This window comes from Sphaeramia orbicularis, chromosome 21, assembly GCF_902148855.1.
Source record: "Sphaeramia orbicularis chromosome 21, fSphaOr1.1, whole genome shotgun sequence".
Lineage (NCBI taxonomy): Eukaryota > Metazoa > Chordata > Actinopteri > Kurtiformes > Apogonidae > Sphaeramia > Sphaeramia orbicularis.
The window spans coordinates 37,773,038-37,845,126 of NC_043977.1; positions in this window are offsets into that span (position 1 = coordinate 37,773,038).

Below are 72,089 nucleotides of genomic sequence, written 5' to 3' on the forward strand. Positions count from 1 at the left end.
TTGGACTCTTTGGCGGGCCGGATTTGGCCCCCGGGCCACATGTTTGACACCTGTGATTTACAGGAATGTCACATATTTGATACGCTACTTAGCGACGCTTGTGAATGTAGCGGCAGAGTGAATGCCAGGCCCAGTTCCGGTTCCGGTGTCGGCAGCAAACCTCGTACCCCCTCAAATACAAGTTTTCGAAGGTAGGGGAAAGGAAATGAAGTGCACAACAACAGGAGACGAGCCGAGTGAAACTGGTTCCACGTAGTGGAAATGCGGTAATGAAGCGTCGTAAGTTTCACAGTTTCACTTTCAACCCCCCCCCCCCCCCCCCCCCCCCCCCCCCCCCCCCCAACCGGGCCCAGCGTCATTTGTTATTATTTGTGCATACTGTATATGGTATATTTTCTGTGCAGATGGAAATATAAAAGACAGTTAATGCAAACACACCTGTTTGTACTCTTTTATTTCCTAACCCAATGAGAATCGCTAACAGAATCGATATGAAATCGGACTGATAAGCAAAATCGATAATTGATTCAAAATCGTTAAATTCTTATCAATTCCCATCACTAAAAACAAGGTATTGCTCTGACGTTGTTTATCCGCAAATGGTCTGCATAATCAGCAGCTGCTTTAGCGTTAGCTAGTTTTCAGTCCATTGAGTGCAAGAATAAATTAATACCAAATACGTATCCAAATATCCAAATAACATAAAAGGTATAACGGCTTCTCGTGCATGATGCACCGTTTTTACTCCTTTGTTTCCCTAAAATAAGCAAAGAACAAGTATCTTCCGTGATGGAAATTATTGTAAATTAGCATAACAAACGGTCCACCATGCTCATTTGTTTACATCTAGCTACCACAATTCCTTGCGCTCAGGCAGTTTGGCATGCCTTGCCTGGAACGCTACGAAGTTGTGAGTCGTGGTTTGAAGTTGTGACTTAAGGGCTCAAAAAGCGACCTGGAACGCAGCATAAGTCCAGTTGTAGGGTTTGTACACAACTTATTTTTGCTGCTGGTCTCTGAGTCAGAATAAAACTTCCACAGCCCTTTGGAGTATTCATTAGAGTTAACTACACAGGGATCTATAAAGTTCGTCCTTCCTGATTATTGTTTTCTGAAGTTTATAGTCTTGTGTGACAACTTGACAACTTTTACCTCCTTTCAGACATCTTTTCCAAATAATAACATGTCATTTTCCATGTTCCAGGTGAGTATTTCATAGTGTAAATAAAGCTTTTGCCTCTTTGCGCTGCTTCTTTTACAGTAAAGTCTCATAATACTGTTCCTAAATCAGGTTGTTAGGTATTCATATATTACAGTCTTTTCTCCTGCGCTACAGGACCAGTATTTTTCCACACCAAAAACTGCAGAGCCCCTTGAATTCTCCAATTTGTGTGGGCCTTTGCCAATCAAAATGGTTTCGCTGATTATTTTCCAGGGATTAGGGTTATTTTTCCGGTAGAATGTAATAACCCCGGTATATTTTAACCTTCTTTTAATCAGTGGGGAAAAGGAAGAATCAGTTACATCACTGAGACGGAGAACACTGGTTTCCCCTCAAGCCAAAATGTACCGCTTATTTATTCAGCATCTAAGCCTCCTCTGGTTTATTTTATCAAACCCAGTGAAATTCCAGTATCAGCCAAATTTTCAATGGGGTGAAGGGCCTCGTCTGGGCCCGCTCCGTATTAGCAGATGTGGAGGAGGGGATCGGAGGTGGTGTTGGGGGAACGGTGAGTGGGAGAGGGGTGGGGGGAGCTCACCTACTGTGGTCTTAACAGTGGAAATGTTTCAGACGGTGCAGTAATTGGATCATTTAAAGGCCTGGTGACAGACACGTACCCAAACAGGCAGAGGGTTTACTGAGAGACGCCACCGAGACCGAATGGGAGCTAATGTGGATGTAAGATTAACCCTTTATGGGGCACTCATTGAAATACAGTCTACTCTCGTTATACCGCCAACTTCCGTTCACGGCCAAATTGGCGGTATAGCGAAAATGGCGTTACAACGGGTTGCGTCCATAATGTGCATGTCTTTACTATATGATGTCTATGCTGCCTCCGTTAACCCGTTCTAATTGTGTTTCTAAATAAATCTTGATTCTGTTATGTTGTAAGGGATCATTTAAAGTGGGGAAACATTTTAAGCATTATTATATCGTGTCGGGAAATGACACCCCATCATCTTGAGGCTTTGGCTTAATCCCACGTCCTCTTCCCGACATCCTGACCTACTGAGTGTTCTGCGATAAATGAACGGTGGCCGTTCCGTAGACCTACTCGTAGCTTGTCGCGATCAACGTCTGGCGAGTTTGTTTCAGTGCATTGTTAAAATTTATGTGTACTCGATGGCAATCACGCTGGCGGTATAACGGTCAGGAAATCAATGGTATAAGTGTTGTTTGTGCATGGAACTGGGCTGGCGGATGGCGATAGACGGAAATGGCGGTAGCTAATGGAATAATGCATTGGGGATTTTTGTGCAATGGTTTTGGTCGGCGGTGAGTGAAAATGGCGGTATAACGGCGGGCGGTTTAACGAGAGTAGACTGTACTCTGAAATTCAAAATTTCAGCCTTAGTGTGTTATCGGACATTGTCATCTCCCTCCTTGTTGGTTGGCATGACAACAGTCTCCCTCCTCTTGCAGGGTGCTTACACAGGTCTGCAAAGTCTTGGAATATTGGGACACTGTTTTCCACATATTGAAAAGTCTGGAATTGTATGTGAAAGTCTTAATAAAGTATGGGAAAAAGTTTCATAGTTGAATTTTAGAGTATGCTCAAAGGCACATAATCTTATAAGATAACATATACATGAGTAAAACATAAAAAAAAAACAAAAACCTTGATATTATTTCACTAACTGGTCAGTACTGGAATGATTGTAGTGAACTCATTTGTGTGATATTGATGCACTTTTGTGATTTTCATATGTTTTGAAAATCAGTAAATCATAATTTACAGCAAATTGTGTATTCATTCATTCATTCATACATTTATTAAAATGAACTTTTCTACACAACATGTGTAATTTCAACCAAAAAAGTAGGCACGCAAGCATAAAAGTTTATAAAGTCAAGGTCTTGGGGGAAAAAATAGCATCTAACAATAGCAATTTTTATTTGGATAAAGAGCAAACACCCTGTCTTGGCATAAAACATCCAAGCAGCACTCGTTAAACAGTCAAAACAAGCAAGAAAACAACTGTAATAAGGTCATAAACTGACAAAAATCACTCATATTCACTATTTAGAGCACAGGTGTCAAACATGCGGCCCGGGGGCCACAACCGGCCCGCCAAAGGGTCCAATTCAGGGTCCCGCAGGATGAATTTGCAAAGTGCAAGTTAGGGCATCGAACTCCAAAATAATATCATAATAACCTATAAATAATGACAACACCAATTTTTTCTCTTTGATTTAGTACAAAAAACATTAAATTATGAAAATGTTTACATTAACAAACTATCCCTTAACAAAAAAAATGTGAATAACTTGAACAAATATGAACCTGAAATGTCTAAAGAAAAGGAAGTGCAATTGTAACAATATTCTGCCTGTTACTAAATGTTTTGTGCCTTTGTAGATCTGCTCTGTAATGCAAATGTGTAAATGATAAGTCGAGGCAGAATATTGATAAAATTGTACTTATATTTCTTCAAAAATTGCATTTTTTCAGGTTATTCACATCCTTTTTGTTTGGATAATTTGTAAACATAAATATTGGCATAATTGAATGTTATTTTTTGCACTAAAACAATTTTGAGTTGTCATTATTTATTGGCTGTCATGCTATTATTGTACTGGTTCGGCCCACTTCAGATTAAATTGGGCTAAATGTGGTGGCTCCCGGAAGAAAATGAGTTTGACACCCCTGATTTACAGCTTCAAAATATCTGTAAAATCTCTGAATCACTGTATAATGTTATAAAAATTAACATACTTCTCAACCTCACTGAGGCACAGGATGGGTCCCATATTTAATGTTAGCAGAAATTACCAAAAATAGTCAACCAAAAAAGACCCAAACAGTCACAACCAAGACCATCTACTGATCTAAACTGTTTAATACCAGTTTATCCACTAATCCACAGGTGTCAAACATGTGGCCCGGGGGCCAAATCCGGCCCGCCAAAGGGTCCAATCCGGCCCGCAGGATGAATTTGTGAAATGCAAAAATTACACTGAAGATATTAACAATCAATGGTGTCAAAATCATTTTAATTCAGGTTCCACATACAGATGCATACAGTCCAATTAGATTTTAAGTGGGTCAGACCAGACCTCTTTGTTTTTTTGGTGTAAAAAAGTAAAAATTACATGAAAATGTGTACATTACCAAACTATACTTTTACAAAAAATGTGAATAATTTGAACAAATATGAACAAACGGAAATGTCTTAAGAAAAGTGAATGTAATTTTACCAATATTCTGCCTGTTACTAAATGTTTTCTGTGATTGTAACGCACATGTGTAAATGATAAACTGAGACAGAATATTGTGAAAATTGCACTTGTTTTTCTTAAGACAATTCAAGTTGTTCATGTTATTCAGATTTTTAAGGAAACTTTGTAGATGTAAACCTGATCAAAATATAATTTTATTTTTTTCACTGTTATTATTTTACTGGTTCGGCCCACTTGAGATCAAATTGGGATGAATGTGGCCCCTGAGTTAAAATGAGTTTGACACCCCTGCACTAATCCTATAAATACATGTAAATAACTGGCATTTATCACACCAACTGTTCAACAGGCACATGCTTATTATAGGAACAGTAACATTCTTCCTGCTTTTTCCCAATTTCATCACATTTTATCAGCATCCCAGTTAAGCTAGTAGCTAATGATTATTAACAAGCTTATGTGAGTCTTCAGAAACAACACACCAAAAACGTCATTGGATCATTTAGATGACTTTTTATCAGTGATAATGGATGATATGAGCCTCCTGGTTTACTAGGAACTCAACTTACAAGACAGTAGGTGGATGTAGTTAAATGTCATGCCCAGGACAGATCTAGGACAAAGAGATTATTTTTTACTTTTAATATTATTATTTAAATCAACACTGTAAGGCAAGCTTCAAAGAGAGAATGCCAAACACAGTAAAAAGATGCAGCATGTTTTCCCTGTCCCCCCCAGGTATAAGTCTCCGAGATTTTACTGTTTACTGTCTCCCCAAAATATAAACTGGGATTTTTGCCCGTGTCAGTTAATGATACATTTTGCTGAAAAAGTAACTTTTTCTTCATTTTTCTCAGTTTTGATCTGATAATAATAAGTTTTTGTGAGCATCTAAATTAAGCATAAGAAATTAAATATAGGAAAATACATGATTTACAGTGAAAAGTGAAAAATATATAGGATAATATTATAATAAATGGTGATAAGTCACTTAAGAAAGGTTAAATAAAAAGAAAAAAAAGTCATTTGTTAACTGCCACAAAATTAGCACTGGGTCATTATGGGTTAATAAGAAAGTTCTTTTAAATACTTTGACAGAGTTATTGGTTTTTCTTCTGTTTGTCCAGTATTTCACCAAGCTCATAACTTTAAAAAATGACTAGCTGTAATGAGAAACTGTGCTCAATTATTCACCAGCAAACACATAAGCACATGCAAACATAATTAGATACAAATTCAGGTCCAAGTCCCACAACTGGGAACGCTTCTATTAAAATGTTCATCAGAGGTTTTCTACATAATTTACCAATAACATCATAAGCTAAAAGTTTAAATAGTATGATGGTAAAAACAGTGCGGTTGTAACATAAGCTCATGTGGACAAAAGAGTCGAAACGTTTCCAAGAATAAGAACCTCTGAGCTGCTTGATGTTTGGCCTTTTCTGAAATGTAAATGTCACTGTTCTAAAAAAAAAAAAAAAAAATGTCACTTTCAGGCTGGCCTTATAAAAACAAGACAAACCCTAAAAGCATTTTACTCCCAGAGATGAGAAAGTTCAACTCCGAAATGCATGTGTTTTGTGCAAATGAAGCTAAAGCAACAACGTAACTCTAACACACATCTGTCCAAAGTCTACTCATGTGATTGATTTCAGAATAATTAACTGAGGTGAAAGTATTTGACATGAGTGTGTAAAAACTATTCATGTAATTTGAGCAACTAACACAATCCGTGTGTTTCCATGACAACTTTTATTCCTGGTTTAAACTGATTAAAGGTTAGATCCTATTTCAGATGCCCATGTAAACACCTTATTCCAGTTGAAAAAGAAAAGTTTGGATTAAATTTAAACTCGATTAAAGTCACTGGTTTAATCCACTTTTGAATCCGCTCTAAATTATTCCTCGGACATGTAAACCCTTTATTCCGTTTGGACTTTATTCCTGCCATTCTGCACATGCTCGTTGTCTTGTCCTGTCGCGATGACGCACACATTCTGCGCTGGCGGAAGAATACGCAGTGCAGTCTAGTCAACCCAAACCGTTCCAGTGGGCTATTCTGATGGGATCTACCAGCCTGGAAAACCCTGAAGGAAGAGTTCACCACTTGTTTTTTATTCATTCATTTGTCATGCACTAATGAGTTCGATTGCCTTGTTCTCACAGCCCTTCCGTTAGCTTAGCTTAGCCTAGCTTAGCATAATGGCTTCATTCCTATGGTCAGACGTAGCCAGGCTTTTATAGGTGATTTGTAGTATTTTATGAGTGATTTTGTGAAATTCAGTTCTCCCTAATCATTCCTTTAGTCCGATGGGGTCAATATGATCACAAATTGAGGCTCAAATCTTGGCGATGTGACTTACTGCAGTAAGAAAATCTTGGGAAATAAAAAATAATGCAAAGCTAAAACGGTAAAGCAAAGCTAATTTAGCGCATGCATCCCTTCCAACAAAAAGATTTTCCAACTTCCGTCAACACAACAGTCCCAAGATTGTATGAGTGCAGTAAGTCGCGGATCTAAAGAAATAATTAGGGAGAATCAGATTTCACAAAATCACTTACAAAAGACAACAAATCACCTTTAAAAGACTGGCTACGTGTGACCATAGAAATGTAGTGACTATGCTAAGCTAAGCTAACAGAAGGGCTGCAAGAACCGAATAAATGTTTCTCATGTAAACCTTTATTCGGGTTTAACATTTCCATGTAAACAGAAGAGAAAGTACTTTAGTTTCGGATTAATTTCTTCTGGAAAAATAAATTGGATTAAAAAAACATCATGTAACCGTACCCACTGAAGTCAAAATGACAATAAATAATGTTTCTTCTTCAACATCATGACATTCTGAAAACTCTGGTATCCTATAGTAATCATCATCATCATAGCAGCTGTTAAAGGTATGAGTAGTATTTAAAGTTGCGTATGACTTTGGTCACCAATTTTTCATTAAATTTTATGAATTTTTAAAAATAGTTTTTCTTCTCCCATTTACTTATAATGGGCAGACTTTCAAATGTCCATGAAAACATCAATTATCAATCAATCAAAATCAATTTACTGATTACATTTTGGGAACAATAGGTTAAAGTTCAAAATTTTTATGCATTTTTTTTTTTTATCTTTTTTTTCTCCCTGTTTACTTATAATGGGCAAAATTTCACATGTCTGTAGCAGCAAAACCATTGGTTGAATTCATACCAAACTGGTTTTATAGATTGCCAGTGACCCAGAAGAGATCTGATTATATTTTGGGAAAAGTAGGTTAAAGTAAAAATTTTTTAGGACCCCCCCCCCCCCCATTTACTTATAATGGGTGAAATTTCAAATGTCTGTAAAAACATCAATTTTGTTTCAATTTACTTCAGACCTGGCGCATATATAGAGGCAACAGATATGCTGACATCAGCACACGCATAGACATGATGACATCAGCTCGATGACAAAATAAGTTATAATATGTGCGAGGGGTGGGGTTTGTTGTGCCTGGAACCACTTGCTTTGTTTGTTTGTTTGTTTGTTTTTGGCTAGACAGTGGCTAATATAAATAGAGTTAATAATAATAATAATAATAATAATAAAATAAATAAAAATATATGTAGTAAATAAATAATTGAATTTAATTATTGTTGTAAAATAATAGTTTAATTGTTATAAATTATAGACGATCAGTTTAATAATCAATAATAATGATAATAATAATAATAATAATAATAATAATAATAATAATAAAAATAGAAACAACTGCTCAACTCTCATATTGCACAATAAATATAGGAAAATGCAAAAATGTAGTTTTAACCAGGAATGATTCAAGGATCAGTTCTTTAAAGGAGTTCATTCTTCATTACAGGGATACCATATCCTCCAGAAATGGGAAACCTAAAATATATATATTTTTTAATCTAATATGAAAAAAAAAAGAAAAAAACAATCTTAGGGACAACGGGCATAGCTTTATGGATACTAGTAATTTCCAATCCTATTGTATCAGTAAGTTTCTCATTGATAAACAGCTGTGCATTATTTTATGTTAATGAATTACTAGTAAATAACATGAGCTGAAAATGAAAAATGGAACACTTCAACTCAAATGCACAATAATAATAATAATGTTAATGATGTTTATTTTTATAGGTGCTTAGGTGGAGTACATGCATAGAATCACTGATGGTTGGAGCTGTTTAAGGTGCTTCCACATGCACAGAAGGACATAAATGGATTGGTTATTGCTCGTTTCACATCGATGCAGATTTTCCCGGTGATTGCAGGTGCAGTAAAGGTTGATGAGGGGCTCAGGCTGTTTGGACATCCTGATTGGTAGTGAAGCCACGGGGTCCGAGCATCAACACACACTCCGCACACAGCAGGAGGATGACATGAGGCTTTACACGAACACTGCAAAAATACGGGCGTAATTATTAATTCAGCACCTCTTTCGCTGCCGTTGAGAAATCAAAGCACTTCACTGAATAGACAAAAAAAAACAAATGATAAATAATGACTGCTTTCTGTTGGCGCTGTCAAATTTCATTTAGTTTTCATTTCTTCACATGGATGTTAAAGTATAATCAGCCTATTGTTCTTGTGCTTGTTCACATTGGGGTCCCCAATTAATTTCCCTATCCTCGCCATGCCAAACTTGAGCCGCTAGGTCTTTGATCTGTATTAGCGACGTGTTAAATCTGTTTGATCTCATCGATTAGCCCCCAACGTGGTGTCTAGACACAAAGGCCAGCGGATGAGAAGCTCCTTTTTCTTTGTTTCTGTCTGCTCTTGTTTCTGACCTTGGAAAAAATACATTAAAACGTAGACATTAAATGTACAAAATTGCCCGTGAGGAATGCATTTCACCTCAAAATATTTTATTTCTGTCTGCCCCGGTTAGCACTTACCTGCTTAAGGTTAGAGGTCAGTGCAGTAATGAATGTTTTTCCCTGTGCTAGGTTGTTTTTTTTTTTTCACTCGTGGGCGTCAGCTGATTGACAAGAAACAGAATGTAACAAAATGTACAAGCAATATAAAATAATCATAAAAAACAAGTCGACGTGAGCGAGGGTGAAATGATGTGAAAACAGAGGGACATGCTGCCAAAACAAACTTAGGCATTCATCGTTGCTCTTATGGATTATGTAGCTCTGTGGGGAGGAAGACCTTGTGTTTCCAGAGTGTGTGCAGGCTGCAACATTAAAAAAAAAAAAAAAGGAAAGATTGGCTTGAATGTTCTCCATAACATGCAATAGATGCTCATAAAATATAAATGCTTTGCTTGTTTTTAACTCTAACCTGCCTCAAAGCTGTAAATAAGTGATTGGTAATGGTGTTACTCTGTTATTCTTTGTAATAACAGTAGTTAAAGGGACTCTTTGGTTCCGTTGAACACGTATGCATCGTCTTTTCGAGCTGATTCTTCTTGGTTAAACCTATAGTGAACATACGCCTTAGGGTAGTGAGTCAAAACAACAAAGTGAACCTCAGGACTGTTTTGTCTTCAGTTTTTTGGACCCAGCTCAGAACATTTTCACAGAACTCATGTAATATATATTATCATTTAATAGATTTTTTATTGTTTATTCCAGTGTGCAATGTTTGTTTTTCTTCTTGCTGGTAATTTACTTTTCTTTCAGCTGCTTATTATCCCGCCCCCTGAAGAGGAGGAAAGGGGTATTGTTTTTGGTTCAGTTTGTTTGTTTGTTTGTTTGTTAACACTCTAGCACACAGGTGTCAAACATGCGGCCCGGGGGCCAAATCTGGCCCGCCAAAGGTTCCGTTCTGGCCCGCAGGATGAAAGTGCAAAAATTAACCTGAACAGTCAAGGTTGTCTAAAATCCTATTGGTTCAGGTTCCACATACAGACCAATGTGATCTCCAGTAAAAATAACAACACAATAACCCATAAATAATGACAATGACAAAATTTCTTTGGGAATATTATGTGGAAAAAATTGAAGTGAAAAAAATAACATTACACTGTGAAAATATTTACATTTACAAAACTATTCTTTCATAATAAAATGTAAATAAATACATAAATAAAAACAAAGCTGAACAACCCGAAATGGGCGACACGGTGGTGCAGTGGTTAGCACACGTGCCTCACAGCAAGAAGGTCCTGGGTTCGATTCCAACACCAGTCGACGAGGGGTGGGACCTTTCTGTGTGGAGTTTGCATGTTCTCCCCGTGTCTGCGTGGGTTCTCTCCGGGTACTCCGGCTTCCTCCCACAGTCCAAAAACATGCACTAATAGGTTAATTGGTTAATCTAAATTGCCCATAGGTGTGAATGTGAGAGTGATTGTTTGTCTCTATATGTTCAGCCCTGCGATGAACTGGCGAATTGTCCAGGGTGTACCCCGCCTTCGCCCCTATGTAGCTGGGATAGGCTCCAAGCGACCCCCGTGACCCTAGTGAGGATAAAGCGGGTTCAGAAAATGAATGAATGAACAACCCGAAATGTCCAATTTGAACAATATTCTGCCTGTTATTAAATGTTTGGTGCATTTGTAGATCCACTGTGATCTGTAGTTGTGTTAATAATAACATATGGGATATTGTAGAAATTGTTCAAATTTTAGTTCCATACTCCAACATTTGAATATTCTGCCTGTTACCGAATGTTTATGAAACATTGTGTGTAAATGTACATGTATAAATAATAAGTCGAGGGATAATATTGTTAAAATTGCACAAATTTTTCAAATGAAATTTCTTTTTTTTCAGGTTATTCACATCTTTTTTGTAAAATGTAAATATTTTCATAATTTAATTGGGTTTTTTTGTATTAAAACAAGAAGAAAAACTTGGATTTGTCATTATTTATAGGTTATTAAGTCATTATTTTACTGGTCTGGCCCGCTTGAGATCAAATGGGTCTAAATATGGCCCCTGAACCAAAATGAGTTTGACACCCCTGCTCTAGCAGCAAAACTATTGGTTGAATTCATACCAAATTGGGTTTATAGATTACCAGTGACCCAGAATAGATCTGATAAAATTTTGGGAACAGTTGGTCAAAGTTAAAATTTTTTGAATGAATTTTTAAATCTTTTTTTCCCCATTTATTTATAACGGGCAAAATTTTAAATGTCTATAAAAAAACATCCATTTTGTTTCAATTTCCTTCAAACTTTGCACATATAAGTGAGATTTCCTTCTGCGTTTCTTGTCAAAAGTACTTCCATCCACTATTCTGCAGGTACTGTATTATTGGCTTATCATCAACATCCTGGTTTAGAACTTTTTTGATTGAAGTTTCAACCCCCAAACGTTGACCATGTAATGTTTCCAACTCTCCCATGGTTTTTCTAACATTTCTTCCTGCAGCTCTTCTTATATGGTTATGTTTTCTTTCTGCTTCCATGTAATGTGGCCATAATGTTTGTTTCATGACTCAAATCCAGTTACACATACAGTTTTTGTATTGGTCCACACATGGACACATAGTCATTCACTGAATCATACTTGCTATTCCAGTTCTCCCAAGGCTAAAATAATCTTTTCTGTTTTCAAGGTCTGTTTCTTTTTTTCATTTTCATATTTTTCTGAACTGCTTAGTCCTTGTGGGGGTCACAGGACCCTATCCCTGGTACCGACAGGCAGGGTGGGGGGGTACACATGTGTTGCCAGTTCATGACAGAGCTGACGTATACAGACAAACAACCGTTCACTGTCACAACTATAGGAGATTTAGACTGAACAATGAACCTAATAAGGTCCATGTTTTTGAGCAGTGGGAAGGCAATGGAAAAACCCAGTACTTTCATTTGTTTGTTTATTTCGACCATTTACAGAACACATGCAAATTCAAATTTCCAAAATCATTCATCTATACTCAAAAAGGAGTGGGAAGAAGAAAAACGTATTTAATCCCACCCCCATTCTCATCATCAAATAACTTAACATAATAACATTTTAAATACTCACTCCTGTCCTTTGACTTCAAGCCAGAACAATGAACAAAATAAGCCTATACCAAATTAGAATGAACTCATGTGACAGTATTTACATTGTAGAACCAAAATGTGTGTGGAAAAATACAAACAAAGTACATTCCTGGTGGCGTTACCACAGGTAACAGTTTACAGTCAACTTACATTATAATAATGACACACCAACAATGGTAAGAACAAAAAAAACTGCAAGACTTTAACTACTGTATTCAATAAATGTTAAGATAGACATGTTAGATTAGATAGAACTTTACTGATAAACATAACTCTGAATATACATAGGAGAAATACAACAAGAAAATAGCAAAACAATAACTCTAAAAAAAATAAAAATAGCATTAAAAAAACCAGCCAACTGCACACTGTAAAGTAGTAGAAACAAGTAGCAAGGTGGTAATAATAATAATAATAATAATAATAATAATAATAATAATAATAATAATAATAAATCAAAATAAAAAAGTCTGAGGTATAAAAATAGAAATTATATAAATTAAATAAGATTATATATATGACAGTCTTTTAATTTTACTTGCTTTAGAGTTTATAATGTTCTTCAGATTATCTAAATAATTGGAAAAAAGTGCTTTAAAAACACAAATATTAGGACGCTGGGTGTGCAAATTTACTGCAATGAATGTGAAATTTGGCAAATATTACTAAAAGGTTATTGATATAAATTTTTTCTGGATTTATTTTATCAATTTGTGAAAGGCCAAATAAAACATGTTGAAAGTTCAATTTACATGACGGGTCACCAAAAAGCATTTTTGAGCAGAAGTTCATCTCTGCAATCAGAAAAAAAGTTTCATTATGGACATTTACAGTTGTTTCTGATAATAAATATGCAAAAAACCTCAACTCCACACATTACAAGACAGTGACAGCAACAGTTCCAGTGAGTCAACAATCTCAGGTCCAGTGTGGTCTACAGGGTCTGGAAGGTCCACCTCTGCATGAACAGTGAGTGTACCTGCTTTGTTAGGTACCATGAAGTAATGGTACTAATGTAAGGAATGATGTTCAAAGGGAGAATGTGGATGTGGACAGGGGTCTGGATCAGCACTTATGTTTGTCTAATGTTTTAAAAGTCTTAGGTGATGAACATGTGACTTTATTATGTTTTTATCAGGGTTTATCTGTCTGTCTGTCTGTCTGTCTGTTTATTAGTTTGTAAGCAAGATAATTCAAAAAGTTATGGATGGATTTGGATGAAATTTTCAGGAAATGTTGAACTTATGATCACACTGATACTAATAAATGATAATAAAGGCTGATATGATACAATGTGCTGCACTGTAAAAAAAAAAAAAAACAAACATAAAAAAACCCCAGTAATATTCCAGCAGCAAGGGTGCCAAAAAAATACTGTTAAATAATGGAAAATAACCATCTCATAAAAATACGGTAACTTTCCATAATTAAAATATAGTTTTTTGCTCTAACTTTACATGAGATTTTGCATATTTTTTGCCTTTTTAATGTTTAATAAAGAATATTTACATGTATTAAAACAATCAAATTACCTTTAAATAAATATATAAATAATTTTCAATTAGACTAAGTTGTACAATCCACAAATAAAAACTGTATTTGGACAGTTTAACAGTGCTTATACATGTTATACATTCACAAAAATACATTTATTCAACATTTTTGTTGTGAAACCTCCTGTAATTACACAAGATACAGTATTTGTCAATTAATAAACAAGTCTTGTTAAACTTACAGAACAAATACTTCTTTTACGGTTAATTGTCAGTTTATCTGGTTTTAATTTTTTTTTTTTTTTTTTTTTTTTTTTTTTTTTTTACAGTATTAAACTTTAAACTAACAGTTTAATCTCATAAATAGAAAAGAAATATTTGTGAAATTACGATACATTTGCAAATGTATTTTAACTGTATTTTTCTGTGAAAAAAGAAAAAAAATTCTTTTAAAAAATGGAAATTTTATGGTTAGTCACAGTTACAGTTTATTCATGTTATTTTACATTTGACGTGTAAAATCAGAATCTATTTTTGTAATTTCATTGATATTTTCCTTTATCTTAAAATACAGGAAATATCTGTAAAATAAACAGTGAAAATTCTGTTAAATTACAGATTTTTTTTATTTTTACAGTGTGTTACACTGTACAATGACCCCAAAAATAACACAGTTTCACATTAATTATATAGCAATATGTGTGTAAAAATCCTAACATTGATGTTTCATTACCACAAGAAGGAAGAGTTTGAACTTTGCACACTTTGAAGAAAATAAATATTCCAGATTCACTGGAAATTAAATCTTCTCATAGCTCACGGGATGCCATCGTCTTCTTCCTTGAGTTTCGGAGTGATGATAATACTTTATTAAACAGTCTTATGAGTTTACTACAGGACTGACAAATATTAGAATAGATGTGCTCAGGGATTTGGAAGTATCCTAAAGGTGATATTTAGTGACTGAGTGGGTGAAGAGGCTGACTAATCCTCTCATACTCAGTAATTTTACACAAAAGGATGTTTGAGAAGCTAAAATGTTTGGATTATCTTATTGCATTTCAAGTGGATTCTACTCATTAACCTTTTGGCCCTCGAGGGACAGTGACAACACAAAACAGAAGATGGTACCTAGTATCAGTGTCATGTTAAAGACTTGTCTGTCAGTATAATGGAAAATACAGAGAAATAAAAGTGGATAACCACACAATGTTCACACTCATGCTATTATATTTAGCATCCTCTACCAACTCTTATGAGAACTCTAAATACTCCAATATGTTCAGTAGAGAGGCATAAACCTGGTCTATTTATGTATGTGTTATCACATAAAAATGTAATGTTTCTGAAGTCTGAATTATCATATATTCCCATAAGTGAATAATTAAATAAATAAATACATGTATCCATGCAGTAATGACCCTTCTAATGTTTTACTGAATTTTTTTTATAAAATGTGGGACAAAAAAGGCCCATAATAACACTATTTGAACAGGGGTTGTGATGGGAAATAATGGAGCAGATCTTTTCGAATTGTGATTGTGGGTCTATTTAAGTATTTGTTATCACATAAAACTTTATGTATCTCATGTCTTAATCATCATATATTTCCATAAATAAATAAATCCATGCAGTAATAACCCTTCAATCCATGAATTCTTCGTCAAATATGTTTACTTTTAATCAAATATAGTACAAAAAACACTCATAATAATATAGTTTGACAAGGGCTGTGATGGAAAATAATGGAAACAAGACAAATGGAACATAAAGTGAGTCCATTAATGCCGCGTTTCCAGTACGTGGAACCGGCTCGACTCGACTCGGGCACCAGGTCCTATAGAGGGTATGCGCGTGACGTCACCGCTAGCGGAAGTCACCGCGGTTACGTCCACCGAGTGGCAGAAAGAGGGAGATGAGTAGCGGCTTTGGCTTGAATACTGCGAAAAATTTAGAACAATCTAAAAAATGGGGAAGAGCTGTTGTGCCATTGATCGCACAAATAGGTTTAAAAAGCACTCAGAGCTATCGTTTTAGCGGCAACCTAAAGCCAAAGACAGAAGAAGCAGATGGATCGCGGCAATTCGTAGAAATAACTGGAATCCAGGCAACGAAACCTGGATTTGTGTCAGGTAACGTTAATTTATGCTGTATTCTTGCGTAAAATCATACCTTAAATTACATATCGTTTTGGCTAACATTACTTCTTAGTAAAGCTCTTAATGTTAGCATCTGTCATTTAGTTCTATATTTCATAACTCAAACGTTTTTGTCTTCAGTTGTGTGATTCTGAACCTTGTGCTCTACATAATTTGTAAACTAGCTTAAACTGAGGCTAACCTAGTTTTCCAAATAAGGGGGTACTCTAGCACAAAGCTGTTGTAGCTGTGTTGTATCAAGTATTTGATGTTAACTCTCCTTAAATCTCCACAGTACCAGTAGATCATCCACTCACTTGGGTCAATACTAAGGGTTCAACTCCAGTAAATCAGTAGTGAACTGTGAGCACTACTGCTGGGCCTTTACCTTGGCAATCACCGCCAAGAAAATATGTCTGCACTGACATAAAACCTCAAAAACAATAATATGTTGAATTGAAAGCACTCACCAGCTGTAATCTTCTAATTAACGATGATGAGGATGTCAACAACTCTTTGGGTTTTACAGGGGTTGGACAAAATAATGGAAACACCTTCACCTCAAGATGATAATGCCTCAATCCATACAGCTAGAATTGTTAAAGAATGGCATGAGGAACATTCTAATGAAGTTGAGCATCTCGTATGGCCGGCACAGTCCCCAGACCTCAACATTATTGAGCATTTATGGTCAGTTTTAGAGATTCAAGTAAGACGTCGATTTCCACCGCCATCGTCTCTAAAAGAGTTGGAGGGTATTCTAACTGAAGAATGGCTTAAAATTCCTTTGGAAACAATTCACAAGTTGTATGAATCAATACCTCGGAGAATTGAGGCTGTAATTGCCGCAAAAGGCGGACCTACACCATCTTAAATTATATTTTGTTGATTTTTTAAGGTGTTTCCATTATTTTGTCCAACCCCTGTATATGCTTTCAGCCTTTGCATTGGGTATTTTCCCGGCGTTGAAATCAGGTTCATATAAATGTCAGGATACGTGATTTCACATATCAATGTTCGTAGACCACTTGTTGTTTGGTAGCTTGTCTGGATCCATGTCGAGTCCAATTGTCTTTAACCCTTTCATGCATAGGCCACTCCAGTGGACAGTTCTTCTCCAGCTGTTCTCTTGTATATTCATGGGTTTTGTTGTTTTAGTTCCGTATCAGCCAACACAGTGGACACTTACGCACCATCCCATACACCGACATTCAGACCATTACTGTAACTTGGCTGTTCTTGATAAACCTGATCTGCAGTAACATGTTTAAATGTAAATCAATTGTTATTTGTTAGACAAGAAGTTTTTTTTTTGCATATTATCTCCATGAAGTGAGTAATTACCAGCATTAGAATATGTTAAAATGTGAGAAGACATCAGATTAGCAGCATTAAAAATGTTTTTATTTCATTGTTTTCACATCACTTTCTGATATTGGGTTTTAAACATATGTTTCTTTACTTCAGAAATTAAATGCATGGATATTTTTGTAACTCCACAGGACAAAAAAACTCGATCGCATTGTTTTTTTCATGCCTAAGGAGGAATAAAAACACTGAGGAAAAAAATCTTGACTAAGGTTCTCACAATTCATGTATGAAAGGGTTCATTTCATGTTATATTCCACCTTTTTCCCGGTCTCGCTGTGGTTACTGCTATACTCCGCCATGTTCAGCTGGTTTGTTTTTGCCACTCAGTCTGACTTAGAGGGGCGTGGCCCAGGGGGAAGTGATGTATGTGCATTCCCTCTATTCCTGGAGACCATTTCCATGACAGGATACTACCGACTTTACAGTACCTGGATGTCATAGCGATGTGGTGCGTTACTTCCGTGACGTCTGCTCAGAGAGTTGTTGATAAACTCGCTCGTTGCGTGTTGTCTCGTCAGGCTCACGCTGAATTTTTACGTCGGCCACCAAAGACTGAATCTCGACTGACCTTGGTGTAGTTTTGCAGGCTGTCATTATGTGGATTAACCTACTGCTATTTTTACTGTAAACTTCCACATCTGTTTTTTGTAAAACGGTGTGTCACAGAGACAACTCTCTGACCAATCAGTGGTCTGCAGTGTTTACACGTCACATTTTAGTATCAGGTCCCCCATCTTGGAACCTCGGCGGAGGTGATACCAAAAAACTAGTACCGGGTACCAGATTCCAGGTCGTTTTTTTGTAATGGAAACGCAAAAAGGCCGAGTCGAGCTGAGCCGAGCCGAGCCGAGTTGGTACCACGTAGTGCACAGGTGTCAAACTCATTTTAGTTCAGGGGCCACATTCAGCCCATTATGATCTGAAGTGGGCCGGACCCGTAAAATAATAACATAATAATATATAAATAATGCCATCTTCAAACATTTCAATGTGTTTTACAGTAAAAAAAGTAAAATTACATTATGGAAACGTTTACATATCTAAACTGTCCTTTTAAAATGTCAATAACATGAACAACCAAGAAAAAACTGAAATATTATTAAGAAAAATAAGTGCAATTTTAACTATATTTTGCCTCTGCTTATCATTTGTAAATGTGCATTAAAACTTACAGATCACAATGGATCTGCAAATATACAAAATATTTTAGTAAATGGCAGAATATACTGTTAAAATTCCACTTACTTCTCCTAAGACATTTCTAATTTTTCATATTTTTTTGTGAGAGGCTAGTTTGTAAATTTACATATTTTCATGGATTTTCACTTTTTTATACTAAAACAAAAAGGAAAAATTTGGAATTGTCATTATTTGTAGGGTTTTATGATAGTATTTTACTGATCTGACCCACTTGAGACTACACTGTAAAAAAAATCCTGTTGTTTTTACAGAAAAAAACACTGGCAGCTGTGGTTGCCAGAACAATACTGTAAAAAAACACATCCAACTGTAAACACTTTTACGGAGTAACATGTAGATTTAACATTTTAAACATGTAGATTTAACATTTTAAACATGTAGATTTAACACTGGATTTAAATGGTAAATAGACTGCACTTATTTAGCACATTTTATCCACCCTCATGGTGACCAAAGCGCTTTCCAAAGTCACCAGGCCATGGACATATGAACAGTCGGAGCCAGGATTCTAACCACCAACTCTTTGGTTATTGGACGAGCTGCTCTACAAACTCTACCACCCCATTCATTTACAAATTTAAAATGTTACATTGTAAATGTTTACTTTTTTTAAATAACTTTTTTTATTTAAAAAAAATAAAATAAAATAAGCAAATAGGCCGTTATTTCAACATTATGGTCTTGCAATTTAAACGGCACCACATTGTTTTTCAATTTACAGTTTCATTTTCTAAAAACAATAGAAATACATCATTTCTGCGTACAAATCTGGTTTTGTTCACATACTCTTCCTTTAAAAACTACAGCTATGTTTGATTTAATCCTTAACACAAAAATCTTTTCAAATAAACAACTTTGCATTGTATTGTCACTTACAGTTTTTTTATGTTGCAATTTTACAACTTTTTGGTGTGAATTCTACAGTCATTTTTTACAGTGTAAAGTAGGGCTTTTTATGGCCCCTAAAGTAAAACAATTGACTGTTAATATCTTGAGTGTAATTTTTGTATTTCACAAATTCATCCTACGGGCCAGATTGGACCCTTTGGCGGGCTGGTTTTGGCCCCCGGGCCGCATGTTTGACACCTGTGACATCGTGGAAACGCAGCATAAGGGTTATTCTTTAGGTGAGGGGTGAGCAGACAATATCAAATTGTGATTGTTCTTCAAAAGGAACGTTATTTTTTTCTGGATAAAATGATCGATCATCACTTCTGATCCTCGGCCAGTGTGTGCTGGTGAATTTACCTGCACCGACTCTGCCTTCTGCTTTTGTTTTCTATTTGTCTTGTGTTTTGCTGCTGGTGCAATGTTTGTAGAAGTAACCAGTAAACTGTGTGTGCAGGTGGAACAAAATCAAAACTAAGGGACTCCTGTTCATCCTCGTCCTATCACTTACTGCATTACTGTAAGTGTCAGCTCTGGCAGAGATTGTGCAGCTTCTGCAGGTGTAAAACTGGTGCAAATAAGACAAAAATATAGCATGTTCACAAAGCACCTGCAAAGGGTGGAATTTACCATAAAGTGCAGCGCTAAGCAGAGAACACCGATGTAGTGTCTGTGACTGAGTTATTGCAGTCTGAGCAGTTTTCATTATGTGTGCTCAAATCTGAAGAAACATAATAAACTCTGATGCAATACAGGACCAAACTGCAGTTGGGTGCAGAACTTCATGGCCTTATTTGTGGCTGCATATCATTAGCAAACTTTTGTTAGCTGGCCCTTAAAACAGAGCAGGCGCAAATACTGTGCAATTCCCAGAGCAATTAGTCGACACAGTGTGAGAGACAAACCCCTGGACGAATCACACTGAAACAGAAACCTCTCAGCCTGTCGCCTGGCTGACACAGACCTGTCAGCACACACACCAGACAGGACGAAGGACTGTGAGCTGGGGGTTGAATTCCCTCCAGGATATTCCAGAAGAGTTATGTGATGATGTGGGCGTGTTTGTGTTCAATATGGAGCGTTACTGCAGATGGGGATAAAAAAAAAAAAAAAAAAGTTAGTGGTCGTATCTGTCCTAAGTATAGGGATGGGAATCGATAAAAATTTAAGGATTCCGATTCCATTATCAATTTTGCTTATCGATCAGATTCCTTATCGATTCTCTCATCGATTCTCATTGGGTGAGGGAATAAAAGAGTACAAACGGGTGTGTTTGCATTAACTGTCTTTTAGATTTCCATCTCTGCACAGAAAATATACCATACAGGGTGGGGAAGCAAAATTTACAATGAACATTTAGTTGTTTTTTCTCAGCAGGCACTACGTCAATTGTTTTGAAACCAAACATATATTGATGTCATAATCATACCTAACACTATTATCCATACCTTTTCAGAAACTTTTGCCCATATGAGTAATCAGGAAAGCAAACGTCAAAGAGTGTGTAATTTGCTGAATGCACTCGTCACACCAAAGGAGATTTCAAAAATAGTTGGAGTGTCCATAAAGACTGTTTATAATGGAAAGAAGAGAATGACTATGAGCAAAACTATTACGAGAAAGTCTGGAAGATACTATTAAAGAAGAATGGGAGAAGTTGTCACCCGAATATTTGAGGAACACTTGCGCAAGTTTCAGGAAGCGTGTGAAGGCAGTTATTGAGAAGGAAGGAGGACACATAGAATAAAAACATTTTCTATTATGTCAATTTTCTTGTGGCAAATAAATTCTCATGACTTTCAATAAACTAATTGGTCATACACTGTCTTTCAATCCCTGCCTCAAAATATTGTAAATTTTGCTTCCCCACCCTGTATACAGTATGTACAGATAATAAGAACAGATGACCCTGAGCCCAATTCAGGGGTTGGGGGGGGGTGTGTGCAGTGAAAGTGAAAGTGAAACTTCAGACTCTTTAGTAATTCCTCTATTGCCGCATGTCCAGTACATGAAACCAGTTCCACTCGGCCCGTCTCCCGTTGTTGTGCACCTCTTTTCCTTTCCCCTACCTTCGAAAACTTGTATTTGAGGGGGTATGACGTTTGCTGTTCGCACAGGAACTGGAACTGGAACTGGGCCCGGCGTTCACTCTGCCGCTACATTCACAAACGTCGCGAAGTAGCGTATCAAATACGTGGCATTCCTGTAAATGAATCACATGCTGTGGACAAAAGTTTGAGCATATAACACCCTTTTAAGACATGGGAGCTTTGACAGTGTTCCAGTGGACCTGGTGTCGTCTTTTTAGACCGTTTCTGCCTCAACGCCATGTTGGCTACGTTCTGACCAAAACAATGCAGCGTACGCGTGACGTCATCGTGCATGAGTAACGAAGGCGGAATCAATAAGCAGAATCGTTATGCAGGCAGGCAAGCAATTCCAAGGAATCAAGCTACTGGGATCTGGTTCTCAATTCCCACCCCTACCTAAGTACCTAAAATATTGGGCGTGGCCTGTTTAGTACATGAGGCGTTAAAGGGGTCATATTTTGCTAAACACACTTTTATTATTTTTTGGCACATTTATTTGTGTATTTGGACCCTAATAGTTCATAAAGTTTGAATTTGAACCCTCCAGGTGCTGCAAAGTTACTGTATTTTTATATTCATTTTGACAAAAAACGAGAGGATTTCAACAACCTGTTTTAATTCCTTCTTAATTTTTTACGTCTATAACTAGTTACGTCACGACATTTGCACATATAAGGTCAAGACTTCCGATGAACATTTTTCCGACTACGACATAATTGTTTTTCAGCAGCAGTGGTTGTAGTCCATCCTGAAAATATGTCCAAACTTCGAGCTGATTAACTAAAATGTTCAGCTGTTTGTTGAACGGGACAGAGCAGCACAGCCAACAACCTGGAGGGGGCGGGGCATGAAGTGGCTCATTTGCATTTAAAGGGCCTGTGCTCAAAACGAACTTTCTGGTGTCATTACTCAGAAATAGGGTTGAAGATGGACCTGTGGAGTTGAATTAATGAAGAATTCAGACCCTAGCAGAGCATTTACAGTTTATGTAGACCACAGGGAAATGTTTTAAAATGCATAATTCAATGTGAAAAATGCAAAATATTACTCCTTTAAACATTAGTTTTGAAGGGTACAAACTTGGCCATTTTATAGTTTTAAGGGCCAAGTAAAATGTGTACAGTATTGACAGATTTTTTGCTGAATATATGAATGCTGGTTATATCTGAAAACATTTGGCTTTGGTGAATTTCTAATATATGCTGACAATATGTATATATATATATATATATATATATATATATATATATATATATATATATATATATATATATATATATATATATATATATATATATATATATATATATGTTAGTGCTGGGCAACAATTGAAATTCTTAATAGCAATTAATCGTATGGATTTCTGTGATTAATTATGATTAATCACACAGTTATAGTACTTTATACACACAGTTGCCAGTACTTTTCTCCATGTTTATGTCCCCACCAGTTTATTTCCAGTTGTGAGTGATTGACAGGAGTCTTAAGCCCACCCCAAATGCTGTCATTGGTTGAAAAGCATGATGACACCGATTGGCAAACCAACCCTGATCAACGTCCCCCTGTTCCTGTGACCCACGGTTTACCTACGTGTATTCACAGAGTGAGAGGAACGGACTTTCAAAATAATATGTGATGTTCAGTTGTTCAAAGCAAGCAAAGGGGGCCCCCTAGTGGTCGGAATAAGTATCACTAATGTATGTTTTGTCCTTTCGGTGTTACCGTAGCCAGTTCGGACATAAGAAGGAACTAACAGACACATTTCTTTCACTCTGTTTGTATGGCCCGAAAAATGTTTGCTTGTGAGTATTTTATGTTCAGTTGTTGTAAGAATGAATAGTATAAAATATCTCTGATGTGAATGTTTGTTGCTGGATGAAAAGATGTTGTAAATCTTAAATTAATCTGAAAATGCTAATCGTTAGCGTGTCTATGGATTTTCTCATTCAAGTTAGCACTGAGCTAACGATCTTTTTCCCATTCATTTAAATGTATAATGCCATGTAAATGTACTGAGGCAATGAACAGAACTGAGACATATTTTGTTTGTATGTTGCAGTTTTACACTGAGTCTCAAGTAAAAGATTTGGACAGACGTTTTCGGTGTCCAACTTTTCTTGGGAAACCTGTTGTCTATCTGCCGAGCTAATCGCTACATGCACACAAGCAGGGGCACAATAATATGAGTTAGAATAAAACGGCATTAAAGTGAGATTAAAAAAAATTGTTTGTTTGAAAGGATAGTTTGTAGATGTAAACCTTTTCATAATGTAAATTTACTTTTTTTTGCTCTAAAACAGAGAAAAGTTTGGAGTTGACATTATTTGTAAATTATTATGTTATTATTTTACTGGTCCGGCCCACTGGAGATCAAATTTAGCTGAATGTGGAACTGAATTAAAATGAGTTTGACACCCTTGACTTAGGCAATTATGCTATGAGGCTAACTAATGTAGTACTAGTTGTGAAACTGTAGTCAGTACTTACTGATTGTAAAGAAATGGTCATAAGAGAGGTGTGAAAAGGGCACACAGAGCTGTTTATGTCAATCCTAATAAGTACCGCACTTCAACTAAATGACTAAACACTAAAATACAGATAACAGGTAACAAAGGCTCTGAATTAAAGACAAAAATACGCGTAGACATAAGTGTGCTTTGCAAGAATAGGATGAATGAGTAGGGTACTTTATGTCCCACCACCACAATAATTGCTTTATATCGTACTCTTTATATTCATTTATTTGCATGTTTCTTGTTCATTTTGTGCATTTAATTGAATAGTCAATAGAAGGACAACGATTTAGAGACAAAGAGTGGTGGGAGCTGCTGTTGTTTGCTGTAACCAGGTCACAGAGCACACTTCTTTTGTCAAGAACACTTATTTTTAAGGGCCCAATCACCGAAGCCTGGGTAAAGGCCTCATTGGATTCTTTCTCTGAATGAATAATTGCATTTTTGAGGGCAAAATATGAACAAAGAGTCATAGAAATTTGAACATAAATCACAAGAGGTCACATGAAATTTTATATTTTTGGTACTTTCAACATTTAGAATTTAAAGGGGTCATATTTTGCTAAACTCACTTTTATTAGTCTTTGGTTCATTTATTTGTGTATTTTGACACTAATAGTTCAAAAAGTTTGAATTTGAACCCTCCAGGTGCTGCAAAGCTCTCCTTATATTCATTCATAATGTAAATTAACTTTTTTTTGCTCTAAAACATAGAGAAAAGTTTGGAGTTGACATTATTTACAGGGTGGGGAAGCAAAATTTACAATATTTTCAGGCAGGGATTGAAAGACAGTGTATGACCAATTAGTTTATTGAAAGTCATGAGAATTTAAATCTTCAAATCATATTTTACTGGATTTCTAACGGTCTTGTTGTCGACCTCAAATTCTATTGCCATTTTTACCTCCGCCAAGGAGGTTATGTTTTTGCGAGGGTTTGTTTGTTTGTCTGTTTGTTTGTTTGTTTGTCTGTTTGTTTGTTTGTTTGTCTGTCCGTTAGTGTGCAACATAACTCAAAAAGTTATGGACAGATTTTGATGAAATTTTCAGGGTTTGTTGGAAATGGGATAAGAAAGAAATGATTAAATTTTGGTGGTGATCGGGGGTGGGGGGGCCCACGAGGGGGGGCGCAGACCACAAAATTTCACCAAAACCTGTCCATAACTTTTTGAGTTATGTTGCACACTAACGGACAGACAAACAAACAGACAGACAAACAAACCCTGGCAAAAACATAACCTCCTTGGCGTGGGGGGGCCCGCGGGGGGGGCCACTTATCAGCCTTGGCGGAGGTCTGCGCTCTCTGAGTGCTTCTAGTTTTTGAGTTTGATACCCTTAACTGTTAATATCTTCAGGGTAATTTTTGCAATTTGTAAATTCATCTCGCGGGCCAGATTGGAACCTTTGGCGGGCCAGTTCTGGCCCCCGGGCCGCATGTTTGACACCTGTGCTCTAAATGAACAAAACGTTGACTTGTATCATCCAGCCATACCTTTGGTATTGAAGGAGGCCATTCCATTGATGGATCAGCAGTTGAAAGGGGTTAGCAACGTCGCCAGAGGAGGCCTTCGCTGTATTCAGAGAAAAACAGCAAGTCTCTAAGTCCGGGCTAAAAGTACACCGGGGGGGGGGGGAGCAAAGGGTCAAACAGTAGAGTAGAGTCGGGTGAATACTTTATGACTCGCAGAAAGCAGCAGGTTCCCACCACCGAAGTAACAACTGTGAAAAATGCAATTCCCCCTCAGAGCTGGAGGATTAAAGCCCACAGAGGCACACCCCGGTTACCCGCTGGCCTCTCCCACAGGACCCCATATACAGGAGCCATTCAGACGGTGGCCATTCCTAATGCCTGACTTATGCCCATGCTGCCATTTCAGTGGCATCTGCACAGCATCAGGCAATCCTCTTTAAAGCGCCTTTTCCATCGCCCTCCTCCGTTGTTTTGTTCCTCTCTGTCTCTTTTATTAAATCTAATCAGGATGACATGTCTCACCTTCTTCATCCCTCCTTTTTTTGTGCTCCGTTCCCTTCTCGTGGAGCTAAACGAGGTCGACCTGTGTGTTTACATTAGTGTGGTGCCTCCACCCCACTGCGGTATTGATGTGGCATTATGGGAGCCTGGGACCGAACAGGCACAGACTTAAAAAGATGAGTTTTCAGAGCGCTTAACAGAGCCGGGGGTCTACGGGAGTGCAGTTCGTCCCCCCTCTGAGCTTTTTTTTTTTTTTTTTTTTTTTTCTAATAGGACTGGACTGGATAAGAGTAAAAAAGAGATTAAAGGTACTGTGTGTGTGTGTGTGTGTGTGTGTGTGTGTGTGTGCAGGCTTGGCTTCCACTCCTTTTTGCAGACAACAGCATCCCTACTGGCCATTCCCAGAGCGGAGGGCTGCAGATGATCAAAGATGGTTACACTTTCCACAGTGCTGTCATTCCCATGGTGCGAATACCGCTGGGTTAAAGTGATGTGTCCCAGTTACTCCAGTTAGACTCTGGTGTTTATTCACAGAGTGATTGACAAGTTCCAGCCTAGACAGACTCATGAGACGACTGGGAGACTTTGATAATTTTCCATCACGGAGACTTTTGTAGGATCAACGAACCACGTTTGATTTGCTTTACAGTTTTTTTTGCTATTTTTGACCTTTCCTTCCCCTCCATCATACAAGCACTTTTCTTTTTCTTCCATTTGCAATTATCAAGAGACCATGTAGTGCAGTCGTTGTCAAATGGGGGTACGTCAAACCCCCAGGCGTACTTGAAGGAAGCCCAGGGGGTTGTTGAATTTTAATTTTATTTATTTATTTTTTTTTAAAAATTGTGTAAATAAATCATCATGCACTGAATACAAAATAAATAATGAAAATTAATGCTGAAATATAAAACACAATAAATACGTTTATATAATAGTTTTATTGTCAATCATCTTGTTAAAAGTTTGGTAACATTTTAACAACATTTATATTATCCAAGATGAATATATAGTATTTGTGGAATTAAGTTGTTGTTTTTTTTCTTTATTAAAGGTTCATTTCTTCATTAATGAGCAATTATTTTGTCAAATGGGGGTACGTCAAACCCCCAGGCGTACTTGAAGGAAGCCCAGGGGGTTGTTGAATTTTTTTTTTGGGGGGGGGGGGGGGGAATACAGTGAATAAATCATCATGAGCTGAATACAAAATAAATAATGAAAATTAATGCTGAGATATAAACACAATAAATACATTTATATAATAGTTTTATTGTCAATCATCTTTAAAGTTCATCATAAAGTTTGGTAACATTTTAACAACATTTATATTATTCAAGATGAATATATTTGAGGAATTAAGTTGTTTTTTTTTCTTTATTAAAGGTTCATTTTTTCATTAATGAGCAGTTATTTAAATTTTCTTATCAATGAAACAGGGCACTTTTCACTTGATATTTGCACAGAAAATTTACTTCTAAAAATGTTTTAATATATTACAATTAAAAATATGTTGTTTGTTTATGAAGACACCTTTGGCACAGGAACGAATTTTCCCTCATTTTTGCATCATTCCAATAAGAGTTGGGGGTACTTGGCTAAAAAAGTGTATTTCAGGGGGTACTCCACTGTAAAAAGTTTGAGAACCAGTGATGTAGTGTATACGATGAATATATTTGTGTAATGAAATTTTTTTTTTTCTTTATTAAAAGTTTATTTCTTCATTAATGAGCAGTTATTTAAATTTTCTTATCAGTGAAACAGGGCACTTTTCAGTTAATATTTTGCGCAGAAAATTTACTTATAAAAATTTGTTATTTTTAATATGTTACAATTAAATATATGTTCTTTTTTTTATGAAGATACCTTTGGCACCTTCCACAGGAACAAATTTTCCCTCATTTTTGCATCATTCAAGTAAGAGTTGGGGGTACTTGGCTAAAAAAGTGTATTTCATGGGGGTACTCCACTGTAAAAAGTTTGAGAACCAGTGATGTAGTGTATACGCTGAATATATTTGTGTAATGAAATTTTTTTTTTCTTTATTAAAGGTTCATTTCTTCATTAATGAGCAATTATTTACATTTTCTTATCAGTGAAACAGGGCACTTTTCACTTAATATTTGCACAGAAAATTTACTTATAAAAATTTGTTATTTTTAATATATTACAATTAAGTTGTTTGTTTATGAAGACACCTTTGGCACAGGAACAAATTTTTCCTCATTTTTGTGTCATTCAAGTAAGAGTTGGGGGTACTTGGCTAAAAAATGTATTTCAAGGGATAGTCCACTGTAAAAAGTTTGAGAATTAGTGATGTGGTGTATACGATGGGGCTAAAAAAAGCTTAGCAGTGCATGTGTAAACGCTACAAAAGGGCATTTCTTTGCACATGTACTGGAGTATTCTGGGTTCAAAGTAGCAACTAAATGAAATCATTCCATTTTAGTGTCTTTTGAAGCGTTTAAAAGGATGCATGCGAGATGTTTCATGGTATTAAGTATTAATACGGAGTCTGTTGTGATGCCTCCATCTGCTGTCCCCGACGACCGGACTCAAAGATGTGGAATAAAAGAAACAGATGGAAAAAATACACAACATCAACTGGAAAAAAGCGTCCTGTCTGTAGCGAGAAGCACGTGTGGTGTGTAACCTCGTGGTGTTTTTGCTCTTATAGAAGTTCCACTAATAGACGACAGCACTCGGTTCTTATGGCGTAAATACTGTGTGTGTGTGTGTGTGTGTGTGTGTCTCTGAATAAAAGCCGGCTAAAAATACAGTCGTAGAAATGTCCCTAAAAGAATCATTCCATTTGTCCGATTGTGCTGATTCATTATTGATACCAGGGAAAATGCAACTGGAGGAAAGGCATGTAGGGCAGTGTAGAGTTTGGTCCTGGTAACGTCCTCACACTGGGAAGGAAGTCAGAGAAGTGGGACATGTTGTTTTAAGAGATAGCAGAACATAAACAGCATTTGTTTATTTATTTATATTCAGTTTTATTACTCAGATGTTGGTTTATTTCAAGTAAACATTCCTGTTTTTAAAGCTCACAGGCAGATCTGTACCAAAAATGTAACCTAGAATCATTTTCCGATACTAAAAACCAAATGATTTAATGCACTTAAATGTAAATCTTTTCAACCCACAGTGCTGTAACTGAATCGCAGTTACAGTATAAACACGGTTTTTATAGAAATAAGTCACTGAGGTTTTTAATTGATAGTTAAAGTGTAGGCTGGAGACGCTGCGCCGTGTATCATTTTGTTTTTCTTCGTTTTTAAGTAGCTAACATGTGCTAATTAGCCCTCCTCTGACTGTAAGTCATGAAGCCTGGAGGCACATGATACCAGACCGCTGAATATAGATTTATGTGTTCTATACTGTCGATCAGGTTTCAGTCTGCAGCTCCTGCCAAGTCAAAAGTGCTGAATTACTGCAAATTTAGACCGTGGCAGATACCGAACGCACATACCATCTGAGGAAATAACGCTCGGTGTTGTTAATGCGATCAGCTGAGCTCAAATTATCCCTTAAATGAACTTTATTTTGTACACGTCATAGCGCTGGAAGACAACGGTGACAGAAGTGTGAAGGTTTTAAGGTGAATCAAACTTATATAAGTTTTGTGATTGACAATATATTCAGTATATTATGAGGTGTGTGTGTGTGTGTGTGTATGTGTGTGTGTGTGTGTGTGTGTGTGTGTGTGGGGGGGGGGGGGGTCGGGGGGGCAGTGCTGCAGAATAGCATCCTCTATATTGTTATTATTACTGTTTTTTGTCAGTTTTAGTCACTAACATTTTTTTTTATATTTCAAATTCATACAACTTATCTTATCTTATCTTATCTTGTCTTATCTTATCTTATCTTGTCTTATCTTATCTTATCTTATCTGATCTTATCTTATCTTATCTGATCTTATCTTGTTTTATCTTATCTTATCTGATTTTGTTTTATTTTATCTTATCTTATCTTATCTTGTTTTATCTTATCTTGTTTTATCTTATCTTATCTTATCTTATCTTATCTTAACCCTTTCATGCATGAATTATGAAAACATTAGTCAAGATTTATTTCCTGAGTGTTTTTATTCCTCTTTAGGCATGAAAAAAAAAACAAAAAAAAACCCCAATGTGATTGAAATTTTTTAAATGAACCTATTTTTCATGAAGTTACAAAAATGTCCGCTCAGCTGGACACCATGCATTTAATTTATGAAGCAATAAAACATGTATTTACTGATATACCGTGTGAAAACTATGAAATAAAAAAAAATTTAATGCTGCTAATCTTATTTTTTCTCATATATTAACATACTCTAATACTAGTTATTACTCATTTCATGGAGATAATATGCAAAAAAAAAAAAAACAAAACTTTTTGCTTAAAAAATAAACTTTTAATTACAGTCTAATAACATTCAGCACTTGATTTATACTCAAACATGTTACTGGAGATCAGGTTTATCAATAACAGCAAAGTTGCAGTAATGGTATGAATTACAATGTATGAGATGGTGCGTAAGTGTCCACTGTGTTGGTTGATATGGAACTAAAACAACAAAATCCATGAAAATACCAGAGAACAGCTGGAGAACAGCTGTCCACTGTAATGACCACTATGCATGAAAGGGTTAATTAGAAACAGAATTTTATGAGTTTAATTCTCAACAGAAAGCCTGAATTTACCCGCTCTTGTATAAAACATCTCAACTCTTCAACTTTATACCAAAAATGTAAAATTACGCTATGTTCAGACCAAGGTTATTATTGTTAACAAAAAGTAACGAAATGACGAAAACTAGAATTGAAAAAAAAAATTTGTTAACTGAAATAATTAAGAGAAAAAACAACAATAACTAACTGAAACTGTATTGTGTGTTTACAAAACTAACTAAAACATAAAAATTATGAATAAATTTCCCTTTGTTTTTGTCTTTGTCAACGTCGGATTGATAAGAAAGCGATTTATTTCACTCTAGCAATTTTAGCTAGCGGCACCATACGGTACTTCACGGTCCGTCACTTCTCGTCATTTGTCGTTTAGTTGTCTTCTGGTTCCCACTCTACCTGGAAACATGCAGACTAAAGTTGGGAGAAAGCAGCAGAGTCCTGTCTGGGATTTATTTGAATACGACTGCGAAGAAGAGAAAAGATACGACAAAACTAAAATTAATACTAAAACTAAGCATTTAGAAAAAAATGAAAACTAATAAAATCTAGCAAACCTGCTCTAAAAACAAATTAAAACAAACTGAATTAGAGGAAAAATAAGTGAAAACTAAATAAAACTAAACTATAATGAAAAATCCAAAACTATTATAACCTTAGTTCAGACTGCAGGTAAATGTGACCTGTATCTGATCTGTTAAAGACAGTTTGAACAGCACAAATCCGATTTTTTCCGCTTTCATATGTGGTCCTAAATCCGATACGTATCTGATATTTTGCAATGCGACTTCAGTCTGAACGGCCAGGTCACGTTTATCCGACCTTTACTTCGTTGGAATGCGACAAACGTCACAATTCCACGTCCCAGGAGTGTTACGTCCATAAACACAGTGCGTACCTGCGTGGTCACGTATTACATCAGGACCTCTTTTGCACATTTGGGTCACTTCAGGGTTACATTCAGTTCATACTCAAAATTGATAGAAGTAGCATTTAATGTGTAATATGAACGAGCACAAAAAAAAAAATTGGATTTCACCAAAAAATCTGGATTGTGCATTAACACCTGCTGTGTGAACGTAGACTTATATTTGGGGTTAATGGATTTTTTTGTGCAGAAAAGACTTTGAACAGGAATGACACTGTTCTGCCTCAATACCTGGTGTAAGTTTGGCAAATTCTCCTGCATTTGTTTTGCATATTTTCTGTAGAATAACTGTCCACTGTAGTGACCACTATGCATGAAAGGGTTAAGATAAACTCAATTATGATTTAATTAACCCTTTCATGCATAGTGGTCACTCCAGTGGACAGTTCTTCTCCAGCTGTTCTCTTGTATATTCATGGGTTTTGTTGTTTTAGTTTCATATCAGCCAACAAGCTATCAAGTGTCCAATCATGTCTTTCTCCTGTAAATGTTTTTTTTTTTACTGCCTTTTTAAAACTTGGCCAGGGGACTACAGATGAAAACTAGCCTTCTGGCTAATTCTGGCTTTTTTTAACCATGTGTAACCATGTGTTTTATGAAATTGCATTGTCCCCTTTCAAATAAACTAAACTAAACTAAACTAAACTAAATTAAACTAAACAAAGTGGACACTAATGCATCATCCCATACACTGACATTCCTGTAACTTTCCTGTTCTTTTAACTAAATCAATTTCTAATTGTTATTAGACTGTAATTAACAGAGTTTTTTTTTTTTTTTTTTTTCTTTTTAACAAAAAAGTTTTTTTTTTCTTTTGCATATTATCTGAGTGAGTAATAACTAGTATTATAGTATGTTCAAATGTGAGAAAACATCAGATTAGCAACATTAACCTCCTGAGAAAGTGAAATTTTTAGCTTTTTTCCATTAAACAACTGTCTTGATTGGGAACTACATAATACAACAGTTGTTTTTTTTGTTTCTTTTGTTTGTTTTTTTTTCCCCGAGACATTTTTTTAAAAATTATTTTTATTTATTTATTTATTTTTTTAATGGGATGTCCTTTACAATGGACAGCATTTTTTAAATAAAACTGTCAAACTTTTGTCCCCTACAGAGGACAAAAATGTATTGCAGGATCTCAGGAGGTTAAAAATGCTTTAATTTAAAACATTAAACAAAAATTAACAAAATTAAACAAACGGTGTCCAACTGAGTGGACGTTTTTGTAACTCCATGAAAAATAGGTTCATAAAAAAAAAACAACTGAAAAATCAATTATTTTTTTCATGCCTAAAGAGGAATAAAAACACTTTTGGTTAAGGTTCTCATAATTCATGCATAAAAGGGTTCAAATACAAGCAGCAGCATCCACACATTTACACAGTCTGTCAGCGACTGTCATGAAAAACCAGTATAAATCTATTGACAAACTAGAAGTTGTCATGACAAGCAGGAAATGACCGGGTTTTCAAGGCCCAACACTTGTGCCGCCATCAAAGCGTGGCTTGGTGCAGCAGTGCTGACCAGTTGTGGAAGCTTTAGGAGGCTTTATCCCGCTCCACTGCTGTAATTTCTTGTGCTCAATCCCCGCCGTCGGCCACAACTGTGCCTAGAGGCATCATTCAAGGGTCAGGGTGTTAGGATTATCTGGGGAAAAAAAAAAAAAAAAAAAGAGGGGAAAACTGCTTGTAACCCCACCCCCACCTCCTCCTCGTCCTCCCATGTCCCACCTCCCCCTCTCCCTTCTCACCAACGGCTTCCATCCATAAACTTATGCCAGCTGTTGCCTCGTGCTAAACCCTGCTTAAGAGAAACAGACCTAAAAGACCCAATCAAGGGCTCGGCCGGTTTCATCGTGGGGTTATTGCGCCACCACTGACTCTGGTTGGAGCCTCGCAGTGCAGCCGTCCTGCAGAGTTCAGCCGGAGTCGGAGGAAAACTCAGCTGAAGTTCACTGTAAACGGGTGAAACTACAGACTGAAAACAGTTACAACAGCGTTTTCTGAATTTATTTACATAAACATGCAAAATATAGCAGTAAAACAGACACGGAGGAAAGACTATTTTATTCTGTAAAAAAGTCAAACTTGAGTAATGAAATATCTGCACTGTTCATTGCTACAACTGTTTAGTGCATTTAAGAAATAATAATGTCATATATATTTTCAGCTTTAGTTGACTTAGCTTATGTTTGATCTGTAAAATTTTAAATTATTACTTATAGGATTTAAATTTAACTTGATGAAACTTCAGGCTGACATTGAATGAATAGTAACAACTTATCTGACACTTTATTTAAATACAACATCAGACTGAGAATAAAGGATAAAACATATGAAAATGTAAGAAAATGTGGGGAAAAAATGTAAAATTGAGCATTTAAGAATCTATTTAAATTCCTTTAATTTTTACAATTATTTCTTTCAGTTTTACTTGTCTTTTAATTGGAGTTTTGTGTGTTTTCCTTGGCTATTATACCATATACTGGTCTGTTTTTAGTGGAGTTTAACTTTCTTCGTTGTCTTTCTCCTTTTATTTTTTTTTAGACACATTAAATTATTGTCTTTAAAACCAGATTATTGTATGAGTGTCTGTTTACTTTGTTTAACTAATTTTGGAAAGTACCAAAAAAAAAAAAAAAGAAAGAAATTAATTAGTTAATTACAATTATATAATATATATTATACAAAATACACTAATGTTTTATTTTTAATCTTATCCTTAAAATTATCATTATCATAACAACCTTTTTTTATTTTTTATTTTTTTAGCATTGTAAATACTTTAGACTGTCCTCCACAACACTTGTCATTGTGTGTCGGTCAATGCAACTACATTTACTAACACCAGTGCTACAGAAATAAGAACAGAGTAAATATAAAATTACAAAAACCAAAAAATAAGATAAGAAAATATTATTTAAAAAAAAATACAATTTAACAAAGTAACATAAGAATAGAGCTGCTGCTGTACTTAATTTATTTCATGAAATTTTTATGTTGACAACATTATTTATAATTATAATATTTTTTTTTATCACTATGCAGTGTGTGTTTTCACCATAAATAAGAGCTGGAAATAAATAAAATAACCATCTGGTTTCTTCAGCGTTAATTCAAGACCAAAACTAATGATTTTAGTGATAATTATTGACACCTATTAAACTACTATGATGACATTTTTGGCTCATTACTTGCAGTCAGGAAGTTAAAAAATAGCATTTGCTTATGTTTTTCATCTCAGTGCAATGAGGAATCATTGAGGAGAGAGGGACGAGGTGGACCAGGATGAACCAGGACGGACCAGGAGGGACCGCCGTGTCCATTTGCAGAAAGCCGAACACTGCTGTGTGGACGTTGGACGACTGCAGGGGGAGGAGGCTTGGTGGGACAAACGATCAGAGAGTATGTGACAGTTTGGGGGTGAGGAAAAGGCCCGTGGGACAGACACATGACGAGTTCAGGGAGAGGTTAGTGTGGCAGGAGGAGGGAGGGGCTTCTGCCGCCCCGCCTCCTCAGCATCGCCATCACCGCCGCCGCCGAATCTGCATCGGCATCAACATCAACTCGCCATGAACCCTGACGAGTGTGTTCAGTGGTCAACAGGTCAGGAGGTTTTTAGGGTAAGTTGTTTAGGGTTTTAATCCAAAATGAACCAACGGGGTGAATCAGAGTTTACGCTGACCTGAAACAACTCCCATGAGCTGCGAACCGCAAACCGCCAAAATGCGAACCGCAGACGAAACCACTGGATTTTTAATATTAGGAATTTATTATGGATGTATATCAAGTTTTTTAAATTTTATGTACGAAATATATTAAAATGACTTTATTATCTCAATATAATACATACGTCATAATAATAACAATAATAATAAGAAAAAGAAGACATGCAAAATATTATGTAAATATGTAGAGAATAAATATAATCTACAATATGTGATTAGAAAATGTTATTTATCAAATTACCCCAATCAAATATAATATTACTCAATGCAATACATTTTCAACTTATATTATATTTTATTTTTTATATATTGTATTGTATTAATATTAGCAAATGAAGACGTGTAGTAAAAAAAGTGTTTTTTGCATGTCAATATTATTATCAAAATATTAATATGAAAATATCTAATTTTATATAATATTTTATTTTAGATTTATATTTCATATATTATAATTTTATGGTAATATATTTTATCTATTCATCATATAAATACATACTGACTATAACTTTCCCTTTAGGACAGCAATATAATAAAATTAATTCATATATAATATAATGTAATATAATTTAATATAATATAACAGATATAATATAATATAGTATAATATGATATAATTTAAATCATCAAGTCTTGATCTGTAATATATGTATATATAATAATTAAAATTTAAATTATATTAGTGTACAGTATATTTCTGTATTTTATATGTATAGAAATATAATATATATTTATATATAAATAAATTCTCAGTTCTTTTAAATATTTTGATATATTCAAATCCATGTTTAAATGTTTCCCAAGAAACCGTATGAATTGGTTAAAAATATAATAAGTAATAATTATTTCTGAATATATATAAATTATTTCCAGTGGATCATAAGCTCAGTGTTCCAACAATACAAACTGTGTACAATAAAAATGCAAATGAGACATATTAATTCTGAATTATTATTTTATTCAGACATATCAAACAGCTTGGGTTGTATTCTTCTGATATAATAAAGTATCTTTTTTGTTTTTTTTGAACGGATAAAAAGTTTATATGAATATTCACGAGGTACAATATTCTTATTGTAATGCCTCGTGTATTATTTTGACCTGAGTTCAGTTGAAATGTTTCGTTGCAGAGACAACGTGTGACACAGTTTGAAGGTATTCAGTTTGGCGTTGATTAAATAGAAACACACACACAAACACACACACACGTGACTCAACTCACATCATCTCACATAGTTTTACAGTAAAGAACAACATGTCCACTGGAAGCCCAACCCCCCCCCCCCCCCTCGGCCTTTCATCTCGCAGACCTCGTCGCACAGACACATCACATATTATGAGATAATTAAAAAGCCTGCGGAGCGATTAGGTCCTTCTCACACGTGGGGGGCAGCGATGGCAGCCGTCTCTGAGTGGGTCAGCCCAAACCTGACTGCTGTAATCTCCAAATATGGAGCGCCGGCCTCGGCCAATCACGGAGCCCGATCTGTTCAGCTCCCACAGAAACAGGCGAGTTCATCCAGAGTTCAACATGGCCGCCGCGGCGCAGGATTTGCTGGATGCGACGGGACCGTGTCACCGACGCCGAAGTCGTTTTTTCTCCAAACTTCCGCACATGGCAGATTTGGAAAACCTGTTGAGATGAAGGTTGTCACGAGTCAGAAGCCATCACGTTTTGTTGATCTGTTCTTTAATTATCTCTCGTGCATGCTGTCAGCCCCTTCACTACAACAGTGTACAGGATAACACTGGTCGACTCAGCCATGATCAGAGTCCCGTTAGAACGTATCGTTGAAGGAAAGATTGTCAAAGCAGGTTTCTCAAAAAAGAAATAAAAAAAAATCCTGAATGTTCCTCTGATTGTAGTTGTATTTTCCATTAAAAGTGTACGATTAAGGAAAAACTACACATATAGCTGCAATTTTGTTTATGATTCTGACAGTTTTGAATAATTTTACATGGAATAATTTGCAAAAGTGCAAGAAGAAACAACATCTTTTTGCGCAAAACTCAGTTAAACAGTTGACACAAAATCAAATGGAGCAGATCACATTCTCACTCAGGCTTTTTCAAGGTCAAATGGTGACGTGTCTTTTCAACGACATAATCGCTATATTTGGCCTGGTATTAAAAGTGCACAGCACATTATGTTTTTTCAGTTAAAATCATGTATTTTCCTATTTTTAATTCACTGATCATGTAGATGTAAATAATAGCCCCAAGTAAATTCAGTGGTTATTATATCAAAACAGTGAAAACTGAAGAAAGAAGTGACTTTTTCAGTAAAATCTCTCATTAACTGAACATAATCCCAGTGTTTCCATCCACTGTCATTGATCCAACTCCATGGGTTTTACTGGTGAATCAATGTTGTAGAAGATGACAGCATTTCCACGGTAACTACGGAGCCTCTGAACGTCCAAATGGGTCATATCTGATGAGCATGAAAAGACGACCAACTGTATTTTACACTAATTATTTACATTTATTGATAGGATTAATGGATCAGCAGATGTTAAACAGTTTAGATCAGTAGATGGTTTTAGTCGATGGTGGTTGTTTGGGGCTTTACGGGTTCAAACAGTTCCGACATATTTTCTTCTTGAGGACTTGACCTTTTCTGTTTCTGTCATTAAAGGAACAATTAATTTTTTCTTTACTTTTCCAAGTCTCCCTTTTTAGTAACATGCTTATACCACTAATTTCAATGTGATCTTATTTTTTATTTCTAAAAAAATCTATGTAACCCACATATTTTGAAGGTGAAATTTTTCTTTGGCTCTTTTAAGGAACTTGTAAAGCTGTAAACATGTTCATTTTAATCAATGCTGGCAATTTTACCAAATATTTAATTGCAGTTTACCATCAAATCATACATTGTCAGCTTTGCAAAATGTTGAGCAATGTGTCACCAAATTCATGTTCTAGTTTCTTGTTGTGACAATACCAAGTAGCAGATGTTTGATGTTCAGTGTAATTGGTATTTATCAATTTCCAGTGCATTTTAATGTTTTATGATTTTGTGTCAGCTGTTTAACTGAGTTTGAGTAAAAAGACGTTATTTCTTCTTGCACTTCTGCAAATTCTTCCTTGTAAAATTATTTAAAACTGTCAGAATTGTAAACAAAATTGCAGCTTTATGTGTAGTTTTTCCTTAATCGTACACTTTTAATGGAAAATACAACTACAATCAGAGGAACGTTCAGGATTTTTTTTAAATTTATTTTTTGAGAAACCTGCTTTGACAATCTTTCCTTCAACGATACGTTCTAACGGGACTCTGATCATGGCTGAGTCGACCAGTGTTATTCTGCAAAATGTTGTAAAAATAGAGAGAAAAATCATTTGCGAACTGCCACAAACGCAGCACTGGGTCTTCATGGGTTCATACAGTTTGTTTATCTATCAAATGCTTATTTTTTTTATCTTATTTATTTTATCGCTCTTCATGTTTTGTGCGTGTTCGAACACATTTAAACATGACTTTTCCTGTCCCTTCCTGATCTCCTAAAACTACTTCTCCACACCCTGATCCACCGTGAACACAAACCCGGTCCTAAACACAGTAATCTGTGTCTGCCCTGCTTTTCGCCCTTTGCCTGGGACGCTGCTGCCATCCACAGGGCAGAACATTTCAGATCAGCGCTGTCAATCACAACACACAACAGGCCTGTACCACGTTACACGTTCACCACCAGGGACTATTTTCTTTCCGCACCAGCTCTTCCCCCATGAGGCGGGAATGTGTGAAGCGGCAGCAGGACAGAGGCTGTGCGTCTGTCTGAAAACCCCGTTCCCCTCGTGGTCTTCATCTCTCCAGAGAGTATTAGAGGCGTAATACCTCGGAGGCCAAAGCCCCGCCTCTGACACAGACCGGGAACCTTTCACCCCTGCATGTTGTCGAGCAGGGATTGCAAACCAATAACTAAACCAGGCCAGGATGTGTGCTCACGACGCACTGCTGTTCTCTCATTTAATGCTGCGATTTGTCCAAGAGCTGTTTGCTTTCAGCTTCAACAAAATATACTGTTTGTAAAGCAACTTATTCAAGATCTTTTGTCTTAAAACTCCGCTGGCTAACCCTCTAAGACTCTAAGTGTCAAACTCATTTTGTTCACAGGCCACATTCAGCCTAATTTTTAATCTGAAGTGGGCCGGACCAGTAAAATAATAACATGATAACCAATAGATAATGACAACTCCAAATTGTTTTAGTGCAAAAAATAACATTCACTTATGCCACAGGTGTCAAACATGCGGCCCGGGGACCAAATCTGGCCCGCCAGAGGTTCCTTTCTGGCCCTTGGGATGAAAGTGCAAAAATTAACCTGAACATTTGAGGTTGTCAAAATCATTTTGGTTCAGGTTCCACAAACAGACCAATGTGATCTACAGTAAAAATAACAACACAATAACTCATAAATAATGACAACTACAAATTTTCTTTGTGAAAAATTATGTGGAAAAAATTTAAGTGAAAAAATAACATTACACTGTGAAAATATTTACAACTACAAAACTATTCTTTCACAATAAAATGCAAATAAATACATAAATAAAAACAAAGATGAACAACCTGAAATGTGCAATTTTAACAATATTCTGCCTGTTACTAAATGTTTTGTGCATTTACAGATCCACTGTGATCTGTAGTTGTGTTAATAAGAGATGGAATATTGTAGAAATTGTTCAATTTTTAGTTCCAAAATCCAAAATTTTAACAATATTCTTCCTGTTACCAAATGTTTATGTAACACTGTGTGTAATGTACATGTATAAATAATAAGTTGAGGCATAATATTATTAAAATTGCACTAATTTTTCAAATGAAATTTGTGTTTTTTTCAGGATATTCACATCTTTTTTTGTAAAATGTAAATATTTTCATGATTTAATTAGGGGGTTTTTTTTGTACTAAAACAAAAAGAAAAACTTGGATTTGTCATTATTTATAGGTTATTAAGTCAATATTTTACTGGTCTGGCCCACTTGAGATCAAATTGGGCTAAATATGGCCCCTAAACCAAAATGAGTTTGACACCCCTGACTTATGCTAATATTTACGTATACAAACTATCCAAACAAAAAGGATGTGAATAACCTAAAAAAAAAAAAAAAAAGGAATTTGTTAAGAAATATAAGTACAATTTTATCAATATTATGCCTCAATTTATCATTTCTACATATGCATTACAGATCTGAACCAACAAAGGCACAAAACATTTAGTACAGGCAGAATATTGTTAAAATTCCACCTTATTTTCTTTAGTCATCTCAGGTCGTTCATATTTGTTCAGGTTATTCACATTTTATTGTTAAAGGATATTGTTAATGTAAACACTTTCATAATTTAATGTTTGTTGCACTAAATCAAAGAGAAAAAATTAGTGTTGTCATTATTTATAGGTTATAATGATATTATTTTGGAGTTTGATGCCCTAACTTGCACTTTGTAAATTCATCCTGTGGACCAGATTGGAACCTTTGGCGGGCCAGGTTTAGCCCCCGGGCCGCATGTTTGACACCTGTACTCTAAGACCTAAAGTGTTTTCTTATCCCAGAGCTACTTTTATGGCATGTCACAAGTGATTTTTTTCTCTTTATTTAACCTTTCTTAACTGATTTAACATCATTTACTATAATATTATTGTCTGTATTTTTGCTTTTTTTCAACGAAAATCATGTATTTTCCTATATTTGATTCACTGATCATGTAGATGTTCATAAAAGTACAGATTAAACTTGACGGTTATTATATCATAAACAGAGAAAACTAAAGAAAAACTGACTTTTTTCAGTAAAATATATCATTAACTGAACATAAACCAAGTGTGTCCATCCACTGTCATTGATCCAACTCCATGGGTTTTACTGTTGAATCAATGTTGTAGAAGATGACGGTGTTTCCACAGTAACTACAGAGCCTTTGAACATCCAAATGAGTCATATCTGATGACCACGAAAAGACGACAAACTGTATTTTACACCAATTATTTACATGGATTGATGGGATTAATGGATCAACAGGTATTAAACAGTTTAAATCAGTAGATGTTTTCAGTCGACGATGTGTTAATAACCTTTGAACCAGTGATCCTAACAATGCATGTAAATAATTCAGATAAAATGCTGTTTCTCAGCTTTTCAGTGGCATCACATGTGTCTTTTTTGGACGTTCAGAGGCACCATAGCGAACACAGAAACACAATCATCTCCTGCAACATTAACTTACCAATAAAACCCATGGAGTTTCGGTGTAGTCGCTTGTTTTTATGTTCAATTAATGATATTTTTGCTGGAAAAGTCACTTTTTTCTGTTTCTGATTGAATAATTTTTAAATTTACTCTGAGTTTCTATGAACATCTACATGAATATAAGAATAAAATATAGGAAAATACACGATTTTCACTGAAAATGGAAAATCAGAGGATAATATGGTGAAAATTAGTGATAAATCACTTGGGAAAGGTTAAATGTAGAGAAAAATTCATTTGGAAGTCAACATAAGAATAGTTGTAGGTCTCTAAGGGTTAAAGTCAAACTCATGTACATGTCTTGAGGTAAAATTTTGTAAAAGTCCACCATATTTCATATATTCATATTTATTTGTACTTCATAAAGTTGAGTAGATGTAGCATCGTGCGGTTGAATATAAGTTACTGGAATAAAGTTAAGTTTAAATGTATTGTTTTCCATAATAGTGATTTCTCCTTGAGTTCATAGGAAACATGACTGTGAAAATAAGCCGTAAATAAATACGACAGTGACACAAACATACTGTAGTTGTGGATAAAAGTTTGGGGAATGACACAAATAAATGTGATTCATTTGTTCTTAAAGTTTTTTCTAACATGTATAATGTTTCCAGTTGTTCTACATACCTCAGACATACATGGGTTTTTCATTTTTTTAATTTTTTAAAAGAAAATACCGCAAAACTTGTGTCATTCCTAAAACTTTTGCCATGAGTGTACGCACAAATAAGACTATTTATGAAGACTAACAGTTGTTTAACACATCATGAAAATCATTCTTTGATGTTTTTTTGTCATTACTATTCAATGTAATTAATAAGTAAGATTTTAGATTTATTCACCTCCATATAAAACTTGAAACCTACGAAAGAGCCATATTAAAAATATATGTATATATAAAAAAGAAAGAAAGAAAGACAGCAGCAATTAAAGAAATAAAGGCATATTTATTGTATGTAAGCAAATCAAACATCACAGTAGATTTAGGAAAAAAAGGATTAAATAATTATGACATTTAGCTTTAGATTCTACACAGAGGAAGCCATGACAGCTCATAATTAAAGGTGTAATTTTTAATTTTTTTAGTTTGGTCTGAACACAAAAAATGATGACACAAGAATAATTAATACACAAATGAAAATCTATGCATAAATCACATTTATATATAAAAAGGGAGACATGATGTAATCAAATATTTCTTAATAATAGAGAAAAAACATAAGTTTAATCATCTGCGGTTTAACAAATGGACAGAAATAACTCAGACATATGTACATGAAACTTTGTGTCAGTGTCGACCCCAAAATATCATTGTTTGAGGTTAAAGCAACACTTTAAGCCTAAAAACAACCTTCACACATTCCAAATGGCTGTTGTCACTTGTGCACACAGTTTGTAAATGTAAAGGAAAAGTATCACATGCATTGGCTTTAACTCAGTGGTTTCCAACCTTTTTGACTCGTGACCCTATTTTAACATGACCCCAGACATTCAAAACAGAGACATTTATTGCTAAAATTAATTAGTTTTTGATCATATAATAGTTTGCTATACTATGTTGCGAATAAACATTAATTTTAGATGACATTTAGTCTATATAATGTATATTATTATGGACGGAGGAAGAAAAGTCAGGTGTAGATTACTGCACAAAGTGAGAATTTTATTTTTATGTACAGTCAGTCCAGCTTGGATTTACAAGGCTGACAATTAATACTGAACAAACAAGAACTCAAACTATGAATTATGAAAGAGCTGCAGCATCTGAAACTGACCACAATGAACATTTGACAGATAAACAAAACCACAGTGCTTCAGTTTCAGCTTCACAGTTTGTCTTTTGTATATACTGGGATTGTCTCTCTCAACTCATTATATATTTTTTATTAGTAATTTTTTGGTAACACTTTATAATAAGTACACACTATGAAGCATTAGTTAAGCATTAATAAATACTGAATTCATCATTTTTAAAGCATATTTCTGACATGAATACTCATTAGTATATGGTTTATAAGCACCGTTATAAATATTTTACTAATCATTCATAATCATAATCATTCATCATTCAGTCATGCAGTTTGTTTGATAATCCTGTGTCTGAGTGAGAATGATGAACTCCTGCTGAACTTTGAGCCCAGAATGCACTTTTAAATTGGCACTTTGCTGCTGTACACTTTATAAATAATACTTTCTTTTTAGTTATTTATAAGTAATTTTTAAAGTGGGTGTTATTGTTATTGCTATTTTTTTTTATATCAGTATTTTATTATTTTATCAGTAACTTATTCTATTTTTACTAAATGCTGCTGACAGTCGGGGACCTGAGTACAATATTTCGTTTCTGTGTATTTTTATATGCTGAAATGACAAATAAACTTGAATCTGAATCTGAATCTTTTCTTTGTTAGAATAACTGAGACTTTTGTGAGTCTTTAGGCATTGCCAACCTTTAAATCTCATTTGTAAATGCTTTATATGGCATAAATAGTGCACATTTTAGATGAGCTCATACTGTATATTTAATTAATGAGTAGTAAGTGCTTTATAACTACCTGAAATAATGAATTCCTGTATTAATAACTGTTTATAGGACATCTATTGGAAAATAAATGTGTGAGTTAGTATAAAATACACACTAAAATATTCACTAAGCATTAGTACATGTCTGAATAGTGAATTTTCAAGCATAAATGCACATCAGAACTGGTTTGTAAGTGATGCAATACTAAATTTTTAAACACTGAATCCATAATTTATAAAGTATGAAAATACAACCATTAAGCATATTGTAGATGAGCTTATTAATGATGAGTAAAACCATTATAACTGTGCTTAAAAACCGTATTTAATGAGTATTCATGTCAGAAATAGGCTTTATAAATGATGAATTCAGTATTTGTTAATGCTTAACTAATGCTTCATAGTGTGTACTTCAGGGGTGGAGGGCCAGATCTGGTAATGTGGACATTTCCAGGGGCCAGTGGTCCCCTCGGAAATTTTTTAAACAGTAAAAATGACATAAATGCGCTGTTCTACAACAATTTTATTTTCATTGTCACAATATCATTTTTTTAAATGGCAGTGTAACCAAATCTAAGCCACTCAGATGTGAACAAATTTAAAAAAAAAAAAAAAAAAAATTCTGCCTTTCTTTCACATCTGGAGTCACATAACATAGAACAAACTGTATAGAGTATCTTAAACTTCCAAGTTGATAAAAATCTTAACCCCACATTCATTTTAAACATGACTTATATGAGTAATCATTACTCATATATTACTCAGTAATGCAAAGTCTGTTAACATTTCAGATGAAAACATATGACTCTTACTCTTGTCTTTCACAAAATCATTCAGAAAGTAATATTTTGTGTCACATCTACAAGTACATAACACCAGCAGTTATAGGCAACTAACCAGGCAACTTGGTAGCCTGCCCTGGTGGCGAATTCATTGAACTCCCAGGTTCACATGAAGAGTCACTGTTGTGAGTTTAAAGCAGCTTGAATTTGCTTCATTTTTTCAGAACGCTCACTCCCTGCTAGCTTGTCGTATGTGTTAGCATGTTTTATCTGCTAGTGTCTCTTTACATTGAATTTCTTAAACAAGGCAACAGTCTCTTGACAAATTAGGCAAACACAATCGCCTCGATTTTCAGTGAAAAAAAATTGTAATTCCCATCTCTCCTGGAAGCGGCGGCCCTCACTGTCAACTTTCCTTTTTTTATTTATAGGCGCCATGGTTAGAAATTAGCGAAAAAGGTTCACGGCAAAGTCACAGAGCCAGATAGAGTTATAGTGGTGCTGCCACCATGAGGTGAACGGAGAAACTGCATTTTGAACCTTTTATGATTCATGTACTCGGATCAACAGTCCAAGCGGGCCATAAATAATACATTCTAAAACCCAAGCTGTGGGCCGTATAAAATCTGACTGCGGGCCGTGATTGGCCCCCGGGCCGGACTTTGGACATGCCTGGTGTACTTATTATAAAGTGTTACCTTTTTTTTTTTTTTTTATCAATTACTAGAAATTTCCGGTGACCCCATCTGAATTCCAGGTGACCCCAAGGTTGAAAAACACTGCTTTAGCCTGAATAAAACAAACACAAATACACACAGAGCTTTCACACACATTGTGTTTATTACATGTGACACGTATCAGATTGAACAAATGGGAAAAGTGAAGACTTTATTAAATACATGTTTTCACAAATAACCAAGCAAAGGGTTCAAGTGTAATCATGATCCAGAGTAGATAATAAAACCTGAGGAGCATTTAACACAAACACACCAGGAAAACCATGACTCCAATTGTCTGTGGCAGGCCCGGCTTATGATATGGAAATAATTTGGTTTTGATTAGGCCGCGAAGTTATTGAGTATAGCGTACCGTGCTTCAGTGGCTAAACTCAATGCAGCTCAATCAAAGGGCTGTGTGATATTTGGGTAATGATGGGGGGACGATAGGACTGATTGAACGTCCATTGTTTTCAGCCTTCATCGTATCTGTATCAAGGAGCCTGGTCGACGAGCTCAACCGCAGCACCAAGCTGTTATGTAGGTTAGGCCCACAAAAGCGCTTTAATCCAAGAGCCAGAAATAAATAAATAAAGTGTTTGCAGAGAGGTGAGTGCTCGGTCAGCTCGTCTGCACAGCCCACACAGCGCCACAGTTGTGTCACATCCCACAGCAGCCATTAGACCTCAGCTGATCTAATGTGGAGCGAGTGTGCCGTCTACCGTACAAACTCATGTTGCGTCCACGTTCGAGCGCTGGCTGAAAACCCGCGCGCCGCAGCAAACTTCCAGCGAAGCCAACACGTCCGATCGCCCTATCAGACAGACTAATTGACCCTGTCATCGCTAATCCCTGACTCAGGGGGTCCGCACTTTATGGCTCATACGAAATGTCACAAATTATGACATATTTGCGGTGATAAAAGTGATGTTTTAAAGTGAAAAATGCCGAAACAACAAACCTGTTAATGCGGGGAATGTTAGTTTCGGAGGCATTCCGCATTTTAGATAAGTTTTGAAACCTGTTTTTTGTGCACTTGTTTAGGTTTTTTTTTAGTTTTCATTTTTTGACTTTTATTAAAATGTGATTTGAATTATTCATACACTTTCCAATGATTACTGTTGCACAAGATTTAAGATAATCAAAAAAAAAAAAAAGGGATTAAATACAATAGAATATAAAAAAAAAATAAGAATAAGAATGCATAAAAAATATAAGTAATTAAATAGTAGCAGTTTAATTGTTTTTTTTTTTTTTAACTTAGTTTTTATTAGATTTTCTTTTATCAGTAGAATACAATATATACATTTAAATACAGTTCAATAAGTTGATTTTCTTTTTTCTCAGCTGTATGTGTATTTTTACAAACCTCTATAGGTGATGTAGGATGGAAATTAAAGACAATAATAACAATCACAGCAAATAAATAGATAATATACACTCCAAAAATAAATTTATAGATATAATTTCTACTCAGAAGCAGGATGACAGTATTTTGATATACAACATCACTAATAATATTATTAGTATAATAATATATAGTATAATATTATTATTGTAGCAATAATGATAACATAGGTTCCTATATTTTAGTAAATGTGGTTTTCTGAAGCCTGAGTGAGAATGTGATAAATATCCCGAACTTTTTGAATCCATGTATTATATGAGGAAGGTTCTGGTTTTATAGACTTTAAAGTGACAGTGAATAAAAAAAAAAAAAATATCCAAAAGGTATTTATCTGCCCTTCTATCCCAGTGTTGCTGCTGTCAAGTTTTGTGGGATGTTCATTTTAAAAACCTCCTTTTCACTGTAGTTTAATACAGTTATTACCACTGTATTAAATGTGTGCTGTATAAATATGATGAATATTCTGCTTTTTGCTTTTAAGGATTGTATTTTTCATGAGATACATCGTAAAAAAAAAAAAAAATTACATTCTCATGTTGTGTTTTAAGAGAAATTTTACCATAAATCCCAATCTTTGAGGGTGCATATATTAAAAGTTAATTTTATGTATTTGCTTAAGTTCTTTTTTCTTAGAATTTTTCATGTGTTAGAGCAGGGGTGTCAAACTCCTTTTAGTTCAGGGGCCACACTCTGCTAAATTTAATATGAAGTGGGCCGAACCAGTAAAATTATAATATAATAATATATAAATAATGTCAACTCCAAACTTTTCTGTATGTTTTTGAGTGAGAAAAGTAAAATTCCATGATGAAAATGTTTGCATCTACAAACTATCCTCAAAAAATGTGAATAATATGAACAAACTGAAAAAAATGTGTAATTTTAACAACATTCTGCTTCAGTTTATCATTTCCACATGTACATTATAACTTACAGATTGCAGTGGATCTACAAATACACAAAACATTTAGTAACAGGTGGAATATTATTACAATTTCACTTACTTTTCTTAAGACATTTCAGGTTGTTCATATTTGTTCAGGTTATTCGGATATTTTTTTGCAGTATTGCACTTTGTAAATGTTAATGTTTTCATGTATTTACTCTAAAACAAAGAGAAAAAATTGGAGTTGTGTGTATTTATAGGTTATTATGACCCACTTGAGATTGAATTGGTTTGAATTTGGAACCTGAACTAAAATTATTATAAACATCTTTGTGTAATTTTTGCATTTCACAAATTCATCTCAAGGGCCAGATTGGACCCTTTGGCGGGCCGGATTTGGCCCCCGGGCCGCATGTTTGACACCTGTGTGTTAGAGCTTTACTACAGATAGAAAGGATAAAAATGATATTTATTTCTTTGTAAATACAGGTGAAACTTTCATTGAGGTTAAAATGTCTTCTTCAAGAGAGCAGTATAAGAGCAAGTTTCATATTTATTTATGTTTTTTCTTCTTTTTTCTTCTTCATATTCGACTGTAACTACTAATAAATATTATTATTGTAGCAATAAAGGTAAAATAGGTTCCTATATTTTAGTAAAGGTGGTTTTCTGAAGCCTGAGTGAGAATGTGATCTGCTCCATTTGATAAATATCCCAAACTTTTTGAATCCATGTATTTTATGAGGGAGGTTCTGGTTTTATAGACTTTAAAGTGACAGTGAATAATAAAAAAAATATTCAAGTAGTATTTATCTGCCCTTCTATACAGTTATTACCACTGTGGTAAATGTGTGCTGTATAAATATGATAAATATTCTGCTTTTTGCTTTTAAAGATTGTGTTTTTCATAAGATACATCGTAAAAAATTGTCATATTTTAAGAGAAATTTTACCATAAATCCCAATCTTTGAGGGTGCATATATTAAAAGTCAATTTTATGTATTTGCTTAAGTTCTTTATTTGTAGAATTTTGCATGTGTTTGAGCTTTACTACAGACAGAAACAATAGAAATAATTTTTTCTTTGGAAATACAGGTGAAACTTTCACTGAGGTTAAAATGTCTTCTTCAAGAGAGCAGCAAAGGAGTGAGTTCATATTTATTTACTTTTTTCTTCTTTTTTCTTCTTGACATTTGACTGTAACTAGTGAAAGCTGGATATGTGAAGTTTAACTGGATGAAAAAATATTCCAGAGGTATTTATCTGCCCTTCTATACAGTTATTACCGCTGTAGTAAATGTGTGCTGTATAAATATGATAAATATTCTGCTTTTTGCTTTTAAGGATCGTATTTTTCATTAGGTACATCATAAAAAAAATTGTCATATTTTAAGAGAAGTTTTACCATAAATCCCAATATTTGAGGGTGCATATATTAAAAGTCAGTCCTGTTTTACTGTTTTACTGTGTGGTGTCCTTGAGTACCAAGAAATGTGCCTATAAATAAAATGTATTATTATTATTATTATTATTATTATTATTATTATTATTATTATTATTATTATTATCATTAATTTTATCTATTTGCTTAAGTTCTTTTTTTATAGACTTTTGCATGTGTTTGAGCTTTACTACAGATACAAATAATAAAAAATTATAATTTTTTCTTTGGAAATACAGGTGAAACTTTCATTGAGGTTAAAATGTCTTCTTCAAGAGAGCAGCATAAGAGCAAATTTCATATTTTTTTTTTTTTTCTTCTTTTTTCTTCTTGACATTTGACTGTAACTAGTGAAAGCTGGATATGTGAAGTTTAACTGGATGAAAAAATATTCTAGAGGTATTTATCTGCCCTTCTATACAGTTATTACCGCTGTAGTAAATGTGTGCTGTATATATCTATATATGATAAATATTCTGCTTTTTGCTTTTAAGGATTGTATTTTTCATGAGATACATCGTAAAAAAAATTGTCATATTTTAAGAGAAATTTTACCATAAATCCCAATATTTGAGGGTGCATATATTAAAAGTCAGTCCTGTTTTACTGTTTTACTGTATGGTGTCCTTGAGTACCAAGAAATGTGTCTATAAATAAATTGTATTATTATTATTATTATTATTATTATTATTATTATTATTATTATTATTATTATTATTATTATTATTATTATCTATTTGCTTAAGTTCTTTTTTTTATAGAATTCTGCATGTGTTAGTGCTTTACTACAAATAGAAAGGATAGAAATTATAATTTTTTCTTTGGAAATACAGGTGAAACTTTCATTCAAGTTAAAATGTCTTCTTCAAGAGAGCAGCATCAGAGCAAATTTCATATAATTTTTTTTTTTCTTCTTTTTTTCTTCTTGACATTTGACTGTAACTAGTGAAAGCTGGATATATGAAGTTTAAGTGGATGAAAAAAAAAAACAAAAAAACACCCGTCAGATTATTAAATGTTATTGTTCCTCACACACTTCGTCTCCATGTCAACTACACCAGGAGGAAAACGACAACCCAAGGCCAGAATTAAAGGCGTCCATGTATCACCTGTTGAATGCTCTGTGTCGTCTGTATGAGGTTAAGAGCCCGAGGCTGTCATTGGTATAAAGTGTGAACTTTTCTTCGTATGAGGTTAAGACACGGAAAAGCACCGGTGGGGGGGGGGGGGGGGGGGGGGGGTAGGGGGGGGGGTTACCGTGTCAGTGGAAATACAACTGGAGCAGCAGCGATTGAAGTGTGGACTTAAAGCTGTGATGGAAAAGGGCATTCTCAGAAATGCCTCTGTGAAAGTGCATTACCTTTTCCACACGGCCCCTCTGGTGCTGCGGTGCAATGCTACAAAAATACAAGGTGAGCTTGATTTGTGTGCATTTAAGTGCGATTTCCAATGTCCCTTCCATTTCTCAGTGGCTGTGTTGAACATAACGTCTCTCCTTCTTTTTCAGTCTGTGGGGGTGACCTCCGAGTGACCAGTGCACTCTCGCCCACTCAAACATCGAAGGACGCCACACACCGAGAACATCTCCACTCAAGAGTTGAAAAAGCAGAAATATGTTTTTATCTTTATCCATCTCTGAATGTTTTATTTTGCCATGATGGATAAATGTTTTATGGAAGGAGAGTCTGAAGCTCAAAACATGTAGATGGATTACATTTATACAAGGTGCAAAAACACAGTTTATTTACTTAGCTTTCAACCAAATGCATATATATATCAATAAATGTGTTTGTTTGGAAGCATTTTGCAATTATTTATGAGATTATAGTTGACAGAGAGGACAATCTGAATTTTAATCCCATGACTGTGAGCAAAACTAAAGATGAAACAAATAAAAATAAAACAATAAAAAAACTCTAAACTGCATGAGATGAACAGAAAACATGAATAGAGAGTAGTAAAAAATTAAGTCAACAATTATATTTTAAACAGAAATAATATTACAATAACACAAATTAAATGTGAATAAATTTACCAGATTACATCATGGTATAATTTCAATATTTATTGTGAGTAATAACATTAAATTGTAGTGTAATTGCGTTTTTTTTTTGTTTGTTTTTTTAAATTGGTAACATTAACATTATTATTACAAAAATATGACTGAATGAGCCACATTTGTTTTAATTTGAAAAAGCAAGGAATATTTAAATTAGCAAATTTATCCAGTATAATTGATTTATCAGAGATAAATAATAAATAAAATAACACTAAAAAGTTCTATCACTGGGAAATTAAAGGAGCCTCCATTCCTCAACTTTTTGATAGATTCAGTAATTAATTATCATGTTATTATGTATATGTGTATTTTGTTCAATTCTATAGAATTATAGTAATATATTATAATATATTTTTGTATCATATGATTAATGTCTTGATTTTTTTTTCTGTTTTAATATATATATATATATATATATATATATATATATATATATATATGTATGTATATATGTATATATGTGTATATATATATATATATATATATATATATATATATATATATATATATATATTTTTTTTTTTTTTTTTTTTTATAATTAATTTAGCAATTATAGTTTTATTAGTAAATGTGTCTTGCATTTGCTTCTATAAGAACAATAAATTAGTCTGGATTGAATTTCTAATGTCATATCACTACTTATGTAAAAATGTATAATGTGAAATTTTAACATTACAGACAAGGTAAATAATACACAAACATTTAAGAAAAAAAAAATGCAATTTCTGCTTTTTTTTTTTTTAATGTCAAACACATTATGCTACATATAAAATACTACGTTAAATTAATCAAATAAATTCTGATCTAAACTTTAAACCAAGCATTTCCATCATCTCAATTTTTTTTTTGTTTTTTTTTTTTACATATTTACCTTAAACATCAACCATCAAACAACCTGTGTAATTTCGAGTCATTGTAAAATATACTTTAAAAATGATAAATAAAGTTGTAAAAAAAATAAATAAATAACATCAGCCATCGTTTTATGTTTTATTTTTTAATTACCTTAATTTTCTATTTATTTAATTCAACTGTTTTTATTGCTCAGCAGACCTGTCCTTATACATTACAACAAACACAAGTGAAGTGAACTGAACAATTTGCCGAATAATCCTATTTAATCTGGTTACATTTGAACGCAGCACTTTTCTGGGTACGGCGTCGAATCAACGTGTTTTCCTGTCGCTCGCCGTCACGTCATATTAATTTTCCCGTTTATATTCTCACAGTGTCGTGCGCCGACGCTCTGATGTCCACCTGAGGCCTGAAATGTGGACGTAAATGCAAGTTTATGTTCTATGAAACTGGCAACACACACACACAAAGAGAGAGAGAGAGAGTGAGAGAGAGACATCAGCTGATAACTATGACCTATAGCTGACGGGTTGCTGCATTATCTGGCACACACTGGCCTATATACACTCCCACTGAACTTTCAGATGCTCCTGTGGATCATATGTGAGTGTTTGTGAGAATAACATAATGCACAGAGTAGGGAGTAGAAAGTCATATTAGGCCCCACCCCACCCCCTTTTTTTTTTTTTTTTTTTTTTACTTTAGCTGAAACGCGATAGTCTGCAATCATTTCGGTACGGCTGTAATTTCTGCTCCTGCCTGATGATAATTACCAGCTCGGCTCTTCAGGACGCTCCACCGGTTCGCCCCTGCGCACAGATCCTGTTCTGCCGTAGAAAAAACAAAGCGTGACTTTTGACCCCGCGTTTTTTTTTTTTACAGACCTCCCATCCTCCATCCATGACGACAAGCGGCAGACCTCGGCCGATGACGGCGACTAACGATGAATCATTACGAAAGGCCTGAGGAAATGATGACATAGGAGTGTGTGTGTGATGAAGTGACAGGGTGGAGGTCTGAACTCCAGGTGGAGGAGGATTCCATTTGATGAAACTACAGCATGGTTTTAGGTTTAGATATGATTCAGAACGTCAATAATATACGTGATGAGAAGTGTTGGGGTGTTAGCGGTAGCGGGACGTGATGATGATTTGATTATGTACCAAACCAATAAAAATGAGTGTATATTTACTTCTATTTTCCTGTTTGTACATATGCAAATCGTTGTATTTTTTCTGCTTTATTTGTGTATTCTATTAAAAAGTCAGTTATTTAAGATAACTTTTCATGTTTTACGGTTTTATATTCATTTACCTGCCTTTTGCACCTGCTTTTTATCTGTTTTCAATGTGTTTCTGGTTTTATCTGCTGTATGTAAACCATGAAAAGCGCTACACAAATAAAATGTATTATTATTATTATTATTATTATTATTATTATTAATAATATTATTATTATTTATTGTTTTTATATCTTCCCCATTCACTTTGCTTTTTTACTAGTGTTTGCTAGTCTTGTTTTTTTTTTTTTGTTTTTGTTTTTTTTTTATGCAAATGAGCTATTGTGACCAAATAATTTCCCTTGTGGATCAATAAAGTTTGTATTTTTCTGCTTTATTTGTGTATTCTATTAAAAAGTCAATTATTTAAGATTGCTTTTCATGTTTTACTGTTTTATATACATTTACCTGCCTTTTGCACCTGCCTTTTATCTGTTTTCAATGTGTTTCTGGTTTTATCTGCTGTATGTAAACCATGAAAAGCGCTACACAAATAAAATGTATTATTGTTATTATCATCATTATTATTAAATTATTTATTGTTTTTATATCTTCCCCATTTACTTTGCTTTTTTGCTTGTGTTTTTTTTTTTGTATTTTTTTATGCAAATGAGCTATTGTGACCAAATAATTTCCCTTGCGGATCAATAAAGTTTGTATTTTTCTGCTTTATTTGTGTATTCTATTAAAAAGTCATTTATTTAAGATTGCTTTTCATGTTTTCCTGTTTTGTATTCATTTACCTGCCTTTTATCTGTTTTTAATGTTTTTTCTGGTTTTATCTGCTGTATGTGAACCATGAAAGCGCTACACAAATAAAATGTATTATTATTATTATTATCATTATTATTATTATCATCATCATTTTATTTATTGCTTTTATATCTTCCCCCATTCACTTTGCTTTTTTACTTTTTTGCTAGTGTTTTTTTTTTTTTATGCAAATGAGCTATTGTGACTAAATAATTTCCCTTGTGGATCAATCAAGTTTGTCTAAGTCTAATAAAAATTAAAAAACAGAAATATTTATCAGCCAAAAATAAAAAGGAGAGACGACAGATTGGTTCAAGGTTCTTTAGAGTCATCACGTTTTAATAAAAAATGAAATTTTGTCCTTTAATAACTAAGACTAAAACTTATGTATATAATATGTATATGTGTAATTTTAATTGTGTTTTATTTATTTTTAACAACTTTGTACAGTGACCTTGAGTGTCCTGAAAGGCGCCTATAAATAAAATGTTTTTTTATTAATAATTATACTCGAGTAATAATTAACGACAAAGTGGTAAAACTGATCAACCTCCTATACTTGAGTCAACACAGAGACATTTGGCTGATTATTCAGATTTATTACTTTGACTTTCAGTAGTTACACAGGTTTTTTTGTTTTGTTTGTTTTTTCATTAGTCAGACTTTTTGGGGCCACCATGGTTTGATAATATCAGCTGATTAATCGCTCGTCTTCCTATTCCGACTATAATTACTGTTATGTATTATATCGGCATCAAAAATCAATAAATATTTAAACTGAAAGGACTCTAAACGCAGTTGTAGTGTAAAATTTTTGCAAAAAAGTTTACATGCAGCGCAATTTTAAAAAAAAAGACTTTGCAATTCAGGATCCACTTCATGGAAATGTAACTAGTTTTTAAAAAATATATATAATATACACTAAAATACTGCTTTAAAACACAAACAATATATTTTTGCTGCATCTGAGAGGTGCAGAAGTACAGCACAAGTGAAAGATTTGTCCAAATATTCAGAACAATACGATCAATTTTGTGTCAAAAACTGAAATCTACCAAGATATCACTGATACATCTGAAAAGAAAAGAGGAGAATGGTTCCTATTAGTGTTAAATATTTTGGGATTATTACCGCATAATATTTCAGTGGTGTCTCTGATAGAGTTAAAAAGTGCTTTGTGATAATAAGTCAGATTTTACCTAAATGTTGTGCAACACGACTGCAGATTAGAAGATATTTTTTAAAAAACATGTAGCAGGAGAGGGTAGATACTAATGGAAATACAGTAAATATATAGTGGTACACTTGATTATCACAATATCGGGTTTTATTGATACTCTGTTGTTACTATTTTGCATGCCAAGCGGTAAGTTATGAATCTAGTTTCAATAATTTAACATATATATTTGTGTATTGTGTTAGTAATTAGATTCCTCACAGTATCACAGTGTATTTATGCTGTGTTTACATCTGCCTCGATGTTGTTAAGGTGTTAATAGGTGAGTGTTTTTATCGTCCACTTTTATTTTGTCTTAGATACTTTTATTGTCTTAGCTGCTTTTAATTATTTTTAGCTACCTTTATTTCAGATATAGTATGTTTTCTTTTAAGTTAATCTTGATTTGCACAGACTTGAAGAACACCTTGAGTTTCGTCACGTTGATGCCTTGTGCTAATGTGATGACAATAAAGTTTTTGCATCACATGACAGATCACTTTGCCAGAATTCCCCCCATTTTTAGCAAAAAAAAAAAAGTGCATGTTCTAAATTGGTATCATAGTGTAAAACTATATTACATTTATAGCAGTGGTTCCCAATCTTTTTCTGGCTCGTGACCTCATTTTAACATCACAAATTTCTGGCGACCCCAGACATTCCAAATGGAGACTTTTTTTTTTTTTTTGCTAAAATTAATTTGTTTTGATCATGTAGTAGTTTGCTATAATATGTTGCAAATAAATTTTAATTTTACACGCTACTTAGGTTATATAATGTACATTTTTATTTATCAGTTTTCTTTTTTTTCTTTTTTTTTTTTATCAATTACTGGAAAATTTCAGGTGATTCCATTTGAATTCCAGGCCCTAAGGTTAAAAAAACACCGCATTAACTGTTCCCAATCCCCTTTTTCAGTTGTGTGGTAAAGTGTGTTCTTTCTCAAACTGATAAAATCTTGCACCACAAACATCTGAAACCAGAATTCAAGGGGTTAAACTGAAATGAGGAGGAAAGAGGGTCTTATTTAGAGGCTCACCTGGGGTCTATATCCACCAGCAGCACCACAGTTTACATTGGAATAACATCGATCCTTTTGCAGTGAAACCTTGCCACTTTAGTAAGTTTTTTTGGTCTTTTTTTTTTTTTTATCAATTACTAGAAATTTCAGGCGACCCCATTTGAATTCCAGGCGACCCCACGTGGGGTCCCGACCCCAAGATTGAAAAACACTGATTTATAGTTACCTGTATATACAAGGCTAATGCACTGCTGCTATTTAAAGTAAACCTGGACCACCTATAGTACTGGTACTGTAATACTGGTGCTAAAAACAGCTGTAAATGTGTAATAATGTGCTTAAGTTAAATTACAAATCATTGTATTAGAGCAGGGGTTCCCAAAGTGGGGTACTTGAAATTTTTTTTTTTGAAAAATACATTAAATAAGTCATCACATACTGAATACAAAATAAATAATGAGAATTAATGCTGAAATATAAAACACAATAAATACATTAATGTAATAGTTTTATTGTCAATCATCTTGTTTAAGCTTTGGTAACATTTTCAGAACATTTCTATTTTATATTATTCAAAATGAGTTTATTTGAGCAGCTAAGTAATTATTTTTTGTTGATGAAAGGTTCATTTATTTATTAATGACCAATGAAAGAGGGCACTTTTCAGTTTATATTTTGCACAAAATTTACTTTTGCATTTTTTAAGTAATTTTTAAAAAATATATTACAGTTAAATATATGTTTGTTTACAAAGTTTTGAAAATATAAACAGACACCTTTGGCACAGGAACAAATTTTGCTTCATTTTTTTTCAAATCTGGTACTTGGCTAAAAATATATAGATATATTTCAAGGGGTACTCCACTGTAAAAAGTTTGAGAACCACAATAAAGTAAAACATTAATATAGAAATACTCAGAAAATATTACAAACTTCTATTTATCTTCTTATTTATTGCCAGGACTGTAATATAAGTACAGGTTATAATTCTATGATTTATGAGTGCGATTACTTTCTATAACAGAAGTTAAACTATTTTGTTTTTCTTTTTCTAAAACAAATGAAGCTGAGCGATTAATGTGAGCAGACAGAGGCTAGAGGACAAACCCAACCAAGATGGAATCCCAAGTTTCACAGGAAAAAATAGGTCAACTGTTCCTAATGTGAGTGAACTTTTGACCTGCGTGAAGTGGAGCTACTGCTTCAACAAAATGACACGCATCGTACCATTATTTCATCTGTGTCTACGACGGGATACGTTATACCGTTTGACTTCACTTTTATGACTTTTTTATTTTAAAACAAATAGTGCCGCTGACTCTGCAGATGATCAAATCTATGAGGTACGGGCAGGATCATTTGTTTTCGCTGCAGGAGGAGCCTTAATTAGGTTTCTTTTATTTATTAATTTGTACTGGAATCTTTCCATCTGCGATCGGTCTGTTTTACACCACAAAGAGGCTTATCATTTTGACTTTTCTTCCCTCCCTCCCCCTCTCTCTCTCTCTCTCTCCGTCTCTCTCTTTTTCGACGTGTGTTTGCGTCACATCTTTACGTCGCCTCTGACCTCATTCCCATCCGCGGCGAACCTCCATTTAATAAGCAAACGGCTGCTCTGTGTACACGAGAAACAAGATGGCGGCGGTACAGTACCTTGCGTCAGGCTCATCGCTCGCACTTCTTCTTTTCTCTTAGACAAAGACCGAAACACCAGGTTTTCGGGGGAAGAATCGAGTCGTTACGGGACGCCGTTTAAAACACTTTCTCCCTGAGTCTTTTAACTCTTCTGCTTTGTCGCCCGAATAAGAATAAACAAATTCAGGTCCTGCTGTCCAAAAACATGAAATCATCTCCCAGAAACCACCCTGAATCGCTCTCCTGTTTTGCCTTCGCTGTGTCTTTTTTGAGTGCTATTTCCAGCCCTCACTCTCTCTGCAGCGGGGCTCATAATATCAGATTGCACAGCCGGTCTTGGCCAAATGTGAATTTTATACTCTAGTGAACACAGGCTTTACACTTTCATTAGCTCACATTCTCCTCAGCAGTGCAAATGCCATGTCGCTGGTTAAAGGAGGGGTAGGGGGGGTGGGGGACGCGTTCTGAGCACTGACTGGGAGGAGGTTTGGAGGAAAAGGATGATGAATAAGAGCTTCCGGAAAGTACAGTTCGCCCCCAAGGCACGGGCCACATCCCAGCCACTGTGGAGGAAAAACACAAAATCAAATCTGTCTCATCAAGCACATATTGTTGACGTCCATCCAACCTAAAAAAAAACAAAAAAAAAAAACACCCCCACCCCACCCCAAAAACAAAAAAAAAAAAAAAGACTTCTTACAACTTCCACATAATGTTATAATAATAACCTGTTTAACCCTCTGGTATCCCATCCAGCAAGGCCCTTACTAAGCACCAAGTGTGCCTTTTAATGTCAAAAAAATTTTCATACAGTTTGTTTTTAATTCTTTTACACTTTTTTTCTATTTCATCAACTTGAGCCGTAACTAAAAATACCAAATACTCAATAATTGTCACATTTTTTAACCCTTTAAATGCCGTGTTTGTAATGTAAACAAACCATTTTTTTGGATGTAAAAAAACACACACACACAAAAAAAAAAGTAATATACTACATAAAAAGTGGATCACATATTTGATTTTTTCATCCTGGCATATGTCAATGATTAACACCAACATCGGTTAATTTGCATCATTATTTTTGGCGCTAGGTCAAATGTTTAAAAATACTAGCATCTGTCACCAAGTGTGCGTAAAATGCACACCTATAAATCAAACTATTAAATAGTATATATTGATTAATTTTTCTGCTCTAATTTGATTTTATTTTTATAAATCAAGGTCAGCCCTAATCATACAGATCAAATGGAAGAAATAGTGCATTTTAGGCACACTTGGGAGACAGATGCTAGTCTTGTAATTTTCTTTTGTTTACAATGTACAAATTTTAGTTGGTGGTCAGAATTTTAATGATCATGCAAAAATGAACAACTTTTGAATTCTAACCTTATTTAAATTATGAAAAATAATATGAATTTTTTTAAAACAAAGTGCAAAGTGTGCCTAGAAGGCGCACCCGGATACCGGAGGGTTAAACCAATTTCACCCTCAGTTACTCTGCTTTCCTCTGCGATGACAAACATTTTCTTCTATTTAAGGAGTTTAACCCATAAAGACCCAGTGCTACGTTTGTGTCAGTTCCCAAATCTTAAATGATTTATCACCATTTATTACAGTGGTGTCAAACTCATTTTAGTTCAGTTTAGTTCAGGCCACACCACATTCAGCCTAATATGATATAAAGTGGGCCAGTCCAGTAAAATAATATAAATAACACTGGTCAACAACAAATTTATTGTTTAAGTTTTTTCTGCTGATTTAGGATAATTTTGGTGTGCTGAATCCAAAAATCACATTAATTTTGCTCAATCAGGTCAACTTTCTTGAACTATGCTACATATCACATCATATGATACAAAATTCTTTCATATTTCTTGCAATAAACGAGGTCTGAAGATTTTACTTTTGCCAATTTATGATTAATGTTTTTTTTTTTTTATATTACAGGTGAATGAAATGGCTTTGACTTGAAGATCTTGCAAAAATAAGCCTGATGTATTCTGCTACATCTGCGGTGAATACATAATAAATAATAAATACATCCTGTTAGAAAATGATTTTTTTTCTCTTAAAACCTATTTTGGGTGAGAACTATATAAAAAATCAACTGATAAAGTCACAAAAATGTAATCAATTTTGTAAAAAGATCAAATTTTTCAAAATCAAATTAACAAAAAAACCTGACCTGATTGAGAAAAACAGATGTCATTTTTGGATTTAACGGTGCAAAATGGTCCTAATTCAGTTGAAAAAACCTAGACAACTTGCAAAAAACATTTTTTTGTAACCCAGTGTAATAGGATAAGAACTTTTGAGAGAAAAAAGTAAAATTCCGTGAAGAAAATGTTTACATCTACAAATTGTACTCAAATGTAACATGAACAAATATGAACAATCTGAACATTCTTAAGGAAAACAAGTGTAATGTTAACAATATTATGCCTTAGTTTATTATTTATCCATATGCATCACAACTCTACAAATACACAAACATTAAATAACAGACAGAATATTATTAAAATTCCACACACTTCTCTTAAGAGATTTCAGGTTATTCACTTTTTTTTTTTTTTTTAATGAAAGGCTAGTCTGTTAATGTACATATTTGTGTAATTTTACTTTTTTTTTTTTTTTTTACACTAAAACAAAGAGAAAAATTTACAGTTTTCGTTATTTATAGGTTATTATGATAGTATTTTACTGGTCTGATCATTTTTAGATTGAACTGACCTAAAATGATTTTAACATCCTTGATTGTTAATACCTGATTTTTGCATTTCATAAATTCATCCCAGGGGCCAGATTGGACCCTTTGGTGGGCAAGTTTGGGCCCACGGGCCACATGTTTGACACCTGTGATTTATTATAATATCATCCTCTGTATTATAATTTTTTTCACTGTAAATTACAGTTGCGGAAAAAAATTATTAGACCACTCTTGTTTTCTTCAGTTTCTTGGTCATTTTAATGCCTGGTACAACTAAAGGTACATTTGTTTGGGCAAATATAATGATAACAACCAAAAAAGCTAATAACACCTTAATTTCAGAGCTGATATCTATTCATTTTCCATGGTTTTCTTGATAATAACCAAAATGACTTAAATTCTTACATCAACATCTATGGCATTGTACTGACAAAAACAGTGCTTTTAGGCATTCCATGTTTTCTTTTTTGTCTGTTTTGGTCACAGGATACACACAGGAGTTAGTACTTGAATGCATAACCATTGTTTTTGTTGACTTTTATGGTCGAATAATTTTTTCCGCGACTGTATGTATTTTCCTAATTTCCTAATCCATTAGAATGGATGGATGGATGGATGGATGGATGGATGGATGGATGGATGGACGGGTGGTCGGACGGGTGGACGGATGGCTGGATGGATGGATGGACGGATGGATGGATGGACGGATGGATGGACGGATGGATGGATGGATGGACGGATGGATGGACGGATGGATGGATGGAAGGACGGATTGGTGGATGTATGGATGGATGTATAGATGGACAGATGGAAGGATGGACGGATGAATGGATGGATGGATGGCCGGGTGGATGGATGGATGGATGGAGGGATGGATGGATGGACGGACGGACAGACGGATGGATGGATGGACGGACAGATGGATGGACAGACTGGTGGATGGATGGCTGGACGGATGGACGGACAGACGGATGGATGGACGGATGGATAGATGGACGGATGGATGCATGGATGGATGGATGCATGGATGGATGGATGGAAAGACGGATTGGTGGATGTATGGATGGATGTATAGATGAATAGATGGAAGGACGGACGGATGAATGGATGTTTTGTCACATTTTAACATACTTTAATTTTAGTTATTACTCACTTCATGGCGATAATATGTAAAAAAAAAAAAAAAATTTAAGAAAAATGGTTAATTACAGTCTAATTACAATAACAAGCAATTGATTTACACTCAGACATGTTACTGCAGATCAGATTTATCAAGAACAGTAAAGTTATAGTAATGGTATGAACTGCAGTGTATGGGATGATGCATAAGTGTCTACTGTGTTGGCTGATATGAAACTAAGACAATAAAATCCATGAATATACAAGAGAACAGTTGTAGAATACCTGTCCACTGTAGTGACCACTATGCATGAAAGGGTTAAAATAGTTTGAGATGTGAGATTCAATTTAGCAGCTGATAGAGATCCTTATTCCTGATCCATTATATATTTATCTTAGTGCTGGGCAGCAATTAAAATTTTTAATCGCAATTAAGCGCATGGATTTCTGCGATTAATCGTGATTAATTGCATAGTTATATTGTGTGTGTGGGTGTGTGTGGGTGCTGGCATCAACAGCGTGTATTGCCTTTAAGTGATATTTCAGACTTGAAGTACTCCGGTGATAGAAATAATTCCACATTGCAGTGCTTCCGAACAACTGTGTCCTTCTCAAACCCACCATCTGAAGACATTTAAAATGAAAATGTCCATGGAAAAGAGCGTTACTTTTCTCCATGTTTATGTCCACACCAGTTTATTTCCGCTTGTGAGTGATTGACAGGAGTCTTAAGCCCACTAATAAGTACTAATACTAATAAACCCAATAATATGTGATGTTCAGTTGTTAAAAGCAAGCAAAGGGGGCCCTCTAGTGGTCGGAATAAATTGCACTAACATATGTTTTGTCCTTTCGGTGTTACTGTAATCAGTTTGGACATAAGAAGGAACTAACAGACACGTTTCTTTCACTCTGTTTGTATGGCCCCAAAAACGTTTGCCTGTGAGTATTTTATGTTCAGTTGTTGTAAGAAAGAATAGTATAAAATATCTCTGATGTGAACCTTTGTTGCTGGATAAAAAGACGTTGTAAATCTTAAATTAATCTGTAAATCCTAATTGTTAGCGTGTCTATGGATTTTCCCATTCAAGTTAGCATTGAGCTAATCACATCGTAAATAAGTAAAGGTTAGTTCAAAGGCTGGCATATTACACCTAAACACAACCAATGAATTTACATAAACTTAGCATGAGCCTGCATAAAGAATTAGCAACCCATCTCCGACTGCTAGCATAAACGAATTAGCTTAAACATGTTAATAACACATTGTAATAAACACATCCAAAATAACGTCATAAACATGTTTCTAACTGCACGTTTGCATGTGAAATTATTTAGCAAACAACAGAATGATTGATACATACAGGCGTTGAGCTGCAGGAGTTAAACAAAGTTTGATTCAGCATTACTTGGAAAGTTCGCTGACTTTTCTCCTCTCAGCTACACCGGCACCGGCGCTTGGTGCATGTGGAGTGCCAAAATAAAAGCATGAGTTTCAAAATAAGAGTCCGTATGTATAAATGAACTAAGACTTGCTTGAAAGGCAGAACGGCATTAACGGGAGATAGGAAAAAAAATTGTCGGCGTTATTTAATGAATGCGTTAACGCGGTAATAACGCGTTAACTTGCCCAGGCCTAATTTATATATGTAATATTTATTGTATTTTGTAACATAATTATATAATAATGTGTTGTGGCTATACGTAATTACACCTCAGTTAATTACTCAGTGCAACATCCTTTTATTGTGTGTTTTTTTTTTTTTTCTCCTGTTATCACTCAGCCCAGGGTGTGTATGACATCAAAACAGCGTCTTCTGGCATTTGTTGTTTTCTGTCTCAGATGTATTCTTAAAAATATATCTAAAAAATAAAACAAAAGTGGAGGGATACATGTGTGGATCAGCAGAGTGAGCCAAAGAGAGGGGGGAGGGGGGGTGCGGAGAAGGAATGAAAATCGTTTGTGTCAGTGCTCCCCCTGAGAGATGAAAGCAAATGCTGGCTGTGTCTTAAGTTATTAGGCTAAGGAGTGGTGTTTGCCCCCCCCCCCCCCTTTCTACCAGATATGGCCAAGCACAAAATACCATCTCTAACCAACGCTGCCCTTCTCACTTGAGAGGAGAATTAACTTTCACTGGGGTTTATTTTGTCTAAAACTACACTGTGACTGTGTTTGTGTGACTTTTGCCCAGCTGTGTGTCCAATTACATTTTTGTTCGGAGTGTGGCACGAGGACTGATCTAATGAGTCGGTGACGGGGAGGAGTTGTCATCTTCTGCATTCCTTCACCCTACAGGCAGATGTAGGAGGGAGCAGGGGAGTACAAATGTTAATGATTTAAGTGGAGTTTTCAGGTATCGCTACTTTACTTATGTACTTATTTTTCTGACAGCTTTTAACTCTTACTACTGCACTTTCTAGTACGCACAGCTGTAGGGTTTTACTGTTTTTAGGCTAACTGACTTTAACCCTTTAACCCCTGACGTGCCTGCGGTGAGCGTTCTGAATGTTTGATTTATTTTAACTAGGGCTGGGCAAGTTAATGTGTTATTACCGCGTTAACACATTCATTAAATAACACAGACAATTTTTTTTAATCTCACTTTAATGCCGTTTTATTCTAACTCATATTATTCTGCCTCTGCTTGTGTGCATGTAGCGATTAGCTCAGCAGATAGACAACAGGTTTCCCAAGAAAAGCCAGATGCCGAAAACTTCTCTCCAAATCTTTTACTTGAGACTCACTGTAAAACTGCAACATATATACAAAATATGTCTCAGTTCTGTTCATTGCCTTAGTAGATTTACATGGCATTATACATTTAAATGAATGGGAAAAAGATTGCTAGCTCGATGCTAACTTGAATGGGAAAATCCATAGACACGCTAACAATTAGCATTTTCAGATTAATTTAAGATTTACAACATCTTTTTATCTATCCAGCAACAAAGGTTCACATCAGAGATATTTTATACTATTCATTCTTACAACAACTGAACATAAAATACTCACAGGCAAACGTTTTTCAGACCATACAAACAGAGTGAAAGAAATGTGTCTGTTTGTTCCTTCTTATGTCCGAACTGGCTATGGGAACACCACAAGGACAAAACATACATTAGTGCAACTTACTCCGAGTCTGAAATATCACCTAATGATCACTTGATGCCAGCAACCCCCCCATTTAACTATGCGATTAATCATGATTAATCACATAAATCCATGCGATTAATTGCGATTCAGAATTTCAATTGTTGCCCAGCACTAATTTTAACCCATAAAGACCCAAATATAAAGTAGTCTTTATGGGTAAATATTCATAAAAATTCAACTGTTTGCTCAATAACAAAAATGTCCAAACATGCTGATAGAATAAACCTTGTTCTTTCCATAGACATCTGAGCATGCTCAGTCCACCCCCCACCACCTGTGGAATGGAGGGCAAAACACAGAGCAGTGACTGAGACCGACTCACTATAAAAATAAACTTTTTTTTTTTTTAAACACCATTTTCTAAGTTGTTTTTTTTTTTGTTTTTATGATGGGGTGATTTTCCTCTTTTTTTTTTTTTTTTTTTTTTTAAATTCTGTTTTTACTGAGTTTTGACCATATAACTGCTTTTTGGAGTTCAACCACACTGAAAAATATGACAAGTTGATCTTACTCAGTTGAATCTAGGAAACCAGTTGTACTCATAAAAGGCAAGTAAACATGATCATTAGTCTTAAGTTCAGTTTACTTCATATATCCGAGTTAAGTTTATTTAACCCATAAAGACCCAAACTACCACTGGTGACCAAAAGCTTCTACTGATGTTAAATGTTCTAATCCAATCAACACGTTGAAATAATTAGTGTTAAATGCAGTTATTCATCTTTTCATGGTCATCAGATATGACCCATTTGGACGTTCAGAGACTTCATAGTGAACATGTGAACACCGTCATCTTCTACAACATTGATTCACCAGTAAAACCAATAGAGTTGGATCAATGACAGTGGATGGAGACACTTGGTTTATGTTCAGTTAATGATATTTTTATGAGAAAAGTCGCTTTTTCTTCAGTTTCCTCTGTTTCTGATATAACAATCTTTTAATTTACTCTGAGCTTTTATGAAAATCTACATGACCAGTAAAACAAGTAAAGGACAATATTTGATTTTTGCTTAAAAATGCAGAACACAGAGGATAATATTATAATAAATGGTGATAAATCACTTAAGAAAGGCAAAAAAGTTGAAAAGAAATCATTAGGGAACTACCACAAAAGTAGTCTTTATGGGTAAATATTTATAAAAATTCAACTGTTTGCTCAATAACAAAAATGTCCAAACATGCTGATAGAATAAACCTTGTTCTTTCCATAGACATCTGAGCATGCTCAGTCCACCCCCCACCACCTGTGGAATGGAGGGCAAAACACAGAGTAGTGACTGAGACCGACTCACTATAAAAGTAGTCGTTTGGGCTTTTTTATTTTTTTTTCACCATTTTCTAAGTTGTTTTTTTGTCTTTGTGTTGGGGTGATTTTCCTTTTTTTTTTTTTTTTTTTTTTTTTGCTCTCAGAAAAGGCAAGTAAACATGATCATTAGTCTTAAGTTCAGTTTACTTCATTTCTCCTAGTTAAGTTTATTTAACCCATAAAGACCCAAACAACCACTGGTGACCAAAATCATCTACCAATATAAACTGCTTAATAACTTCTTATCCATTAAACCTATCAGTACATGTAAAAAATTGGTGCAAAATGCAGTTTGTTATCTTTTCATGGTCATCAGATGTGACCCATTTGGACATTCAGAGGCTCCGTAGTTACCATGGAAACACCGTCATTGACTCACCAGAAAAAACCCATGGAATTTGATGAATAACAGTGGATGGAGACACTGAGTTTATACTAAGTTAATGATATATTTTGTTGAAAAAGTCATGTTTTCTTCATTTTTTTCTGTGTCTGATATTATGACAATTAACTTATTATGAACATCTACATGGTCAGTAAATTAAATATGGGAAAAAACCTGATTTTTATTGAAGAAACACAAGAGACAGAGGATAATACTATAACAAATGGTGATAAATCACTTGAGAAAGGTTAAAGAGAGAGAACATTTCATTTGGGAACTGCTGCAAAAGTAGCACTGGGTCTTTCTGGGTTAATTTGCTTAAAAATATCAAGTGGAATTAAATTGATCTCTCTAAGTGTAAGCAACTTTTAAAAAAAATGGAAGAAAACGCAACAAAGAATGATTAGTTTACAGGGTTATTTTTTTTATTATTCAAACAAAATACTGTAACAGCAACACATACATGTAAGCAGGACATGGGTAATTTAGTGTAACGGAGGTAGAAAAGGAAGTGAAGGGAATAGGACATTTAAATAGTTTTAATCTAACATGGAATGGATCTCTATTTAGTTCAGGTTTTTTCTTTTTCACAAGAGGCTCTCATTATGACAGATAAGAAAGTTCTCAAGAAAAAGGCCAAAAGGATGAGAATGAGTAGGATTTCCACAGTAGAATGACCAAGGCCACATTGACTCATGGTGTTTGAAAATGGCCGCTCCAAGAACAGGTGTTCCTGAGAATCCTAACGCTTCTTTCTGTCTAAAATGACCTTCCACGTTTCCTCAGAAAACTTCAGCGCTCCTCACAGTGACTAAATAACTAAGCGCCTTGTTTATTCTTCTTCTGTGGTATTTTTGACGGTTGGCAAACCTTCTTAAAGGTTTTTAAAGAAGTAAATTAATGTCTCCAACTGGACTGGAGAGGGAGTCTAGAGCACAGGTGTCAAACATATGGCCAAATCCGGCCCGCCAAAGGGTCCAATCCGGCCCTTAGGATGAATTTGTGAAATGCAAAAATTACACTGAAGATATTAGCAATCAAGGACGTTAAAATATTTTTAATTCAGATTCCACATACAGACCAATTAGATCTCAAGTAGGTCAGACCAGTAAAATACTATCATATTGAACCTATAAATAATGAAAATAGCCAATTTTCTCTTTGTTTTAGTGTAAAATTACATGAAAATATTTATATTAACAAACTATTCTTTTACAAAAAATGTGAATAACCCGAAATGTCTTAATATAAGTAAATGCAATTTTACCAATATTCTACCTGTTATTAAATGTTTTGTGCGTCTTTAATTGTAATTTAAATTGTAATGCACATGTGTAAAGGATAAACTAATAATCTGAGGCATAATATTGTTAAAACTGCACTTGTTTTTCTAAAGATGTTTCCAGTTGTTCATGTTATTCAAATTTTTGTAGATATCAACATTATCATCATTTAATTTTAGTTTTTTCACTGTTATTATTTTACTGGTCTGGCCCACTTTAGATCATATTGGGCTGAATGTGGCCCCTGAACTAACATGAGTTTGACACCCCTGCTTTAGAGGGAGTTCAATACATGAACATAAAGGCTCAACCCCAATTCACCACTTGGTCCTTGCACTTGGCACTACCCCTTGAAACGAAGCTGCAAGGGTTAGGGGTTGAAACTTTCCCCTGTGAAATGGGACAACCCTTTGAGACCTGTTACATCATCAGCAGTCATCGATGCCACTATTAACAGATACAAGAACTTTGTTTCTGAAAATATTCATCATGCTGTCAGCAGCTGTAACCATCTCTACTGCATGGTCATCTTTTTGCGGCTGTCAACTATAAACTGCAGTACATTTGTGTGTTTCTTTCATCACACTACTGCACTTTTTTTTATTGTGTTTACCTCCATCTTGCCAATGATTCAAACAGAATTATGGGAAATTTGTCCTACCCCTCTGTTTGTAGTTTGGTCCTGAAAAATCTCTGCCTCTTCACGTGTATGTGCAAAACAGAGGGGTAGGGGTAAGGGGGAGGGCCAAGGGGTGAATTGGGATTGGGCCATAAAGTTTCAAGTCCAGTTTTCTCAGATGAACTTAGTTTTATACTTATTTAAGAGAAATTGAGTACTTTAATTTCCGGTCTGTAAGCTGCAACTTTTTTCCAGAACCTATGAACCCGCGGCTCTAAAATGATACGGCTAATTTATGTTTTCTGGGCCAACGATCGATCCAGCTGATGAAGAAAGAAATAGAGCTGCTGCACGTAAGCTTGGCATCAATGAATCATTGATGAGGGAGGAGACGGGATAGGTGAGGCTTTTAGTCCGGAAATCATCAAATCAAATTTTATTTATAAAATTTTATTTAAAGCTCTACATTTCAATGTCCCCAGGTGACCATAGCCCCCTACAAGCACTGGGTAAATGCATGGAGCAAATATCTGAATGGATGGGCCATAACTTTCTTCAGTTAAACAGAGAAAAAACTGAGGTAGTCGTTTTTGGACCCAAGGAGGAGCGTCTTAAAATCAACATGCAGCTCCAGTCACTTCAGTTAAAAACTTCAGACCAGGCCAGGAATTTGGGTGTTGTCATGGATTCAGACCTGAATTTTAAAAACCACATACAAACAATTACAAAGTCAGCTTACTATCACCTCAAGAACATTTCTAGGATTAAAGGACTGATGTCGCAGCAGGACCTTGAAAAACTTGTCCATGCCTTCATCTTTAGTCGAGTTGACTACTGTAACAGTATCTTCTGTGGTCTGCCTAAAAAGTCTATTCGACGACTGCAACTGATCCAGAATGCTGCTGCTCGAGTCCTCACTAAGACCAAGAGAGTGGACCACATCAGTCCAGTTCTGAGGTCTCTACACTGGCTCCCTGTCTCTCAGAGAATAGACTTTAAAATTCTCTTACTAGCATATAAAGCACTGAATGGTTCAGGCCCAAAATCCATCAGAGACCTTCTAGTCCAGTATGAACCATCCAGACCACTCAGGTGGTCTGGTGCAGGTCTGCTCTGTGTTCCCAAAGTCAGAACTAAACATGGAGAATCAGCGTTCAGTTTCTATGCTCCGTATATCTGGAACAAACTACCAGAAAATATCAGGTCTGCTGAGAGTCTGAGTTCTTTTAAGTCCAGGTTAAAGACTCACCTGTTCACTGCTGCCGCTGACTAAAAGGCTTTTGACTTTTTAAATTTTATATTCTCTTTGAAACTCTGCACTGCAACTCTTACTTTAATATGTGTGTGTTTTTATTTTTTATTTTATTCTATTTTATTTTATTATTTTTTTATTTTATGTGTTGTTTTATTACTCGCTGTTTTTAATCACCTTTTACATGTTTCTTTTATAATGTTTTAAATGTGTTTCTTTTTGTTTCTTTTATTTCAGTGTCCTGTGTGAAGCACCTTGAATTGCCTTGTTGCTGAAATGTGCTGTACAAATAAACTTGCCTTGCCTTATATAGCCCCAAATCATAACAAAAGTTATCTCATGACACTTTATATATAGAGTTGGTCAAAACCAGACTCTAAGCCAATTTACAGAAACCCAACAGAATCCTCCAGGAGCAAACACTTGTGACTAGTGACAGCGGAAGGGAAAACTTCCCTTTAACAGCAGAAACCCGGAGCAGACCCAGACTCCTGGAAGATGGCCGTCTGCCTTGACCAGTTGGGGTTAAAGAGAGAGAGTAAAGGAGGAGAAAAAGAGAGAGCGATAGAGATAGAGAGAGCTTGGGGAAGAGGGAGAGAAGGGGGGAAGTAGGGGGGGACACATTGATGCAGTTGATGCACAGATAACTGAACTAGAACATCTGTGGAAGTGTATAATAAACACTATCATAACTATATGGATAAGTGAGTGATGACGATGAAGGCAGGAGAGAGGCAGGACCACAGCAGCAGGTCCAGAGAGGATCCAGGGAAAACCTGTGAGGTGATAAAGCACAGAGACTCCAGGGAAGAAGCCAAGTACAGTAAGTAGTCAAAGTACATGAGTTAAACAAGAAAAGCACTCGGAGAGCGCAGACCTCCGCCAAGACAGATCCCCCCCCAATCACCACCAAAATTTTATAATTTCTTCCTTGTGCCAGTATCAACATTTCATGAAAATTTCATGAAAATCTGTCCATAACTTTTTGAGTTATCTTGCTAACAAACAAACAAACACGCACGCAAACACACAAAGCAAAGTGATCACCATACCTCCTGGCCACAAGATAGTGCGAAATGATTAAAGTATGCTAATATTATTTAAGCAGCTACAAGTATTGCCTTGTAGAGTGCAGGTGCCAAGAAGCAGCTGGCCTTTTTAGAAAAAAAAGACCCCCCCCCCCCAAAAAAAAAACAAAAAACTACTGGACCAAAATTCAAATCCTTGTTGTTCAGTGTGTTCCAGTTCACAGTTTATGTTCAACATCCCAAATCTCTTATTGATGTACATTCTGAGTGCCATGTTTAATAAAAACCTTTCGACCTTCAGTTCCTCTCTTTGTCTGTTTTCTGTTATTCCACCTGTTTTGACCCTAAAACACACAGTAAAACAAAACCACTGAAGAAAAGGAACACAAACACATACTCACAGCAGCTTTTATGACGCTGAAACAGACGACAATTCACAGCAGCACATTTACCTGGAATGTCTCAGGGGTTAAAGGGTTAATTTTGATGCATTTGAGATAATTATCTGTATTTTTTTTTCTTAACTTGTGCACATTGAGGCTAATTTCAGCTTAAATTCATGAGGTAATAACACATAAAAAAAAAACAGACAGAAGATCCTTTGAGTGTATCCATTAGTGCTTATCACACATGACAAACATAACAAGATGGAAATGACCTAAAAACAAACAGCAGATGCATATGATGAAAGAAGATGAAAGCAGCATCACAGACAAAAATGAGACATAATGTGAAGATAAAACAACAAAAAGAACAGATGGAAGACAGAAGAACATCACCAAAATATGGAATGCATACCCATGAGATGCAGCACACATACTGTACCGTGCAGAAGTCTTAGGCCATCTCAAGGTTTGTTGTTTTTGCAGGGTTGAAATGAGCATACATATTTATTTATCTGTTTATCTGTTGAAGAAAATACAGGAAATACACTACAAACAAAAAGTTAAGGATATTTTTAATTTTTGGCCTATTTTTTTCAGTTGGGATTCTTGCACAGCACTTTTGACTTTTTTTGTTTGTGAATTGAAACACATTTTTTTAACAACCAGACAGTTTTATTTACAAATGG